Genomic DNA, 71,339 nt, shown 5'->3' on the forward strand with positions numbered 1-71,339 from the left:
TTCGGTAAAAATGAGTTCTCTAACATATGAGGGTTTGAGAATAGTGACATATGCATGTGTAGACGTACTGTGTGTTGGAAAATTGTGGCATAGATAATTAGATTAGAGCCCTTTGGAGTCCCACATTAGACTTTTCTAGTCATCCTTAGGTTATAAGGAATGGTACGTACCAGACACACTGATGCTGAAGCCTTCTGTATTAAAATCTCATACCTATTCTTCACTGGGTAACTAAAATGGGAGGAGAATCGGCATTATTAGACCCGAATGTGGGGACTAATTAGCTGCTTCCGCACGACAGTGTGGAGAGATTACTATTAAGTGATTGTAATCTCCCTTCTTACGACAAGGGGAAAAAAAATCATTCATACGTATATAATATTTATAATACAAGTATATTCATAGAAGTGTAACATACGTAAAGCCCCAAACTTATATTTTGCGGACAGTACGTAAGCATTGAAGTACAATTCATGGGATACTGCAGATAGCAATTATCAAAAATATTACGATCGATCACGAATTCGGGCAAGGAAAAAAAATCACTGTTCACTATAGTAAAACACCATGGTAAGAAACTCCGTAGAACGGGTATATTTTCGGGGACAAAATAGTAAGGTAAAACTAAAAAAAAGAAGGCATATCACAGTACTAGAAAAATACAACAAATCAATGGAAGTTGCAACAAAGTGTAATCGCAATCCGCACAGCAGTAACAAAAGAAATCTGAGGTATGGATAGCAGTAGTAGCACAAAACAAGTGAAAAAACCCTATAAAGTTATATCGTTTATTAGGGCAAATCAAAGGTAGAACCCTAAGAGAATTACCAGGGTGAGGGTCCGGTACAACGCACAAGAATGTTGATTATAGTTTTAAAAGTATAAAATTAGGGTGAGTAACGAAACATGCGAGGGAATATTAATTCTAAGATGTAGAAATGTGGTAAATCGCACCAAACATGCTCTTGATAAATTGCCTTCTTTTCCCCTTTTACTAATAGAATATATATGTTGTATGTACAAACATGATAAAAATCACCGGCATGTGGAACTAGCTTCAGACTCTCAATCTCTCATCAAGAGTCTCACTACAAGTGCGCCCCCTGCAGATTGGCCGGCTGCTAACATTATAACTCAAGTCAGGTATTTTGCTCAAACCCGGCAAGTCAGCTGGCTTTGGACCAGCAGATCAGCAAATTGTGCAGCAGATCACCTTGCTGCTCTTGCTTGCAGAGGGAAGTGCCCTGTGAACTGGCTTTCACACCCGCCTTCTTCTCTTTCTGAAATCTTGTTGTATGATGGGTGCCCTGGCCCTCTCTTTTAATGAAAGTTTTCATTCCCAAAAAAAAAACATGATAAAAATCACCTGATTTGTAGAATCTTATCCAGATGCTTATTTGTACTACTAAGACGTAAACAGAAAGAGTGATATGTAAATATGTAATTGACATAAAAAAAATTATTTATTTTATTTTATTTATTTATTTTTGGATAGAATAAGAAAATCTAGTAATGTTAGACATAATCTAAGTATCATGAAGTGCTATGACACCAATTTGGTGATGTACGTTCAATTAGCCACTGCTTAATTAGATACATTAGTTTTTTGCTTGTGATAATAAAGTGTATAATTAAACTTCTGAGTCTTAAGATTTCATGACAATTAGGCCTCGTTTGGTTTACGGAAAGGAAAGTAATTCATTTGTCTTTTTCATGGGAATGAAAATGAAATTTCTCAACAACTTTCCATTCCGATACTTGGTAACGTAAGGAAAGTTATCAGGAAAGTTGTTAAAAAATTGGTAAATAATGTAATAAAAAAATATGTTGTGAATAATAAATGCAAGGAAAGAAGGGGGGAAAGTGATTCCTTTGGGGTTTAATTTGGAATGAACCACTTTCCCTCTTATTTTCCCTTCCTTCAGGAAATGATTTCCTTTCTTTTTATATCCCAAACACACGAAATAAACAGTTCATTTCCTGATGCTTATGTGCTGTTGACTACATCTTAGGAATTCATAATATATATTCCATATTAATTACCTGGAGGCAAAGTGAAAGAAATGGTGCATATGAAATGATTCTCAACATAAAAAATCCTTAACTAAAGCTGAGAATGAAGTTTGATCGATGGATATGATGGCGACGATATAAAACGAGTTATATCTGAACAAGGGAAAGGCAAAATACCTGGGCATTGATTCAAGTTCCCTTTATATAGCATCTTTACGTCTCAATCGCATGGTTCAAGTTTCTCAAAGTAAATGATTGGAGAATTTGAAAATTCCAAGTGATATGACAAACAATCCAATAACGTTTAGCCTGTAATACGATAAATCTTATATACAAGGTTCATGTCGTTTTAATAATCCTTTAATTTCTTTCTCAGTTAACCATACCTCTACCTAATTTTGAATCTTAATATATATCATGAAAAGTACAGGTTGCGTATAAACCAAGTTGCATGATCTCATATATACTTCCATTAATCTCAGAAGATGACGATACACATTCTTATAGATCATACAGCATCAAAGGTCGAGGATACAGCATCAAAGGTCGAGGTTATTAAAGTTGTTGGATTTTCAATTGCATCATTACTGCTATATATAGATGATTATCAATTTTTCATGTAAATTATGATATCCATATTGGTTTAAAATGGAAACTTGTAAAGCTTGGCAACTCCTGAGAATAATATAGCTAGAGAATCAGTCCCGAAAAAGCTAGCTAGAGATAAGCATCGGCCGAAGGCTGATTAATGGTGCCTGCATGAGTCTGCTTGATTTCTTTATTAAACCCAGAAAGCATGCAGTGGCAGTATTTACAATTCTCCAAAAGTGGGGAAAAGGGCAAGGCATTTTTCTTGGCACCTGGCAACACATGGAAAAAGTTGCCCATCACCTGAATAATTAAGTATTCCTGCCGCCGTCTGTGGCAATCCTCCCGGTTTTCATATTAATGACCAGTATGATTGTATCGAACTTCAAACCAGCGGCGGATCGAGTATGTAAATTTGGGGTGGGTTAGTTTAAATTTTGTTTATAAGAATTTTTTTTTTTTTTCTATCAATATATATATATTTTTTATCAAATAAATAACTCAAATGCTATAACTAGTCTTTAGTGAGTCGAACTCACAACCTCCCACTTACGAAGGGGAAACTATGCCACTAGACCGTTCAGTTTAGGCTCACTTAAACCAATGAACGTACTGAATCTGTCCACCCTGAACCGTACTAGCTTTAAGGCAGTTATTAATGCCTTAACAACCATCAATTTGGCTGAAATTTTGCAGGGATGATCTATACATTAGTACCTAAATACTGAAAGGTCGAGATGTGGATATGAGACCGAAAAGTGACCCTAAACTCCAACCTCACACGTTAATTTCAGAATGAGGCCTCGCTTTGGATAGGATATATATATATATATATATCTATACTATTAGTAAGAGAAGATGCTTTGTTAGCCAAAACTGAAAATTTTGACAAATTTAACCCTAAAAGATTAAAAAACTTTGAGAATAAATTAAATCACAAGGATAAATAGGACAATTATAAAATAGATTTTTATTAAGAAAATTAAAAAAAAAAATGATTCCACAACCCCCACTACCAATAAATCTATTTCTTCTGCAATAACTACTCACTTTTCTACTCAATTGTGCCTCTAGTGTATTCATTTTGGTTTTGGGAGTTTATGCAACTCACTGGAGGCAATAATATGATTATTAGGGGGCAATAATATGATTATTGAAGAGTAATAATATGATTATTGGGGGGCAATAATATGGATATAAATTGATCAATTGTGCCTGTAGTGTATTCATTTTGGTTTTGGAAATTTATGCAATTCACTGGAGGGCAATAATATGAGTATTGGGGGGGGGGGCAATAATATGATTACTGGGGGGCAATAATATGATTACTGGGTATTATTAGGGGGCAATAAATTCAGACGCCGGAATCCGGTCACCAGTCCGGTAGCCGGATCCGGTCATCGGTCGCCGGAGTCCACCACCAGAGTCAAGCAAGATATCCAATGACTTTTTTCTCTAAGTGACAAAAAAGGAGAGGGCAAAATTGTCTCAAAAATAAATAAAAATGAATTAAAAAATACTTAATTGGGTATTAGGGAAATAATCTCTTAGAGTGTTTGGGTAAGTGGGCAATCTCTTAGAGTGTGTTTGGATGAGGGAAAAAATGATGGAATTTAATTGAAAGTGAGGATTTCATAATTCCTAAAAGCCAATTCCCTCGTTTGGCATTATCAGATTGGAAATTTTAAATTTCTCTGTGAAAAAAAACGAAGGAATTCGTTATTTAAATTCCTCACTTCAATTTCCACCAAAATAGGTGTCATTTACGAATTCCTTTGCAGTATTCAATTTTTATTTCCAAAACAAGACTTTTTTCTATTTTATCTTTTTATTTTTTTTAAACTTTCTTAATTTATTACACATTTCAAATCCTAAATAGATGCAACCAAACAATAGAAAATGCAATTAATGGAATTTTAGATTGATGGAATTAAAGATTCCATCATTTATAAATTCCTACGGATTTTATAATTTTCTCATCCAAACGCACCGTTAGAGTGTTTAGGTAAGTGAGCAATTTTTAAGCTAAAATTAGGTAAATGATCATTTACCCTATATTCTATGTTGGCAGCAGCCGTATTTCTGATTTTAACAGGAGATGACAAATTGTTTTTATTAAATTAAAATCAAAATACATTAGCCAACAGGTTCTTAGTCTAGAAAAATAAGTACAAGCAATCCCCTAGGTTTCGAGAGCAGCGGTGGCTTCAACCTTGGGTTGGATCCAGTCGAGTCTAGCGATGCCTATCATCATGTTCTCTTTATTTGAGTCAGTACTACTTGGAAGGAGGTGTTGCCAACTTCAATTTCAGATCGTATAGTGGTGGTGGACTGACATCGTTCTTAATGGATTGACTTCGCTAAGGTTGGCCCAAGTGCGGTGGTGGCTTTATCCTTTGATATTGTGGGAGTTTGCAGGAAGGTTTTTGACCCAATTTTCTTGGAGGTTTGCAGGGAAGGCTTCGACCCTGATCAGTCTCTTTGCTTTAGGGCAGTCTCACCTGAGGTATGTGTTCTTACGATTGTGGTACAATGGGTTCCTGTTTTTGGCTATTCCTACCAGAAGGGTCAGTCACCTGAGGAAGAGGTCGTGGCGGTCACGCTGTTGGCAATACGTAGTGGCAGTGGAGCATTAAATTGGACATTCATTCTTAAGAATGTAGGATTCCAATTTCTATTCACTCTTTACTTGGGATTGTACTGTATGTTCAATCCCATTGGCGTTTGGCATTAAATTGTGTAACTGTCGATCAGATTGAGAAATGATACGGCTATGGAATTCCAGATGTCTATGATGATTAATTCGTGATATTAATCATAGACTATGGAGACTAATATATCAGAATGTAACTTACATAAAGTCCATTATTGACATTAATAAGAATTAATGCTTTAACTAAGTTGGTGTGTGATAGAAGATGATTGACATTCCCTAATGGATGGAATTCAATCTTAGAACACCTATATAAAGCTAGTCCCTGCTCTCAGAAAAAACATAAACAAATCGTTTAATTACCCCATTGTAGACTGCATAAGGAGTTTGTAGAGAGCTGTAAATTTCTGCGTGGACGATTTATTCGGCATGGTAGGCCTCGGAGTTCTTATGCCATCTCATCTATTTGGCCTGGCCTTGAAGAAATTTTGGCCTCAAATTATATCACCTTGGTTCTGGTTCCCAAATTTCTTTTTGGAATGACAATTTTATTGGTGTTCATCTAAAGAATTGTTTTGGAGCTTATGAAGGGCCAGAAGGGGTGGTGGAGCAGATGGATGGATTTGTTAATGATTATATTCATGATGGCCACTGGGATCTCCCTGATCATCTTCTCCAATTGCATTTTCCGGATCTTTGTGATATTATTTCCAGTATTCCAATTGCAATTAATCCACAGGAAGAAGACAAGTTAATTTGGTCAGCCTCTTCTTCTGGTACACTCACGGCAAGAGAGGCTTTTCATTTTGTAAGGCCTTCTCTACCTACGGTGGACTGGGGTAGATTGTTTTGGTGTAAATATGTGGCACCTCGTATGTCAATTTTAGTTTGGAAGGTACTGAGGGGAAGGGTGCTAACTGAAGACTTTTCACAATGACGTGGTGTCTCTTTGTGTTCAGTGTGTCTATTATGTCGACAACAGACGGAGTCCAAAGAGCATGTCTTTCTTCACTGCCCATATGCAAGGTCTATATGGTCTTATATGTTGGACAAATTTGAGTTGGGTTTCATTCCTAATTCATTACATGAGCTATTTCCATTGGGTTTAATGGTTGGTCGCAGCCCCCAATTGAGAGAAATATGGGTTACTTGTTTCTGTGCCTCTCTTTGGTTTATTTGGCAAACAAGGAATAAGCTGAGATATGATGGCATTACTCCAGATGTTTCTATGGCTTGCAGGTTAATTAATGGCCATGTTTATGCTTCTAGTCGCATAGCTACTGGACATATGTTTAACAACATACAGGAGCTTTGTGTCTTGAAGAGGTTTGGTGCTACTTGTAGGCCACGTTGTGCTCCGAAAGTTTACGAGGTGAATTGGCATCCACCCATTATTGGTTGGTTCAAAGTTAACACGGATGGTGCTTGGAAGCGAGGGGAGGATCGTTCAGGTTATGTTGGAGTTTTTCATGATTTCCATGGGGAGGTTGTCGGTGCTTTTTCATCATCCCTTGACATTCCTAGTTCCATTGCTGCGGAGGTTATGGCAGTGATCAAGGCAATCGAGCTTGCATGGGTTCGTGATTGGAAGCATATTTGGCTTGAAGTTGACTCGTCCCTAATTCTGAATTTTCTCTGCTCTCCTCAAATGGTACCTTGGCAATTACAGGTGGCATGGAAAAATTGTGTTCATCGCATTTCAATGATGCAATTTCGTTGTTCACATATTTTTCGTGAAGGAAACCAGGTGGCTGATGCATTGGCCAATTTTGGCCCTTCAGGTACCGGATTTACTTGGTTCGATTCATCTCTAAGCTTCGTTAATCAATTTTGTTTAAGAGATAAGTTGGGTCTCCCTAGTTTTTGTTTTAGATGATTTCTTTTGTTTTGGAAGGCAGGATGTTGTCTGTCATTCCTCATCTGTAGTACTTTACATCTGGGAGGTGTAAGATATGTCCTCTCCTCTTACTTGTATTTCCCTTTATTTTTAATAAATCTTTTCCCTCGCATTTGCGAGGTTTGATTAAAAAAAAAAAAAAAAAGGAGTTTGTAGAGAGCAGATGGCTGAGCTTGTTCATCGTTTCTCAATGTCAACTCCAGGTATATATGTTCACATCTCGATCACATATCCAAGATTGATTATAAAAGCATGTGTTTCAAATGAATGTGTATGTCTAAGTTTTATGTAATATTCTTACATATGTTTCTAATGAGTAGTATTTGTCAAGTTTAAGGTTTGCTTAAGCCACTAGATTTCAGTTTCAAATTTGATGGCGCCGATGATGCTAGGCTTCAGATTTGGTCAATGAAATGGGTGGCACCGATGATGCTTTCACGTTCTTCTTGCTGCTGTTGGGTGGCTAAGTTTGCGGCCTCACCTAATTTGGGCTACTCAGTTCGCTTTCATTTGTTTTTTTAGTTGTGCAATTTTTATTGTTTCCCTTGCTATAAATTTACGCTTTTGCCAAAATAAAAAAAACAGACTTGCGAGACATGTGCATATATTTATCTATCTATTTATACTATAATCACTAAAATATGGATTATCCATAGCCTCCATAAAAAAAGATCATCTAAAATAATTATCATGGTAAAATAAAAAAACCCTAGCCGCATATGCGCGAGCAGTAAGAGAGAGAGAGAGAGAGAGAGAGAGAGAGAGAGAGAGAGAGAGAGAGGGAAAAACCCTAGCTTGGACATGGATGCTGTGGACGAAATGGCGGTACGTCTGGCGGCCTCGTTGGGGTTGGTAGATGGCCGTAAGCCGGTGGATCTCATGCCACCAAAGAGGGAAGGCTTGCGTAGGTCGCAAAACTTTCTGGTTGGAAAATTGTTGACTGCCCAGGCTTTTAATAAGCGATCCTTCATGGGGATGTTCCGGCAAGCATAGAGGCTCAATGGCCGGTATATGGCTCAGGCACACGGAGATCTGATCTGTTCCTATTTATTCTGACGGATCTGTCGGATCATAATCGTATCCTCTGAGGAAGGCCGTGGGGTTTTGATCGTGCACCGGTGGTTTTGGCGCCTTATGATGGTGTTGGGGATCTGATGCATGTACCATTGTCCTCTCTAGCATTTTGGATCAAGGTGAGGGGTCCCCCATTGTCATACCATTATGATCGATGCTTAAGGTGCCTTGGAAGTGCCCTAGGTCGCTTTATACTAGGGCTGGCCTCAGTCAGTTCTGCAGTTTCTAGTACTAAACCCGGAACCGGAACCGACTATTGCTTATCGGTTCGGGTTTGCTGTTTTTGGGATCAAGAATCGAGGTAGAACCGAACCAACCATGCTCGGGTCAGTTCCTAGATTTTTCGGTTCCTCGTTCGGTTCCTCGATTCATAATCTATCTGAAAAACTGGAGTAATTGCTATGAAGAAGGAGGAGGACAGAAGAAGAAGAAGAAGAAGGAGGACAGAAGAAGAAGAATAGTTGTGGCAAAGAAGTGAAGAAGAAGAAGAAGAGAAGAATGGTTGCGGTGAGAAGAGATGGGGGAGAATGATTAAAAAGAAATAAAGGACAGAGAAAGAGAAGAAAAAGGGAGGCCGGCCGACAGAGACAACTCACAAATGGGAGAAAGAGAAAAAGAAAGGGGGTGAGGGCCGACAGAGACAAATGGGAGAAAGAGGAAAAGAAAGAGAGAGACAAAAATGATGAGTTTAATATACAATAATATGGGAGAGATGGGAGAGAGCCCCACTTGCTGACATCAAACAAGGTAAAAATTGATACGCTAAAAGCAAGCGCATAATTTAACCCTGAAAATATCGTGACTAGTATAAGCAAATAGGGATCATTCTATTCCGGGGATTGAGGGTACACCTGTCATTGTCAAACAATTAAACAATTAAAATTAAAACAAAGTATAATATTCACAAAGATATTCACAAGTATAAACATTATTTACGAAAAGGGGGGATTTTTGGTTTTGATTTTCGAAAATAAAACTAAATAAGTAAAACAAATAAAATGCAAAAACATAAAGATAATGATGGAATGAGAGAACAAAGATCAAAACCGAAACCATGATTAAAATCGATTCAAACCCTAATATTGTTCATCTAAGTCATGAGAAAGGAGTTGATCATGTGAAATATTCGAAAGCAAATAATTTCCCATTTTTTTACTTTTCAATGCTAATTAACCTAAGCGAAAGCACCTAGATTAATCCTATCAAACATGTAATCAAACCCTAGAAAGCTAGTCAATCATGACATGTTCAACGCATTAGACATAGAGAAAGTCTATCAACTCAAGTGTACAACTTAGTATGGAAAAGTCCACCTAATTGCAATCCTCGTTAATTAAATTCGATCTTTGTACAAAACCTTTAGTACTTTGATTCAAGTTTACACAAAACGAAAAGTCGATTTCATGTTCTTTAACCTAGCAACATTCATATCAAAACCCTAAGTGTTTCGAACCACATAAGATTAAAATACAAAAGATATCTATAACGCAAATTTAATCAAACAAACTCACATAAGCAACTTTCGAATCACAATATATATAAATCTGAAAATTCTCAATTAATCATAAAAATTCCAGAAATTAATATTTGTTCAAACACATATGTCAACTAGAACAAAACCAACGAAATTCAAAGCAAAGGTTACAAAGTAGAGGTTGAATTACACCGTGGATGGGGGATGAAGATGGATGAATAACGATGGAATCCTTGAATCTCGAAAGCAAGCTTCAAAGGTGGATGGTGGAGGAATAGGTCACGGCTTCTTCTTCTCTTCCTTGGCCTTGCTTGAACTTCGTGGCTTGCTCTAGAGGATGGAGGAACTCACGGCTATGCTAAGAACTTTTCTGAATTTTTCTAAAGTGTAAAACGTAAAGATTGGGACTCTTTGACGTTGAGAAAGGGGGAGTATATATAGGGGACGCCTCCTTGCTCTCCAAGCCGTGTAATCCTCTCAAAGTTCTCACGGCAATTGTGATAACTCCACATGATTTTCCTCCAATGCTTGCTTGCCACATAAGCCCTATGATGTGGTCCAACCAATCACAAAATTCTCTAAAATATCTCCCTTGATTTTCTTGCCGAAATACCATGATAATATTCTGATTTTATCTCTTTAATTTCGGCCAAAATACCTTTAGGGAATTAAGGAATGTATCTAGACTTCTTTTGAGTCGTGTCTTGATGTCCACACTTTGTCTTTCCTTAAAACTCTCCCTTGAATCTCTCTTGGCGTCATCTTCTTAGGGTTTCACGTTGCTTCCTCTTTTCTCTCTTGGAATTTCTCACGGCAAATACAAAAGATAATTCTCCAAGAATATTTCATTCCAAGAAAATCTTCCTAGAAAATCTCCACCGAAATCTTCTTTATATTTTCTGATTTTTCACGCCATTCCTTGTTTCTCTTTTGGAATTTCACGGCAACAACATCTCTAGGGTTTACTCTTGCGTCACAACCCTAGTTCCATGGGCTCTTGTGGGCCTTTGATCCATTTTGCCGAAAATCCAATAAGTCTTGAGAGTTCTTGGGCCTTGTTGCTTCAACTTCAGGCCTTGATACCTTCCAACGCCATAACACTTTATTTTTCCATTTCTTTTTCATGGTAACATTGGAAACTTCATTGGTAAGCTTTCCTCCTTTTCGCAGGGTTTCCTGGTTGAAGCAGGAAAATTTCTTTTCTTCATTTCTGCTCATTTCTGTGGTCCAGTGTTCCTCATTTTTGCTCCCCTTAACGTTCGCAAGCTCCTCTTTCCATTTATGAGTTCATTTCCACTTTTTAGCTCTGAGGTCCTGAAAATAGAAACTAGTAAGAAAAATAGAAACTTTCCTAAAATGAAAAATGGCAACCTTCCTAAACTGAAAATGGAAACTTTCCTAAAATAAAAAATAGAAACTACAAAATAGAAACTTTCTACAAATAGGAACTTTCCCAATCAAAGAATGGAAACTTTCCTAAACAGGGTTTTAATAAGGAAATAACGCAAGAAATGTAAGGAAAAACAAGTAAAACGTTGCATTAAAATGCTCCTATCAACAACTCACAAATGGGAGAAGGAGAAAAAGAAAGGGGGTGAGGGCCGACAGAGACAAATGGGAGAAAGAGGAAAAGAAAGAGAGAGACAAAAATGATGAGTTTAATATACAATAATATGGGAGAGATAGGAGAGAGCCCCACTTGCTGACATCAAACAAGGTAAAAATATACAATAATATAATAAAAGCACCTCGGTTCGGGTAAAGGCAAAAACTGAATATAGGAACTGAAACCGAACCGTTACTATCACACAAGAACCGAACCGAAAAAAAAAGATTAAATTAAGAGAGAAAACCGAACCGAACCGACCCGTTCGGGTCTGTTTGGACCGGTTCCTCGGTTTTTCGGGTCTAAAATCCCAGCCCTACTTTATACAGAAGGATACCACTAAATTTGATGCTAGTGGGACCTGGATTAGGGTTGAGGTTGATTTACTGCAACCGGTGGTGCTTCACCGGAGTTTCATGGTGGATGATGCAGTTGTGGTGGACTTGGATTTTTTTCTTTGAAAACCTATATGGGAGATGCGCAGAGTGCGGTTTGTTGACTCATGCTGGCTTACCTTGTGTTGGACCGCCATTGCCCGCAGCTCTAAACAGTGCAGAGCCGCTGGCAAGGCAGAACTTGGAAAGGGTTCTGGCTCAGTGGAGGCGACACCGACCCTAGGGCAAGATTTGGTGTTTGGAGCACAAGTTCAGGCGGAGCAGTCGGGTTTAGCAAGGTCTACAAACTTACCTGTGTAGAAACCTAAACCCCAACGTGAAATCCTCATTTGTGCTGGGCAGGGAGAGAAGAATGCTGACAAGGCCGGGATCGAATATGTTGAGGCTGAACTAGAAAGTGCGGATCAGCAGGGAGTTGGGCTGTTGAAGGAAGCTGAGGTTTGTTCGGCAGCTATAGTACCAGTGGGGACTTTCCAGCTGAAGATGAATAGACTTAGGCAGCTGCAACAAACAAAGTTGTGGAAACGATTAATAACATGGTTTTGGAGAAGTCTACAACTGTAGGTACAGAGCAAGTAATGAAGCTGGTGATTTATCAGCGCTGAAAAATGGTTGACGACGATGGAGTGTCGCCTAAGAAACCGAGGTTGAGTCTCACTGTGGAAGAACGGACCTGAATGCTATTTCGAAGGGCTTCATTGTGTTGAAAAAGGTGGTGGAGACGCTGAAGAAGAGAGGCAGACCGAGAGGAGCCAAGAATAAAACCAAACAAGAGATCAAGGCGGTGAAGAAGCCTCCCAAGAAGAAGGCAAAGTCTTCAAGGAATGCTAAAAAGCTGGTTAATGGTCTACCCCAGTTACCATACCAATTGAGGGTACTAGCTCCACTCCTGTTAAGGGAGGGGAGCCTTTTGCTATTTAGTTTTGTTGCAATTAGAATAATGTCTATGCTAGTTTAAGTGTCTCTATGAGCCTTTGTAGAAGTACCTAATTCCAACGTACCACAATTGCGTGCTTGGCGTTTGTAGATAGGTAAAACATACTGCCTACTAGACGAGGTGTTTTCGTTAGCATAGACTACTCTGAGCTATCAATGTCTAAACGGAGTAGTCAATTTATTTTGTACTATTTCTAATCTATGAACTAGGGTTATACTATTGGTATGAACTCTTTACTTTCAAAAAAAATTATCATAGTAAAATAAAACAAGAAAAAATACATAAAGATAAAAATATTGAAGCAGTGCGTGACAAGAAAACTTCCATATTTTTCTTCTCCTCACAAATAACAAGTGTTTCGCAAGAGTATAAAGCTAGTAACATATAAAAATGAGTTTATTTTATTACGATGAGGCAAGGTAACGCTTTTACAAAGTGAAGAGCAAATGAAATGAGATATCATAGCAGACGGCCCTGTTCACATGGTCACCTACTGACCAAATATCATTTGGTCAGTCACCGTTCGATTGAGATCAGACGGTTGACAGCTCTCATCTCAGATTTCATCACTTAGCTGTCAACCGTCCGATGTCAATCGAACGGTGACTGACCAAATAATATTTGGTCAGTAGGTGACCAGGTGATCATGACTGTCATAGCAGATATGCTATTCTAGAATTCACTATTGCTGAAGTCACCTAGAAACATCATCTATATCTTTGTGACTTTGTTCAGATTTGTCAGAGCCTCAGAGGAGACCCACCTTTAAATCCGCGTTCAAATGAAGCAGTCCAGTTGGCAACATTATTCATGGATTCTTCTGCAAACTTAGGGTCACCCTTAGAAATTGCGCCTTTGGCTACAGTCCTACACCGATTTCAACCCTTGAAATTTCATGGTAACCGCGACTGAAATCTTCTAAGAGCAAGTTCACTCGTTGGGTCACCAGGTCACCCACTATTTACTACTGTTTAGTGTTAATTTCACCCTCTGGGTCACGAGCACAGTGTATTTCATGCCCTGGGTCACCTTGTACAGTGTTCTGGGTCACCATGGTGACCTGCACAGTGTATTTCGTGACCCAGAGAATGAAAATATACACTAAAAAATAGTGAATAGTAGATGACCTGGTGACCCAACGGGTGAACTTGCTCTAAAGATTTATCTCTTGGGCTCTGTTTAAGCAATGTATCAATTTTTTTTTAAATTATATATAAAAATTGAAATACGTAATTGGCGTTCAATACGTAATTGGCATCTCATGCCATACCGCAAGAAGTCACATCACTGCTAAGTTTATCATTCGTATTTGTGTTTTTTATATCAAATTTTTTTTTTATTAGCTCTATTTCAATCTTGTTTGATTGATTAAACTATACACGAAAATTGTTCTCATTATGTGCGTGTATTTTAGATAAGTGAAAGAGTGGTTCTATACTTCTATCAAATTGTCATCTACCTCCATCGTATACTTTGCTTCAATATTACCCATTTTTGTTTTTCGTTTTGAATCTACATTCGTTTCTTTCCACCTACAGCCCCCAGAATTTGACAACCTCCATTTACCCATCATCAGACTTCCGGCAACATGGCTACATTCGAAAAGCATAATTTGTGAGATCTTCAGCTTGCTAAGTACAGTACCACGTACGTTCCTTATACTTGACCTCTATGCTTTTTATACTTCTTATCAAATTTTCAAGTACTAAATTTACTCACTAAACCTCACTAAAGTTCCTTAAATAACCTCACTCATATAATTTGCAAACAAATTATTATCTTTAAAATAAAAATTTAGTCATTTTAATAGTTTAATTACTCTATAAATCTTAACTACATATACACTTCTCAATCAAACAACATGCATGAATCTCTTTTCCAATAAATCATATGCGTTCAACATATATATCATACAATTTTATGTCACATGATCTTAATCATATTTTTAATTCTTATTAAATATATGTGAATGCTTTAATGAGTATGTAATGAAATTGGAAAATGAAAATAGACAAGGAAAATAATAAAGAATACAATATAATATTATTGAATTGGAAAGTCTATGTAAAATAAATATAATATTTTTTTGGTATAATTATTGTCCTTAATAGTCATTTTATAGTAGGATATAAATGTCATTTAATAATTCATAACAGAGTGATGTCAAGTGAGCAGACTTGGAGGTCTCAATAGAAACTCTCTTTTATATTGGTTTGGTTCGTTATTTTTGGGTTTATTATAAACACTAACCGAAAGTCGTACCGCAATCATTAGTTTGGTTCAGTTTCGATTATTTTTTGTCAGTTCAGTGCGGTTAGTCGGTTTTTAGTTCCAAAAAGTCCACCCTACTGTTGCTTGCTCCTGACAATGGTTTTCATGTGAACATACCTGTTGCCAGAGATAGCTGGGGATATTGGGCTGGTAGTCTGTCCTCTTACGTTTTCTCATTTCTCGGTTTATATATATGGGCTAGATGGTATATGTTTTTTGGGATTAAGCATGAAACCTTCTTTGGCTAACGTGATGCATTTCCAGTCCTAGTTAAGTTGGTGGTCCTCAGGTTCTCTAGGATCCCTCGTAATATTGTCATGCATCTTGTGTGCTATCACCACCGATTGAGTATGTGAAGTTATTTAGATAATTTTTATGTTCAATAAAATAAATTGCTTTCAATACTAAAAAGCCTGCTATACATTGGGCTGTAAGAATGGGCCTGAACTATGACCCAGTACGGTCCTTCTGCATCAAAGTTCACACAGACACAAAGGAGCAGAGACTCAGCGAAACCATTTCTCCGAGAAAGTGTGAGAGATTCCGGTGAAGAACAATGGGGATAGCAGCAGCAATAGGAGTGCTTTCACCTTTCCCATTTTACTATTGGCTATGGACTTCCCCACAAACATGGGTTGCCCTCTGTGGGGACGGGCGTGACCCATGCAAGGTTATGTCCTATGTAGCTCATTTCCTGAAGCTGATTCAGTTCCTCTCTCTCGTTTCAGTCTCAACCATCTCTTGGCCTCCTCCTCTTTATTTCTGGCCCCTCATTGCCTTTGGCCAGTTTCTCAACTTCAGGTCAGCCCCCATTTAATGATTACATTTCCTTACGCAGATATGTTCCATCATTCATGTCTTTAAACGTTTGATTGTTGTGGTGTTGGAAACTAACTTGCTTAGCATTTACTGTTACTTTGACAAGACTTTGGGTCATGGGAAGCTTTTAATTTTATTTAGATTAATGGTCTGGATGCTCTTGAGTGAATCTCCTTGATTGATTACTGATGATGCCCAATTGGCCTTGTTCTTCAAGCTTAATGTGGAAAATATGGTGCATTTCAAACTACATTGAGTGACGTTCGGCTCATGTTTTCGATACTAGAATTGATAAAATGATGAGAGATATCAGTCATCATTTCCATGAACATCTGTTTTGAGATGCTACTTTATCCTCCAGACTCCAGTATAGATAAACAAGCATTTGCTTTTTGTTTGGATCCTTACTGGAACCAACTCTTCCGAGTTAGTTACTGGGAAACGGGGCTCTTCTGTGTAAACTAACCTAGCAGAGGAAAGAAGACAGCATCAATACATGTCAAAGGAATGAAATGATTCTGTAAGGCTAGTGAAATGTCTGAGGGTGTGGTCTTCATGGTGTGCTAAAAATGGGAGGTGTAAAGATTCAGACAAAATTAAAATGCACAAATCCATCAATAGGATTTCCCCTTTACAAGTATCTGTTACAAAGATCAATGTGCTAATCCGGTACTCCATGAATTGTTATAGAAGCTGGCCCAGATGTCTAGTCTGGTTTGATGTCCCTGTGTTTCAATGCAGCAGAATGTGTAGGGATCCTTGTCAGTTAGGCTTGTAGTGTAGTGTAGTGCAATATTGGGAGACAAGGAGAAGAGAGTACTGAGAAGTGTCATGCTAAACTTATTCCAGAGATAAAGATAATACCGGATTACAAGTTTACAACCTTTGCTACCAATTACTGATCTATTTCTTTCTTTAATAAGACACGAATTTTATTATGAAATGAAAAGGGATACATATCTGAATTTGCATCAAGTAATTAACTAGCCTGAGAAAACTTGTCTACCATATCATCTGCAAGTGTAAAGTGGATGAAATGAGAAGTTTGTATGATGGGAGGCATAATGAGAATAGAGTAAGGATATTGTAAGATAGACATATTGAGAATAGAGTAAGGATAAGAAATGATGGACCCCAGTGTTTCAATTGGTTTTTTGAGATGTGCTTTATTTGAAGTTTCTTTATGAAAGTTTGGTTTGTCTTGATCAAAAGAACTAGATTTACCTGAGCCTAAAGATCAACAGAAAGAGAAATTATTGAAGGGTTAGTCTGTGATATACATGTGTTGTTTCCATATGATTAGGCTTTGTTTTGCTCTCTTCAGAGTCTACTCTTTATAGGCTATACTTTATGATGATTGGAATGCAGCTGTGACATATTTTTGTTGTTTGTATGTCTTAGTTGTTTCTTCTTTTGTTAGTTAGTCCAGTGGACTCCTGGTCCTGCATTTATATGCTTCTGTTGTTAACACAAATTTGTTTTTCATATATATGTATTTTCTCCAAGAGTTCTGTGGTTGATGATTTGGGGCTACAAGTCCTTTTTGAGGTTTCAGAAAATTGATCATGTTTCTTATATCTGTATGTGGTTATTCTGAATTTTCAGGGTTTATCAGTTGTTAGGTGAAGCTGGTACTTACTATGGAGTTCGTTTCGGAAAGAACATTCCCTGGGTGACAGAATTTCCATTTGGGTATATAAAAGATCCTCAATATGTTGGAAGCATCTTAAGTCTTTTTGCATGTCTGTCATGGGTACCCTTTCCATACATTTTCTTGTGGACGTTGGGATATGTTTTTATGATACATGTTGAATCCAAGGAAGATCCTGCAACTCGTGCAAAGCCGCTATCATGATTCAGCATATGAATTAGACCAGAGAATCAGTCGTGTTTACAAATACCAACCAGTGTTCAATTGAGATGGCAGTACAATTTTCTTTTCCTTTCTCCAGCCTCATTCATGTTGGATTTGGTTTCTCTTCATCTTCTGCCGTAACATTGTTGTAGTGATATTACTTAATTAGTCCTGCACGGATTCCAATTTTCAAGGTATTTTGTTTCTGATATTTCTCACATCAATTTCAGTGGCATCAAAGTTACAGAAATTATTTGCTATTTCAGATATCTTTTCTGAGTGAAGAAGTTGCTCATACTCCAGCATAAGTTATACAGATTTTGGGTGCCTTCCTAAATTTTTCCTTGGGACTAAAACCCCAAAGGTAGAACACAAAATAAATAAGGAAGTGTTGACTGGCATAAGAAGGTAAAAGCCGAGACTAATTCATGCTGGGAGGTCATGTCAAATTGCTTCCTCCCCTCTGTCTGGCCATCTAGAATAGATTGAGATTTAAAACTCTAATTAGACTTGGCGAGATTCACCCCTGGTGTGGGATTCCCACACTTGGAGGCGCTTACCAACTGGACCACCTATGGTGGTTTTCTTCTTACTAAACTTGAATAAGGTTGAGAGGAATGGAGTGAAGTGATTTCTTATTTTAGGATGTTTACTAACATTTGAACCCAAAGTAGGGAACTAGGGATATGTGTTGCCAATTTACTAACCCCTACATGTGAGTGTTTTTTATTTTTTATTTTTTTGTAATAACTTTTGTTGACACAAGAAAAAAAAAAAAGAAAAAAAAGAGTTACCATCTTTTTACAGTACTAACCCGTTTACACAACAATTCATGTTAACTAGCTAATATTTGTCATGAGTTTAAGTTTTAGTGAATCTTTTGACACAAAATTTGTGGTCTCTATCAAGGGCATAATTAGCTAGTGTCGAGGGGGTCAAATCACCCCTTGACCTTAGCTTTTCTATTATAGATATCTTATATTTTTTGCTTAACATGCTTATAAAGTCTTTGTTGATCCCTCTTAACTCTTTCTATTTCTTTCACTTTTCATGTTTTTTTTTTTTGGACAAAATATTGTTTACTCCCTATACTTATAGGGAGTCGACGTTTTAGTCCCTGACATTTCAATTTCACCTAAAAACTCCCTAAACTCTCTAATTTCACTCAATTGGTCATTACTGTTAATTTTCCGTCAAAAGCTCCGTTATTTTGCTGACGTGGCATTCCGTACACGACCAAAATGTCTATTTTACCCTCACAGACTTTTTTTTTTTCCTCCTTCTCTTTTTACCTCTTCTTTTTCCAGCTTTCTCTCCTCCTCTGTTTTTTTTTTTAATCTTGCAGGGAGCTTTAACTTTTCCCATTCTTCATCATCCAACTTAGAAAAGTACTACTCAACCATATGATCATTGGGTTCCTATCCTTGTCCGACAGTATAGCTCTGCAGCCCTCTCTGAAATCCTTGCTGACTTCTCCTCGCAAAAATGACAAACCATGCGACATCACCACCAGCACAAAATGCTCTTCCTTTCCCCTTGAGAATCACCAACTTGACATTAGCATCCTCTTCAAATGCAAGGAAAAGTTCCAACAGTCGAGAAATCATTTCAAAGTTAAGGGCATTCAGTTGCCGAGGCCTGTTCAATGTCAATCACCATTTCAACAATCTCATCCTTAAACTAACATCTAAAAAGCTAGTGAAAACGGGAAAACACTTAAACAGCCAATTATCCAACTTGTCAACAGCTCAATCATACAATTTGATCAAGGCAGCAACTGAAATTCGTACATTCATTATTCCAACCAACAGTAAGGCAGCAACTTACTTACCAAGTTTGAAGATTTCTTAATCGAACCAAGAGCAAGACCAGTTGACCATGAGCTCAAGACTTCAATTGAAAACCCAGCAATTCATGACAGAGTGAGAGACATATCGATTTTGGCGTCAGCTGAAAACCCAGATCACAAGCTCGCCGCGCCACCGCATGGCATCATACCACAGGTCGGGTTACTGGCCAAAACCAAACCAAACACCTTCTTCACCAAACCCCAAATTCTCCATAGCCTGTCCCTGTCCGAAATTTAAACCCTACAAGGAGGAAAGGAGCCGAGGGAAAGGCCCGGCCGGCGGCGAAGGAGGAAGCTGCCACCAAACCTAAAGCCGCCACCACACACGCCAATGCGTCAAGGCCTCGCAGCCGCAGCCGAAACCGAAATACGTAGAAGAGCAGCGCAACCTTCAAAATCTATGGAGGCGACGTTTCCGGTAGGCACCGAGTGAGATCGGCTGGAGTCAATTTACCAATATGAGTAGGATTTCTCGAATCTCAATAAGGAATTTGAAGAAGAAGGAGGGAGGTTTCATGGAATCGGGAACAACAAAGTCTACCTCTTGGGCCAGACCGAGACGTCTTCGCCGTCGCAGCCTGTGCTGATCCCGACATTCGTGGCAGTTGTGGCGCCGCGTCCGCCGTCGATGGAGATAGGGATTCGGTCCGTGCAGAGAGAGGATAAGAAGATCATGCAATTAGGGCTGTCAATTCCGACACGACTCGAAACCCGCACGAAATAAAGCAGGTTGAACCAGCACAATTAAAAAGCGGGTCTGCCGTGGGTCAACCCGCCATGACCCATTTAATAAATGGGTTAGCCACGGGTCAATCCGCCAACACGAAGTGAACCCATATAACCCAATTATGCTGTACTTCTTCTTGAAATTTTGGACGTTGGGAGTATTTGATCATAGGATTAAACAATTTGAAATATTTTGCTTTATAATTATTGAATTTAATTATTTATGAATTATATATAATTATTTATATTCTTCGTCTTGTGGAGTTTTTAGCGAATTTAATCAATTTATGCTTTTTTTTAGTTAAATGAGTAGTATTGTTAACCTTTAAATGGGTAATTTTGTCTAACACTACACGACCTATTTATTAAATGGGTTAAGCAGGTTGGAAACGGGTAACCTATTTAATAAATAGGTTGGGTTTGGGTTTAAATTTTTGACACGATTATTAAATGGGTTGGGTTTGGGTTTGTCTCTTGCGACACGACAAATATCTTGACCCGACACCACCCATTGACAGCCCTAAGTGCAGGTCTAGAGAGAGAGAGAGAGAGAGAGAGAGAGAGAGAGCACGAAGACATAAAAAGAAAAAGAGAAAAAGAGAAGGAAAAAAAAAGTCAATGAGAGTAAAATAGACATTTTGGTCATGTACGGAATGCCACGTGAGCAAGATAACGGAGCTCTTGACGGAAAATTAACGGCAATGACCAATTGGGTGAAATTGAAGAGTTTAGGGAGTTTTTAGGTGAAATTAAAATGTTAGGGACTGAAACGTCGACTCCCTAGTCCCTATAAGTACAGGGAGTAAACAGTATTTTGTCTTTTTTTTTTTTTTTTTTATATAGTTTTGAGTAAAACCTTCATATGATATTAAATGTAAAGGTGAGTGACTAAAAAATTCTTGTTAACTTGATTACCGAGTGATCATGACTATTGGTTACCACCTCTTAGACTTTTGCTCAATTTTACATTATTTCTTTAATTAGTTCTTTGTTGTCAAGAGCTGTGCTTCAATCTTCTTGTAATAGAGTATGTTGCTGGTGTGGTACACCTTCAAGCATGTTTCTATTCATACCTCCAAATTTAGTATTTGGACCTCCCGCTTTTTTCACGTAATAATTAATTCTGTCAACACATATAAAATGACTAATAAGGACACATACAAGTAATGTGCAAAAAAATATATATCTTGTTACGTCCCGAACCCAAATTCACCCGTTTACTGGTCATTTGGACGGTAAACGACAACTATTTTCACTTTGACTGTCGTTTCAGCACTTTTAGTGGCCCTAAAAGTTGACTTTTTGTTCGGGTCAGAACTTGAGAAAAGTTTCTTCACGAAAGTTGTAGAGGATATTAAACCGAGCGCGTGCATATGTGGTTCGTAAAAATCGGAGCTCATATGCGAAAGTTATAGGCGAAAAAGGAAAGTTACTGTTCAAGGTAAGTTTCTATATAAAGGGAAAATCACTGTGGTAAGTTTCCAATTTTGGAAACTTACCGGTCTCCCTCTCTCTCCTCTCCCCCGATCTCTCTCCTCCGGTTCGGGGGATTTTTGAATTTCCGGCCTAATTTCCGATTCCGGCCACCTGACGGCGTGCCACTGGTCATTCTGGGACCGCCTCTTCCTTCCCTACACGCTGATACCCTGGGCTTTCGACAATTTGGCCGAAAAACCTCGATTCGAAGCAAATTCTCCTCCGGGTGCAATTTTGGTTTTTCCGGCGATTCCGCCGTTTCCGGCCGTCTCCGACCACCAAACTTGGATTGAAGGAGCGCCTTGAGCCGGCGAACGTTTCCCCTAAGGCCTCTTGCTCCGATTTGCATCGTGGAGGCCGAATCGACGAAGAACATCCTTGGGTCCGAAGCAATTTTCTGGGCAAACTTCATCAGCTTAATCCGAGCTCTTAAAGGTAAAATTGTGAGATGTTGTAGTTGAATGAATGGTTGGGTTTGTTGAGTAGAAGCTACTATCAAAATTTGGTGGCCATCAGAGGTGGTGGCCGCCGGCGCGTGGGCCCCACTCGCCGCCACTGTGGGTGGCGCGTGGTGGCGCGTAGGACCGACATTTAATTCCAATTTTTAGCCCATTAAATCCTATAATTTGAGTAGAGCTTGTTTATGAAGTTTGGTAATTTTTGGAGGAGTTTGGAATTGTTTGTGAATTTTGAAAGTGTGGAGTTTCGGTTGTTGATTTGTGGGAATCCGGCCTTCGGATTTCCCTTATTCCGTCATGGAATACCTTAATCGACGAGTTGATATAAATGGTGAAGTTTGGCTTGAAGTTGAAAGGAGTTGGAGTTGCTAGTTTACGTGGGGTTTTCGGGATTCAATATAGAATCGTATTGTTTTATCGAATTGTTGTTTACGGAATACAATTGTGTACAGGACGAGATAATGACTCATCGCTCGACGAGGATCCTTACGCTTGGATACCACGCTAGCCGTATACTGTGAGTGGACGTTTGTTTTTGAATATTGATGCATGCATTTAATTTTTCGAATTAATGTTTTATTAATTATCATATTATTTTAGTTTCGGATATGATTTTGGTTTTGGAATATTGCTTGGATTTTCCATCATGATTTTTGGAACGTGAGTTTTATTCGCTCGGATTTCAACTTGTGATTTAAGTGATTTTCGACGAATTATTTTTCCGAGGTGATTTCCGGAATTTATTAATATATTTTATTCGTCGATATTGAGGTTTCTGGAATATTTTTCGAAATGGGATTTCGATGGAATTATATTTCTTGTTATTTATTGACTTTCGATTTTAGCCTTGGGAATGCCTTATTGTTAATGTACTTATTCTTTTAGCGTGTGGGACACGCTGCTGCTTTATACGACTTTTACGAGAATTTCCGGGTACGGTTGGGAATCGTACCCGTGTTTTATTTATTCGTAGGACATGGGGAAGCCTTATAGATTTACTGGATTTTAATGGTTTTTACCCGCCATACCTGGGTCGTCATATTTATTGCTAGCTAGCCTATTAGTACTCCTCCCTGCTTACTATGTGTTTGTGGGTGAGTAAGAGCAGAGCATGGGATGCTCCAGAGTGTGGGACACTCCGACCCGAGCCTGGGAGGCTCCCTTCTCGTATGGTGATAACTTCTTCCCCATACTTTTTCGTGACTTGACTACCGGGCTAGTCCGTTATTTTCGTAACCAGCGGGGCTGGTGTGTTTTCACGAGAATTTTGGATTTCGATGTTATCGTAACCAGCGGGGCTGGTGTGTTTTTACGAGAATCTTGGTTTTGTTGATAAATGTGTTTTTCTTATATGTTGCATGCATCAGGTTTTTAAAAGGAATAAATGTGGAAAAGCACAAAACCCACTTTTCTTTACAATTATTTATTTATTTATTTTGTCCACTCACGCTAACGTTTTATGTGCTTTTCCCCTGGGCCCTTCGGTTTCAAATGCCCAGTCTGCAGAGTAGCTGGTTCGGCTTAGTAGGATTCGGGGCATAGTATCTGCTGCTGTTGTTTTCATTGTAGGTTAACTGTTGAACCTACCTGTATTGTTATTTTCTTCTTCCTCTTTTAGATTGCTCTGATAACCTGTGGGGGATAAATAATGTAAAGGTTGGAAGTTACTTTGGTGTAATTAAGAATATGTTATTTTCGGATTTCAGTTACTTATTGTGAAGTTGTTGGGTTTTGGGGAGCAGGGTGGCTCCAGGAGATTATGGATGATTTGTTAGAAGTGTGATTGTAATTCTACAGGTTTTGGGTAGTCCATTTTAGGGGTGACTCTGCCAAATTTTTGGTAGAGTTATTCCTAAGGTGGGCCCCACAGGGCCACCTCGGATTTCAGGGTGAAATTCGGGGCAGGTCCTGTCATATCTTCTTTGTCAAAACCCCAGCTTTTATTCCTTAAAAATTGTTCTAAATAGATAATATCTTATTTTCCTGATTGTTAACGTTAACCACTGTTGAAGAATGTTAAAGAAGCCCTACCAACATAACTACTATTTTTTCATAGCATTCAGTTTTCATGTTAAATCCCAATCTCTACGACAAAGTTTGCTTGCATTGTAGTGTTCACTCTAAACCTCATACTTCCCATACATGATCTTTTCCTTTGGATCATCACTCAATATGCAATTAAACACATATTCCACTACTTTATGATCTTCCCACAATACTTTATTGTATTCATTCTGGGTATAAATTGATGGTATTCATGCTTTTGATTAATTGAGAGAGAGAGAGAGAGAGATCAATTCCAGCAACAACGATTGCGACTTTGATCCTCCTTCTTGGCTCCAATAAGACCAATACCAATTTATCTAGTTCCTCTCGACCATATTCAATTTTACAAAATCTACTGAATTATTAGACCAATGATATTGTTGGCTTCAATGAATTTCAAATTTGCTATTAGTTTGGTTTGTTTGTTCGATGAAGATCGACAATGGACCTGAGGTCCTTGAGTTCATGGATCAGTAGGTGACTTTGATTCATGGCCATGGAAATTTTTTTTTGATACGCATGGCCATGGAAATTAAAATGGTAAATCTTCTATTGATTTTATGGGATGATGGCCATTATGGGAAAATTAGGGAGGTATAAATATCATATTAGTTATTTGTAAAAGTATGTTGAGATAAAAGTATGGGCCCCATTTTTTTTAAAAACGAGACTCATACTTTTATCTCATATTTAGACCAATTTTGGTTGATATATGCTCCCAAATCTATAACAGATTCCAATCTAAATGATTGTAGGCGTTCATCAGTTCGATGATTATCATTTATTGTTAAAAAAAAAACAACAGCTATCTCATTTTCTTTGATCACAAAATAACAGCTATCTCATTGAAAAAGGAATTATCGGACGAATAAAATATCAAGCTGACCACCACTCTTAAAGTTGAGGCCTTTTTAAAGCAGGCTTTATCCTAGTTTGATTAAGTCTAGCATATGTAATCCGATAAAGTCCTGATGCAGGTTTCCTAGTTTGATTAATTAGGTCTAGGACTCTAGGACATATCTATAAATGTGTATCAGAAATTTTATTCTCTTATTCCCTACCTCGAGTTCTACTTCTCCTCTGTTATTTGCCTCAGTGTGGCCGTGACCTCAGTATGTCCATTAGAAGGGTTTGGGTTAATATGAAGACAAGGGTTTCCATTCTACTTAGAAAGGTTTCTATAGAGACAAGGATGAAATGGACTTTAGTAGCTTTCCGAATTTTATTAAGAATGTTCTTATTACTTACCCTAGATTTTATTGTCCGCAAGTGCAGCATGATCTTTACTTACCCTAGATTTTATTGGCCGCAAGTGCAGCATGATCTCCATTAGAAGATGGACTGGAAAGTACAAACAAAAGCAAATCCCAGAAGATATTCTGCAATTGATTCTACAACGTCTGTTGATACAGGATTTTCTACGGTGTGGTGGAGTTTGTCTTTCGTGGCGAGCCTCAGTTGATATGGCAATTGCCAGCAAGTGCTGCCCTCCTGCTCCTCAGCTTCCATGGCTTATGCTTCATTCGCATCCCTACTCACTTAAGGACAATTGTTTTCTAAGTCTGAGTGATGAAAAGATTTACAAATCATCAAACCCCACCAATTCCATATGTACTGCACGCTATTGTGTTGGGTCAGTTGAAGGGTGGTTGATAATGGTAGAAAGCGACCTTTGGCGTCCCAAGTGTGTTATTATTGATGATGATCCGAGCAGCAATTTTTATACGACTGTCAACTTCTTTTTGAATCCAATATCAGGTGCCCAAGTGATGCTCCCATCTCAGTCTACCATTCCATGCCCTTACAGCTGTTTTATTTTCTTCTTGGCAAAAGTAGTAGCCTCTTCACCACCAACGAGCTCCCTTCACTCATGTCTTGTGGCTTGCATTTGTTCAGGACATTACAATTTGGCTTTTTGTAGGCCAACTCAAAAATCATGGACCCTCATTCATCTGGGGAATGAGAATACCGATCTCTTTTTTCGGGATATAGAAATAATTGATCAGAAAATATATGCTGCAACTTGGAAGGCAGGGCAGTTGGCTTTAATTGTGTTTGACATCGATCTAGATGCTTCTAGCTATAGGGCTGAAAGGTTTGTCATTCTTCATCCTAGGCCTTGCATGTTTCGAAATATTAGAAGAACAGACGGAGTCGAGAATTATACTAAAAATGACGTCATTTATCTAGCAAAAGATTCTGCATCGAGGGAGTTATATATGATTTTTCGTACTACCAGTCATGCTTATGATTATGATCCAATAATTCCTTGGGACATATTAGGTGGTAATTACGTTATTCCGCCTCAAACTGAAGGATTCCAAGTGTTCAAGCTTGATCATGGTAATAGTGGCCACTCGTGGAAAGAAGTATTCGACTTTGGCGATCAGATATTGTTTGTATGCAACGCCAGCAACAAATTTATCTCTGCAACTGACCTTGGTGCCCATAATCATAAGATAGTAGAAGGAAACTGCATTTACTTTGCTTTTGATTATCCTTATTTTGGATCAGCTGGGTTTACAAAGCGCGACTTTGGGATGTTTTCCATGACAAACAAGACCATCAAACCTTTAGCTCTTCCTAATGACTATTTTCTTACCAGATTAGTTGCTCAATCTGTATGGTTTACCCCACATCCTTGGTAGCGAATTTACCAATTATCCCGAACTTTTTAGTCTATCTCTTAATGTAATGCAACCTTTCGATCATCAGGGCTTGCCCTTAAAATTTATTGTCCCATAATTTATTTGCCATCCATTCGATTTTATAATTAATAAAAATTATTCATCTTCTAGAGTGATTAGTTTAAAAAGATCATTTCTAAAATAATCAACTGAATCTAAATTTTTGTTTTTTCTTTTTTAAATAAAGGAATGATTCTTTTAGAAATGATCTTTTTAGAATTATTGTTGCCCGGGCCCTCTTTCCAAACTCCCTCTTTCTAAATTTTTGTTTTTTCTTTTTTAGAATCAACTGAATCTAAACCTTGTTACTTCTCTCCCAAATTCATTGTTTCGATCTACGATTGTTGTACCATGAGGGAGTTTGGAAAGAGGGCCCGGGCAACAATAGAGTCGGGAAAAAAAATTATCTCTCTAGTCTCTCACGCTTCCCTTACTACAACCGACTTACTCTTAACTTTGTAAGGTTAATTTGAGTTGTTTTCTTCCGTAAGAAAGGTTAATGATTCAAGGGAAGTAGCCCACCCTTAGAAAAAACTCTAAGATCGCCGTTGACAAATGACAAGGTGCATGCTTGCGAACTCGAACCCTAACACAGGGAGTGATATGCTACTTTAACAATTCAAAAAAATAAAAACAATCCTTTAAAAAAAAAAATTTTACAAACAATATTTAAGATAAATTTTATATATGTTTATTGAAAAACATGAGTCATACGTATGAGCTTGAATATTGCATTCAAATCTAATGAGAACTTCATAAGAACTTTCTAATTAACGGTTGTAAGATCCACCATTCGATTACATTTCAGCAAATCAATCGTTAGATGTTTAGATATTCATGAGTGGATCACTTATGTAAATCCTCAACCAAATTGAAATTGTGAACGTACCAAACTAGATCAAATCAATAGACGAACCAAGTCTGTCAAACATGAACATTTCATGTTCATAAATGATAAATCACGATTATAAATGTTATAATGATTTTCAATTTGGTTGAAAATTTGCAAAAATGAGAGTTAGAGTTTGAAATGAGAAAATTAGGAACACTCGATTAGTTTATGGCTAATTTGTGGTCACTACACCAATTTCGGAATCAGACAACACATATCAGACGACAGCAAACATTTTAACTGTCGTCTGAATTAATCAGACGACAGCAAGAAATATTCTGTCGTCTAAGTTTTGGACTCCAACAACAGTTTTTTCTTAGCTCTTGTGCAATAGCATTTCAGACAATGGTTGATTTTTTTGATGTTGTCTGAATGAATTAATTCAGACAACAGTTATTATATGATGTTGTCCAAGGTTAATTAACACAATGGTGGATAAAAGATGTTGTCTGATTGTTTTTAATCACACAACAGTTATTACTTCTCTGTTGTGCAATTACTATTAATACAATGGTTGAAAAATATGTCGTCTGATTGTTTTGATTCACACAACAGTTTTTTAGTTGTCTATTGTGTCACTCTCTTTCAGACAATGTACTTGAATTGATGTTGTCTGAGTTTTAGGGTTCAATAGACCGCCCTAGTTAATTGACTTTAACATTTGGCCAAAATTTTCAATTTTCACTTCCCTCCCTCAACCAAATTTTATATTTCACATCGAGTAGTATATAAAGGAAAGAACCCTAGCCTTTCCTTTTTTTCTCCTTCTTCCTCTGTCGGGTCACACGGGGCGCTCTCTCTCTCTCTCTCTCTCTCCTTCTCTCTTTCACTCTGGAAAGCTCGACTTCCAGCCATCGACTTTTGGCACCACCACTAAAAGATAGCCTAGTTCTAGTTTTGATTTGGCTATCAGATAATCTTTCTCTCTCTTCTTTATCAGATTTCAAAACCAAAACGAAGAAGGAGCCCTCATCAAAATGACAAAACCTAAACTAAAGTCGCCATCTCTCTCTCGGGCACGGGCCCTCTCCCTCTCAGCTTCTCTCCTCGACGGTTCGATTTCTTTTACAACAAAAAGAATGACTAGAGCTTTTGGGAACCCATTAATCCGACACAAGTTAATTGAGGCTATCCAGTTCAAAAGATAAACAAGCTCAAGCGCTCTGGTTTTGTTAACTGGTACTTCTCTTACCTCGAAATTTCGTGTTTTTGAAATCGATTTGTTTTGGGTTTGATTGATTTTCTGGTTAAAATGGATTTGGGGATACGAAGATTTGGAGCGTTTTCTGGGTACCCAAAACCCAGAACTGAGTTGGGTCTGTGTGTGAAAAGGGGTTGAAGACGATGAAGAACGAAGAACAAGCTCGGTTTCTGTTTGGGATTTCGCTCTCTGATAGACCCAAATGGCAGCAATTCCTGCTTTGCTCTTCTGGGTTCTTCTTTGGTTATCTGGTTAATGGTGTCTGTGAGGTAAATTCACTCTCTTTGGTTTCAAGTTTTTTTTTCGTTTTGGTTTTGTGATTTTTTTTTGTTTTGGGATGAATTTTCTTTTGTGTTTAGTTTCTTTTGAATCAAGCTAAGGGTTATGCTTTAGCTTATGAGGAAGAAATCTTTTTGTTCCAAGAGATTTATGGATTTTGTTTATTAGTTTTTTTTTTACTGTTTTGATTAAAGTTCTCAGATAATTTTAAAATGAGGTTTTGATCCTCTGTTTTGGCTTATGGGACCAATGGGTTTGATTATTTTATGAGTTTGCTTTTGGAGGAATCAAAGTAATAATTTTGAAGAATGAATGCAGCTCGTTGCACGTTCAGAGATGACTTGATTTTTCGTACACTCTGTATTTTTTTTTAATTGCTGATTGAATCTTAACTTTTTGCTCCATTTTCAGGAATATGTGTTTAACAGGCTACAATTCAGGTAATGGTTAACATCTGGGTATTTGGTTTTGGATTTGTGGAGTGTTTGGTTTTCGAATTCAATTAGGACCCTGCTTGTTTCGGATTCTGTTTCTGATATGTTCCTTGCTGCAGTTATGGGTGGTACTTCACATGTGTACAAGGATTTGGTGTATCTATTTCTGATTTATCTTCAAGGCTTTACCACCAAGAAAATGGTGAACCCATGGAAGACTTATGTGAAGCTATCTGCTGTGCTTATAGGCTCTCATGGACTCACCAAAGGCTCCTTGGCTTTTCTCAACTACCCTGCACAGCTAATGTTCAAATCAGCAAAGGTAAGCAAATGCGATGTTAAAAAACATTGTTTGGTTCTCTGAGGCAGCCAATTTTGACTTGATAATCATATCAAGTGGAAACAATTTCAGTGTAAAACAAAGAGGATTTGGAATTTGACTGCCTCTTAAGACACGTTTCTTTTTCCCCTTTCATATTTTTATTTTGTTTAGTATGGCCAGTTTGAGATATTTGTTCTTAATTTAGGGGAAAGAGTTTAAGTTGGTCTCTAGCTAAGTTTTTAGTGTCATTTGGATTCTGTTGGAATTTTTGATCTTTGGTATAGGACAAGAATAGTTTATAAATATCTATTTGGCTGTATATGTCAAACTACAGTTACTCTGCAGCCTCTCATGTTAACTTCATGATTTTGGTCCTTTTGGGGTTTCAGGTTTTGCCTGTGATGATAATGGGAGCCTTCATACCAGGTTTGAGGCGGAAGTATCCACCTCATGAGTACGTTTCTGCAATCCTTCTGGTGGTGGGTCTGATCCTATTCACCTTAGCGGATGCACAAACGTCTCCCAACTTCAGCGTGATTGGTGTGGTGATGGTATCGGGTGCTCTAGTCATGGATTCGTTTTTGGGTAATTTGCAAGAAGCAATATTTACCATGAATCCTGAAACCACACAGGTGATTCACATTCTCCTTGGGTGCTTAAAAGTGAATTAGATGCATGTTCATGGAAAAGCTGTGACTTCGGTTATAATGTTGTTCTCTATCTTATCTTATCCACAGATGGAGATGCTGTTTTGCTCTACAGTAGTTAGTCTACCTTTCTTGGTGCCACCAATGATTTTGACAGGAGAATTATTCAAAGCGTGGAGTTCATGTTCTCAGGTAACTTGCCAGTTACAAAATCTTTTGATTCCAGACTTGTTACATTCCTCGCAAGCCTCTCAGTTACACCTAACCTTTTGGTATTATGCAGCATCCATACGTATATGGTGTGTTAGTCTTGGAAGCCATGGCCACGTTTATTGGCCAAGTTTCTGTCCTTTCCTTCATTTATCTTTCTTGAATTTCTAATAGACTGTGATTGTTAGTATTCTTTATTTCTGTGGCAGAATGATGTCTAAGTAGTCAGATTTCAATTTTGGGGTCCAACCAATTTTGTGGTCAAAGTCTTTCAGTTATATCTCTTCTCAATATGTTCCAGCAATATATGAGCTATGAAGCAAGTTCTATTTGCACAAAGGAAGAGATTTCTTATTTGTAACAGAACTGTGATCAAACTCTTTGTCTCTTGGATCTTCTTTAAACAGCAGCCTACAGTTTACTAATTTCCAGTTTCCAGGTCATCAATTGCATATATTTACTTCTACTTATGGATGTAGGTTATGGAGAGCACCTGTGGATTCCACTTACTCCTAGAATGGTAGACATGCTCAGTGAATAAGCTAAAGTAAACAAAGCAGGCCCTGAGCCTTTGTTCTCTGTTAATTATATGCAGCATCTCAGCAAGAAAAATTTCTGTTCTAGGACACTTTAGGATGCCGGAAAGGGATCACTATCACATTTGCTTTAGTTATAGGCATGGTTAATGTGCAATGGACACGTTTTATGGACAAGTTTATATTTTTTGGGTTTATGTATTTATAGGCCCTAAGTAGTGTTAATTCCTTGTAAATGTTGGGATGAATATTGCTTATGGAATGAAATGGTTTTTGGAATCAAGGATGTGTTCAATTGTACAGAATGTATGTCTTCTCTTCTATCTCAGACAATTCAACACCAACAATAAACCATTGTCTAACAAATGAACATGAAGAAAAAAGAAAGAAAAAACTGTTGTCTGGATCATCTATCTACAATGGTTATTAAACATATTTTGTTTTAGGATGCAATAACACACAATGGCTTTAACAACTTTTCTGTTGTCTGGTTCAAAGTTAGTCAATAGTATTCAATTACTTTGCTGATCTCCAAGCGTCCTTCAGACAACAGTTTTTTACAAAAAAATGTTCTCCAATTGTTCTTTACACGTCCCATCCTTCCAGGATCTGCCAACTGAAATTGCTTTGCACAAGAGTGAAGGTACCAACCCTGTTGTTCTTTGTGGTATTCAGACAACAGACTAGGTAGTAACTGCTGTTGTACTAAATTTTATCAGACGACAGTTTTCTGGTATTGTCTGATTCATGTATCAGACGGCATTGAGATAGACAACAGCAAACCTTATACTCAGACGACAGTGAAAAACTGTCGTCTGATTGAAAAATTGGTGTAGTGGGTATTCAGTGCGGTCGAGTCTATATAAAAGTATAACTCGAGAAAACAACAAATCTCTCATCAATATGTTATAAGTTGAATGAAAATAAACATATTCATATATTTCGGTACAGGTTGGGTCCAATCGCTTGTTTGAAACCCAAAAGTGTGGGACCCGTTTGTTATGTTTCATTTAGGGTCGGGCCTAAACAGAAAATTTTGAAATTTTTATACCGGCCTATCACGACTATTTTTAATATGGTTTTTTTTTTGTCAATATTTTTAATAGGGTGCTTCTATTCATACCTCCAAATATGGCATTTGGACCTTCCCACTTAATAGACCTCCAACTTACTTTTACAAATAACCATTTTGCTATCTACACCTCTCTAATCTTCCTATAATGCCCATCATCCAATAAAATCAATAAAAACCCTTCTTTTTTTTTTTTTTTTATAGATTTTATTCATACTTTCAAAAATCATTAGTTTGACCTCCTTCAGTTTTTGAAGATTTGGAATTGCAGCAATTTTTTTTTTTTGGAAGTTCATCCTCAATATATGAGTTACAGAGGTGCTAGCACTTTTTCAATGAATTGTCGACTCTTGTTTAGCGTATGCAACAATACCATGTTTGCTCATCATCTCGTACAAATATGTTTTCCAAGTATTATTTTCATTGCATTTAGGTGTCATTGTCCCTAAACTGATTGAATAGCAACTTGAAATGAACATGGTTCTTTTGTTTTAGATATGTATGGGATAGTGGAGGAAATTACAATAATCAACCATGAGTCTAGTGCTTCTCTATAGATTTATATCATAGGGTTGAATTTTTCATCATATCTATAGAATAGTTCCACATAAAATTGCTCTGACTAATGATGTGCGGGAAGATCTTGTGGACAACTACCCATTGATGCGTTTACCATATAAACGCGCGTGCTGGAGTACTGCTTTTTGTCGCCGCTCGTTCACATGTTTGTTTGCATTCAGAATGAGTAAGGCTTCATCAACTGAGGTGTCTTTGTATTTCCCATTTTCTCTCCTTTTATTTTTTATTTTTTTATAGCGCAGTGATAGATATTGTAAATTGTCAGCTGTGTGAGCAAGGAAATCTATCACTTTACGAGGACAAAGTCAAATTCTAAAATTTTTGACTACAACGTTAAATAATGTTTCACGATATATATTTTAGCGTTTACATTGGAGGAAAAAGTTTTCCCCAATTGAAGAGTATTACTGTTTGTAGAGATAAGAAGAGATTTTTTTTTCCTTATTTATATCTTTATTGGTAACTTGACATGAGTTGACAAAGTCAACTATTATTTGGAAAAATAGAGAGGTCCAACTACTAATATTGGAGGTATGAATAGAAACTCCCTTTTTAATATGGTCGAATTCAGTTTTTTCATGGAAAAGACAAAAGGACTTGAGAAAAGCAAATTTGGACTTGACTTGACATGTTGGTCCATAGATCATAAAACAATCCAAACAGGAACCCCAGCACAACATAAACAAGATTAAAGGACCCATTTTGAAAGCGGCCCATTTGTATTGGAATGGCCCTAAGAACATATGTGGGGGGTTATATAAGTACAATAAACAACAACAGTAAAGGAAAGCTTTCATTTTTACGAAACCCAGTAAACACCAATTCTCTCTTTCGCCCAAAATTGTTCTCTGTTCAAGTCTCTCATCACCAAGAAGATTCTGACTCCTCAGTCCTCACTTCAATGGCGACGCATCTTCCACTTCTCATTCTCACTCTTCTAGTGGCGTCGGTCCCGTCTGTGATTTCCACAATTTCACCGAACCGCTCATCATCCTTGATCAAAGCGCCAAGAATCACGGGCGATCTTTCTTCCCCACCGTCTTCAATTCAAGAAAGCAACCAGTCCACTGCCGCCTCTGGTGGTAGGGCGACAAATGCTGGCCCATCATCCTTGAGCAATGCGCCAAGAAGCAAGCAAGAACTTTCTTCCCCACCGTTATCAGTTAACGTTCAAGAAAGCTACCACTCCACCGCCACCTCTGGTGGCAGGGCAGCAAATGCTGGTTCTTCTCCGCCTGCGTCCAATGACAACAATGCGAGCCTTACTGTCCCAAAAAATAAGTCCTCTATCCTTGATTTCTTGTGGCCATCAAAGGGTGGCAGCTCCTAGGCCAATGAGCCCCTGCTTCTAAGTACCCTTCCCCAATACTATCTTGATAACTCTGGTGATGTTCATGCTTATAACCCGGATGAAATTGAGCAAATTTTTGGGCCACTCGATCTTGGTGGTTGTTCTTTAACACTGGCACTTCTGGGTTTGCTTGTTCTTTGTGGGCTCAATGTTTCTACTGTGTTCGTTCATCTCTACGTTCTACTGATTTCGTTGTACATTGTATTGTTGTGGTAAACTGGGGTTTAGCTTACCATTTAGGCATGTACTTACCATTTTACCAACAAGTAAAGTGTAACTGTGAATTGATCAATTGAAAGATTTCATTTACAGCTTTGTGTTTTCTTTGATCTCATTTCAATTAAGGTAAAAAATAAAAAAACAAACCAAGCAATCTGCCAGTCTAGCTCAGTTGGTAGAGCGCAAGGCTCTTAACCTTGTGATCGTGGGTTTGCCCATGGTGTGTTACAAATAATAAATAAAGTGACCAAAGTATAGTGAAAGGAAAATGCCAAGGATGTCAATTAACTCGGCCTAGCAAACGGCTGGGTTTTAACGGGTTGCAAATGTTAATAGGTTGAACAAACGGCTGGGTTTTAACGGGTTGCAAATGTTACTGGGTTGAACAACATCAAGATAATGGGTTGGGGGTACCTGTTGGAACCCATTAAGACCCGCTAATGAAATATTTATTTATGTTTAAGGAAAACTGAATTGAGAGAGAATTGAATCGTACTTTCATTAATAATAAGGGCCTTTTTATATATAGGATTACAAAACATAGAATCAGAGTTGTACAAGGAAAGATAATCGTACAATTAATCGGATATCTATGAATATCTCTAAGAATATCTCTGATTTAAAACCCTATTACAACTAGGTCAAGTAACCTAGAGTTTGGGTCATACACATATTCTGGATTACTTGAACACTCCCCCTTGTGTCGCCCAAATGTGGTGCTCCTCTCGTTGCCTCATTAAAAACCTCGCCGAGTAACAAAAACCCTGTGGGACAAAAATAACCTCGGTCGAAGGGAGAAAAGAGCACAACACACCCTTCACGTTTCGAGACCATACGTGTAGACATTTCCCCCTAATGTCTGCATCTCCCCCTGATGACTACTGTCATGGGAGTTCGGATAACTTCCGCAAACGATACTACCAACACATTTTTCAAAAGTGGAATTTAGGCAATGACTTAGAGAGCAAGTCTGCCACATTGTCCTCAGATCGAACCTAGTTCACTTTGATCTTGAGGAGAGCAAGTTGCTGATTATGCTTGGTGTTGTCGCTTTTGATGTAGCCTTGCTTCATTTATTCAAAACAAGCAGCATTATCCTAAATGCTCGTAGGCTCATTTGTGGTAGACTTCAAACCACAATTGTTCGAACATGCGTAATTATGGATACAATCCATATACATTCATGAACCACATCGTGAGGAGCAATAATCTTTGCATTGTTCGAAGATATAGCGACTAGGGTCTATTCTGTAGACCTTCAAGATATCACGGTCTTTACCCATGGTGAACACTTAACCAGTTTGGGAATGACCTTTGTGTGGGTCAGAGAGATACCCAACATCAGCAAAACCTTCCAAAACATTAATGTTGTTTTGGGATGGGGATAGAGGACGCATGCCAGTGTTGGCGGCGTTCTTGATGTGTGATGGGTCCGAATCCATTGTCTTTCTGTAGGGATAGAACAAGCCCATATCAATCGTACATCTCAAGTATCGAAAGATATCTTTTACACAAATCCAATGGCATCGCGTTGGTGCAGAGCTATACCTTAGCTAACAAGTTCACTGCAAATGAGATGTCCGGTCTTGTGCATTGAGCTAAGTACAATAATGCACCTATTATACTTAAGTAAGACACTCCTGCCTCTAGCACATCTTCGTCATCATCCTTTGGACGAAAAGGGTCCTTTTCAGGATCAAGACTACGGACGATCATGGGGGTGCTTGAAGGCTTGACCTTGTCAAAATGCCTAAGCATCTATCAACACGATGCTCAAGTTCCAAACCAAAACATAATCGTATTCTCCCAAAATCGTTCATCTCAAACTTGGATTTCAAGTGTTTAGCGGTTTCCCTTAACTCTTTAAGGGCTTCCAATGAAGATCATGTCTAACATGAACCGCGATAGAATCCGAAACTTGTTATGGAAACGTGGAGGCATATCCCTTCCCAATCAAGTATTCACTTTAGTGAGTGTTTCAACCTTATTGTGAACGCGCTTCGTGGTCTAGAGCCACTTGACTTGGGTAAATGAAGTTCACCATGAAACTTCATGTATATTCCGTATCTAGATCCCCATAGAGATACGTAGTGACCACATTCGTAAGCTGCATGATCAGTTATTCGGAAACTACTAAATTGACAGAGTAGTGGAGTGCAGTGAAATCCATTACGAGAGAATATGTCTCATCGTAGTCGATTCCAGGGCGTTTTGTGAGAAGCCTTGCGCCATAAGGCGAGATTACTATCTCTTTTTCTCATCACGCTTTCTAATGAAGACCCATTCGGAGGTGTTGGCATCACTGGCTCGAAAACCTTCCTCTTCGTTAGAGAATCCAACTTAACCTGGATCGCATCTTTCCATTTAGGCCAAATTTCTCTACGTTGGCGTTCATTCATCAACGGAGTATGGTTCGATATCATCGGGCTCAACAAACTCATGCGCAACTACATCATCAATAATGATGGAGTTTCTATCCCACGTCTCATGTACACTAGTGTAATTTTCAAAGAGCTCTATATTCTCAGGAATAGGTTCTGAGGTTAAGGCGTCCCCCAACGATAACCATAATTTGGAAGATTCTCATGAGACAGATTTTCAGTGTCGATGATCCAAGGATTGAGTTGTGCCAAAGTATCCTTCGAACCCACGGGCCTCTCACGCATCCTAGCTGGGCCTCTCACGCATCCTAGCTGGGGTCATGGCCTGTAACGCCAGAGTGCCACTCTCTTTAGCGTTGGCACTATGCCTACTACCATGTAGGGTGGTGTTACGTCCTCACTTAGGGACGTCCATCCTTGCAGGCATATTCGCAGCAGATATTTGTGATCTCGTCACTTTAGCAGGGATCGAGATAAGACATAGTAGAGACAGACCACGACAATTCATGTCGTTCCTGCTGAACATTCGTGTTCTTATCTCCCCCTAACGATAGGAAGACTGTATCATCAAAGTGACAATTCGCAAGACATGCGGTAAAGAGATCGCATAGCAAGGGCATTAAGTGGCGGACGATTGTTGGAGTCTTAAATCCAACGTAGTTGCCCATTTGTCTGTAAGGACCCATCATAGTGCGCTGTGGCGGCCCAATTGGCACATAAATGGCACACTCAAATATGCGTAAGTATGATACTTGTACCCAGTCACTAGCTGTAACGCAGAGGTAGATTGAGTGGCAGTGGGTCGTAAACGAATTAGCATAGCTGCATGCAATATTGCATCACCCCAAGCGGATATAAAAAGATTGGTGCGCATTACCAATGTTCGGACTACCATCGTAGTCGTTTTCGCGAGACCATTTGGGTGTGTACATGGGAATATGATGTCCAACATCAGTCTCATTGCAATAACCATCGAAAGTCTTCGATGTAAACTCTCTAGCATTGTCAAGTCCAATTGACAGAATAGGATGATCCGGGGAGTGAGCCCGTTGTCATATGATATGTGCTAAGAGTGTAGTATACGCAACATTTACAGGTGGACAATGGCACAACACGTAACCAGCGAGTTTGCGTGTCAACCAACATCATGAGATATTTTAAACATCCGCAAGTTGGTTGAATTAGTCCACAGAATCCCCATGGATTCTATGTAAGAACAGAATGAGTATTTTCATTTCCTATGGATAGGACGGTCTCAGTCCTAAGGGCAACTCCAACCATTGGCACTATTTGGGGGTGTTATTCTCATTTTAGCACCCCCTTGTTGCACTATTTATATAGGACTCAATTCTCATCTCCAACAATAAGGTGCTATATGGGGGTGCTATTTTCACTATTCTTGACTAAAATATAATATGAGTATAATTTTGATGAATATTATATTAAAAATATGTTAATTTAATTAAATAAGGTAAAAAAAAATAATTTAACATTTTATCATAATATTTAAAAATTATTCTTCTTATTTAATGAATTTAAAAAAAAAAGGTTTAATTTTTTTTATTTGTGTCGGCATATACGACAAAGAATCAAACTATTTAGAAGATATTTTGATGTTTTGTGTCGGCATATATGCCAAACAGCCGAATTTGGATGTGATTTCAACGCCACGTGTCAATCTCTAATTGGCTGTCCAAATTACGGTCGAGTCTTTGTCCGCCACGTGTCATATCTTATCTAATGATATCAACTCAAACCGTCCATAAATATGGGGTCATTGTCATCCTCATCTCTCACAAATTCACAAACACTTCTCATATCCAAATCACACAAATCTTTCTTTCTTTTCCGTTTTGATTTTGTCAAACCATTTCTGCAATGAATTGTTTGACGAAATGGTTGCAGAAAGATCAAGAAGAGGCCGTCACGAGAAGCCGTCGAAGAGCCTTGATGATGTCTACCGCTGCCGTGCAAATCCAAACTCTGGAAGATGAGGATTCACAATGGGGTGGTTCTTCAGAAGGTCATAACTATAAGGCCAGGGATCGAGAGCTGATAGATCTTCGTCTCAAAGCTCAATACTTCATGGATCCGTGCAAGTATGAACCAAACATATTTCGTAGGCGATATAGAACGCAACCTTGGGTCTTTGACAGGATGATGCGCGACGTGGCCAACTACGACCCATATTTTGTTCAGACAAAAGATGCTTGTGGGAGAGTCAGCTTATCCACTGAACAAATGCTGACATGCGCCATGAGAATGCTCGCGTATGGCATCACAGCTGATTTCTGCGATGATTACCTAGATATTGCGAAGACCACTGCCATTGAGGTTTTGGAGCACTTCACAAAAGCAATCTGGAATGTGTACCTTGAGACTTACCTCCGCCGACCAACACCGGCAGATTTGTGACGGCTGCTTGACAAAGCTCCAGAACAGGGATTCCTGGGGATGGTCGGTAGCCTTGATTGTATGCACTGGCAATGGAAAAATTGTCCCACCGGATGGGCAGGGTAGTATACTGGCCACAAGGAGAAACCAACAATCATCTTAGAGGTGGTGGCCTCCTATGATACTTGGATTTGGCATGCCTTCTTCGGACTTCCAGGTTTCCTGAATGATATTAACGTCCTTGGATGTTCACCTTTGTTCAATGACGTATGCCTTGGTGAAACCCCTGAAGTGAGCTACCAGGTACGTAATAGGCATTATGGTCAATGGTATATACCCTAAGTGGGGGTCATTTGTACAAGCAATCCGAAACCCGAGGACGCCGCAGACACAACATTTCACAAGGATGCAGGAAGCATACAGAAAAGACGTAGAGAGAGCATTTGGTATTCTCCAAGCTCGTTGGGCAATCATAAGAGGACCAGCTCGTGGGTGAAGTAAGGAGAATCTTCAATACATCATGATGACGTGCATTATCTTGCACAATATGATTGTTGAAGATGAGCATGATGAAGATGCAGCAGAGCCATTCGATCCGAATGATATCCTAACCAGACCAAGGAAAGCAGAGATATATGTCAGACCAGTAATTGACACTGATGTTCATCGCAATCCGCAACAACTAAAGATCAATTCTTGCGTCGTTATAGGGAGGTTAGATGTCCAGTGATGAATAAAAACCTCCAAGACGATCTAGTCGATCACCTATGGACCATGAAGTTACAAGCTGATCAGAACCACCAGTGATGAGTTATTTTTTTTTTTTGCTTTCAATAAGCGGCCATGTTGTCATGATAAGTGGTCATGGCCTACTTTGGTTGTATTGTTGTGTAGTATGCTTTTACTTTGTATTGTGTGCTTTTAATTTGTGTCGTGTGCTTTATTATGAAAATAAAAGTTCAATGCTTTATTACGAAGAAGATCTACTCAACAAAATAATTTTTATTATCATAAATTAAAACACAAACAATTCAAAGCAACTAACAATATTAATTACATCCAAGATGTCTCGTGAAGTGGATCATAAATGGTCAAGCCTGTGCTGTCTCCTTCAGGGGGTGTAGGATCTTGAGATTGTTCCGGGATGATTGAAGTTTATGCCTCCTTATCAATTATTTGTTGTTGCTTCCTCTCCCAATAACTCCTCTTTCTTGGCGTGAAAATTGATGGATCCACCATCATCGTGTGAGCATCCTCAGCGCGTTGCTCAATTAGTTGACCTTCTTCAAACTGTTGTTGCCTTTGTTGATACTCGCGCTCTGTTTGTTCATAACATTTCTGCATTTGAACTCGTAGGTCATCCGCATCCTGCTTATTACCTTTTTCTTAGCTAGCTTCTGAGCTTTTTGTCCTTTAGGACGTTCCTTCCTTGATGAAGTCAGCTCATCCTCATTTTTGGGTGTTTCATCATCATCCAAGTCGACATGATTAGGAACACTAAAGTGGGTGTTTTCCATTGTTGGCGTTTTCTCAAACTTTTCCGTATTTTTCAAGTATTGCCAACAATGCTCAAACACAAAATCTTGACCATTTGAGTCGTAGTACGTTGATTTAACATTCATGAGCTACATATAATATTTAAAAAAATTAGCTTAGTATAAATCAATCAATAAAATATATAAGAACATTTTACTTTTAACAACCACATGAGAAATAAAAAAATAATCATTATTGAACATATTTCAATATAATTACCTCGTCCTCCATATTTTCGCCGCTTCTTCATTGAAAGTGTTCAACCTTGTTAAGAGCTTGGCGCCACTTCATACATGCCGGACTTATTTTCTTCCAACGAGCCTGGCAACTAGAATTTGTTCTCTCCATGCAACCGGCCGGTTTTTGAGCATTGTACTCCTCCGCCACACGATTCGACAATAACTCCGACGTTTCATCTTTTCCGACGGAACCATCACCCCCAACGGTGATCCAAGCTTGGCAAAGAATAACTTCTTCATTGTGCCTCCAAGAATCCCCTCTTGGAGCCATTTTTTCCAAGACCAAAAAAAAAAAAGGAAGATATATTTAAGAACAAGAAGATGGGTTAATGAATGAAAAATTGTGAAGGAGATGGAGGATATTTGGTGTGAGAAAATAGAAAAGAATGGGTTGGTATTTATAGAATTTCCTACAATTTACTATTCCAACGGGTATATTTTTTCCCCTCAATTTTCTGGTAATTTTTTGGAACAAAAAGGAAATAATAACCCTTCATTTAATAAGAGCCGTTGATAAGTTTTTTTTCTCTCAAATCTGAGCCATCAGATTGAAAATAGATCCGTTTTGAGTAAAAAAAAAAAAAAAGCACATCGGACCGTCCATATTCAAAATGGAGTGATCTCAGCCGTCAATTATATGACCATTGCGTGTCCCAACGGTCGGCAGGAGACAAACCCAGCCTTGCGGGGCCCACTGGAGCAGACCAATGCAGCTGCTTTTTCTCTCTCCAGCACAATTGGGCGCGTCTTCCTCCTCCCCCGTTCTCCCTTCTGCGCGTGCTGTCCACCAAACTCCTCCAGCGCGTCCCTCTCGATATTGGGCTGGGTAAGCAGAAATTGTGGTCCCAGGCCACTGTGCTGAGTCTTGGTCTTGGAATTGTCTCAAATATGAGACTACAAATGAGCCCAAGTCTCATATTTATAGGACCAGATCCACCAAAAACCTATGGTTGGAGAAGCAAAGTCTTATAATTGGCCTAATTTTTGTTTGGCACCCAATGGTTGAAGTTGCCCTAACTTCCCTAAGGAACAAGCTTTGTAAAATGAGTAAGACGCTTTAGAAGCAACCAATGAGGATTTTGGTTGGGCCTGAACGTCTGAAACGCTATTTGAAGCAAAGTTGGTGATTGCAACATCACCTAGGGTGGCATCACCATGATGGACGTCATCCATGGCATCATGAATAGGGACTGTGCCAGCCCTAGGTAAGTGGTGGACGGCGGCGGCGCCCTAGGTAGCAGCGGCAGTCATACTTAGTCCAGGAATCAACCTTTGATTCGTGCTTCATTTCGCTCAAAAAATGGATGTCCGTTTGAAGTCTTTAGTAGACGGATCATCATATCATTACTAGGATGACCTATCCTGTCATGACAAAGCCAATATGTGTCTAAATCCAAGAGATCTTCTCTCATTACTTTATTGGATTTAATAGCTCGAATAGTGACATATAGTCCACTAGAGAGACACATAAACTTCTCTAAGATGCGCCTTTGTTCGCAATCGTTAGAGGTATTGCAAAGGAACTCATTTCCGTTCTCTACATGCGTTTTCGTATGGAATCCGTTGGTTATTCATAGGTGCGATTGGCCTTAGGAGCGTAGAGAGTTTCTGTGACAGTAATCAAGGTCCCATTTGGCAAGTGGAACTTAGGCTATTCCATGTCCTTGAATTAATACTGATGGCCCAGCCATCATAGTCACACAGTCATATGCTTAGAATTAAAATGGAGTCATGAAAAGAACTCAAAATTTTATTCATAAGCCAACGGAGTACATCATTGTCTCTTAACCATTAGGAGAATCTAATCCAAATGCTAGCTGATGCAAAACAAAGGTAGTCATTTGACTTCTTTCGGTAACTCCAAAATAAATATGACCAGGTGAGTAGAGAGATGTCGGTGGAGCAAAGTTCGCTTAAGTACCACTTATCTCAAAACCTTCCTAGACATCATACTCATTTTGGATGAGCCTATGTGAAGAAAAACTAAACCAATGGCATTTACTACAAAGTATATGGCAATTGCCTATTACATCTCTTGGAAAAATAAAGACTTAAACAGAATTGGTGATCTATTGATTCCAGCCATATTTGTAGTCTTCAACCCTTCACTTTAGATCATCTTCTTGATCTTCTTGTTCCACACAGTGAGCTTCTCTTGCTTCACAATATGCTTTGTAGGCGGTGACAATATTTCCACGAGCTCTACAAATGTGTGTCCAATGACCGGACAATCTACATCGAGAACATACATCTTTGTGCTCAGACTCCATTGATTTAGGCGCTTTGAAAGCGTCATTTGGATGGCTCTTAGTGTTGGTGGCGTCACCAACATGGCCAAAGGCGTTGCCTCCATCTCTCTTTCCACATTGACCTCTTCGATTCCATGTTCGCCTATTTTGGCGGTTACCTTCCTCATTAGAGAGAGAATATGGACCAGAACGTCCATAATTGTCCCTAGACTTAGAGTTTCGCTCTTGGCGCCCTCCTTCAGAAGCACGACTATAATTGGACTCCGGAATATGCTCTGTTCCCATGGGTCTCAAATTGTAGTTCTTCACAAGGATGTTATCATGCTTTTTAGCAACATTCATAGCTCCAATGAGCTCATGTAACCTTGTGATCCTTCCTGCAGTAACATCGATTCGATAGTTCTTAGCAACCATCAATGCAAAGACGGGGAAGGTAGAAAGTGTCTTCTCAATCAACATCGCATCTGTGATCTCTTTACCACAGAATTCCATTAAGGATTTAATGCGAAGTGCTTCCGAGTTGTAGTCAATAACTGACTTGAAATCACATAAGCGAAGGCTATGCCATCTCACTTCTAGGTTAGGAAGCAGGGAGTCACGGATGTTGCCAAATCTTTCTTCGAGTGAGACCCATAGCCTTCTGGGGGTCTTCTTCATTCATACACTCGTACTGGAGTGAATCATTCATATGACGAGTCATTAGGATGATGGCTTTCGCCTTATTTGCCTCTAAGGCTGCTCTATTTGCTTCCAAAGCTTGAGTTTGCTCAACAATTAACACGTCTTGGCTAGGCTCGAGAATCGTATCCAGGATTCCATCGGCCTTGAGATGCTGGCGGACATCACGAACCCATCTGTGATATCCAGAGCCAGTTGTTCTCAATGGAGCAAAGTCCAATTTGTTCAGGTTACTCATCCTGAAAGAGAACAAGAAAAAGGGTTAGTTTCGGAGTGGAAAAAGCTACCACGAAAACATATAAAAATTTTTAGCGTAATCGCTTCTAAGAAATTCAATTCCAAGAGGTATTGGATTAGATCGAAATAATGACGTAAGTGGTCGATCATAAATTCTCTACAAACTCTAAGTTTGGTGATCTCAACAATCTCCAAGGTTAGAGTGAGCACGAACCCCCACAGTTCGGCTTAATTAGGTCTCCCCTATGATAAAAAAAAAGGGGTAGAAGAAGGGAGTTTGCAAGTCCCTGAGAAAAACAAGAGAAATTGAATAAAAACTCAAAAAACGGGAACTTTTAGTAAACAATACCTTGAAATAGGTCGCCGGAAAATTTGGCCGGAAAAGTCACCGGAAAATGGTCGCCGGAGGTGGCCGAAGCTTGGCGGTGGTTGGCCGGAATTACTTGGCGGAGGGTTGCCCTTCCGTTCCCTCTCCTTTTTTTCTTTTTTTTTTTCCTTTTTTTTTTTTCTTCTCTCTGGTTTCAGCCCAGGCCTGCTGAGGAAAGCAGGGCCCTGACTTTTTTTTTTCTTTTCGGGCCTTGACGTCTTCTGGCCCGCGTGGCGTCAGTGGGCCGCACGCCTCTTTTCTTCTCTTTTTTTTTTTCTGATGCGGGCCGCGCCTCCTCCTATGGGCCTGCTGCCTTCTCTTTCCTCCTTTTTTTTTTGTTTGTTTGGCTGGGTCGGGTCTCTATCGTGGGTCACGCACCCACCGTTTTTTTCTTTTCTTCTTCGTGTTATCTTCCTACTGGTTCTCCGGCAGGGCTGCTACCTCGTCGCCGGTCGTGTGCAAGCAGGCTGGCTCGCGGAAGGGACTGGGCAAAAGTGACATAGGCTCTAGGCTGGGCTGGACTGGACTGGAAGCCGTTTTGGACAGTCAACTGGGCATGCCGGTCCAAGACGGTGGTGCAACAAATTTGACTGGCCGGTCTGGTGCGTTTATGGCCAGTTCTTGAGGTTCTGTTCCCGGTTCCCAGAGTCTGGGATCAGGGATGTGATGGTGGCCAACTGTGACGACGAACGGGGGTCTAGAAGACCGCAAACCAGGCAGGGATCTTTTGCTTATTTTGTAGGGCCGGTTCGGTATTTTTTTGGCCAGTTCTGGCGGTGGCACAGCCGGTTCTGGGCTCCTGGGATTGAGGACTTCAATATATGCGGCGGTGGTAGCTAGGGTTTGAAAGCTACGATTTTAGGGTTTCAGGGTTAGGGATTCGTGCTGATAACATGTTTAAGGAAAACTGAATTGGGAGAGAATTGAATCGTACTTTCATTGATAATAGGGGCCTCTTTATATAGAGGATTACAAGACATAGAATCAGAGTTGTACAAGGAAAGATAATCGTACAATTAATCGGATATCTATAAATATCTCCGAGAATAGAGATAAAACCCCATTACAACTAGGTCAAGTAACCTAGAGTTTGGGTCAGACACATATTCTGGATTTACTTGAACAATTTATTTATTTTTTAAATTTTTTTCTAACCCATTATTCATTGGAATCCATTAAGGCCCATTAACAAAATATTAGTTTTTTATATTTTTTCTATGGGAAATGGGTTGTTCGAGAATTATAGCATTATTCATTTGAGAGAGAGAGAGAGAGAGAGAGAGAGATGTTTGAGCTCAAATTAACACTTTCCCTGACAATGGGTGTCTCGAAAGAATCCGGGTTAATTCTTGCGGATTCGTTAAATTAAACTTTGATGCTTCGGTTCTTAATGGAAATGCGGCTGCTGGCTTCATTTTTCGGGACTACTCTGGAATCCCCATCTTGCCGGTTCTAGAAGCTTGGCTCCTGTTTCTGTTCTTGGTTCTGAATGTTTGGCGCTCAAGGATGGCCTGCAAGCGGCCTTATTAAGGGCCAATTTATCTAACATCATAATCAAAGGAGATTATCCAATGTGTGAGGGATTGCTATCAGATTCCTTGGAGGCTTCTTTCTATTATCAGAGATATCAGGAGTTTGCTTTCACGTCTCCATGTCAGCGCTTATGAGTATGTTTTCAGGGAAGCCAATTTTGTTGTTGATGTTTTGGCATCATTGGGTCACAAACTTCCTAATACTACAGCAATTTGGTTTGACCAGGTTCCAATCGAGGCTAGAGCTGCTGTTCAATTTGATTTATTAGGTTTTGATTGCTTGTGCGGCTTTTCCTTGTAATTTTATTTTCTTCTCAAAGAAAAAATCCGGGTCAATTTCTGTGGCTCAAAGCATATATTATCGATAAGTTTGGAATATATTATTTAGAGACTAAATAAAGCCTACATGAAGATCAATCTCTGATGCAAATCTTGATATTTATCAATTTACTATTAATTATTCAAAATTTGATAACTAAAGATGATTTGCTTGCTTAAAAATATGATGCAAGATGGGAAGATATTGACAATTTGACATGCAAGCTGCAACTGTTGGAAATAATTGGTTTGCATTGAAGAAGGAATGATGGACGTGCAAGTTGTTATGTTGGTTAAATAGGTCCACAAATATCACCTTAGATTCACTGTAAAAATGGAATGAGTTCTTTGGTGTCGCTAATATATTTTCCTATGGAATAGACTTTGCAGAACAAGTGATGGGTCTTAGAAGAAATCAATGGCTATTTTGGTTAGGCCAACACATCACAATTGTCGTCAGAAGCATAGGAGGTGCCATGTTTGGCGTCTAAAATAGGTGTGCGCCTGCGCCGGCATTAGACTGGGGTTGGCGGTCTGGGTTCCTTCTTGAATCATCTTTTGATTCTTGCTTCTTGTTGCTCTCGAGAATAGATGTCCGTGTGAAGTATTTAGTATTTAAATCATCATATCATGACCAGGATGACATAATTAATTTGTTTTGCCAAAGTCAATATGCGTCAGAATCCCATAAGTCATCTCTTATGACATTGTAGAGAGAGATTCTTACGTAGGGCAAAAAAACCACATGGCTAGTAGAGCTGCCCAATCAGTGAACATGCAAATGAATCTTTTGGGTATTTCATTGGGCTGGCAAGTGAACACACTTAAAATTTTCTAAGTTTTGATTGGGCTGCCCTACCGCCACTTGGTACGTTTGTCCTATGTAAGAATTTCTCGATTGTAGCAAAAAGTCCAACCAATTATAAAATTTTATTAAATGACGTGGTTGTGCCACATCAGCTGCCATATAAAGTGGGATGCATATAGTACTCCAAAAGGTAGTTCACCTAGCATAAACTTAATAAAAATGTGTTCCTATTTGGGGAGTAAGGTTTAGAATTTCATTCTTGTTTTAGCAGATACAAAGTGAAATGTCGTGTACAACATAAAGAATGAAATATGGTGCTTTGGTTTTCTTTTGGGTACATTGTTTCTTCTTCTAAGTTCAAACTCACAATGATGGTGAACTATGTGATCATTGATAACCTGTGTAGCAACACTATATTTTGTCATATACAAATTAGGGAAAAGAATTTGTACATTAAAACATGAACAAAGAGAATTAAATCGCTAAATGAAATTTCTCAAAAAAAAAAAAAAAAAAAAAATCAAAAATCGCTAAATGAGAGTGAGTTTGAACCCACTTAGACTAAAGCTAGGGACATATTGAATATTGAAATTGCAGTTTTTACAGCTTCAATGTCAATATCCTTTAATCTTCTAGTCTTGGAAGACACAATGACACAGTTTTTCTGTTCTGCATTAGGGATAAAGAGTTTTCCTTTCTCTTCGGAGCCAAATAATGCAATGCTGCAAGACAATGCCAGCATAAACATGAATTTCAATGATGGGAGTTCAATAATAAAAGGAAAGCATATATACACATGTTCAAACAAGCACTCGATCAATTAAATTAGCAAATTAGTAACTTGACATGTAATGTACCAGGGCTTATCGCGAGCATTTGCTAGTTGGATAGCTGCAGTGTTTGTAGTTATAACACCGGCTGAGTCATTGATAAGAGCAGCGAGCTACATCACACAGAAATAGATCAGAGATTGTAAAGGAGTGAAACTATACAAGAACTAATAAAGGAGTGAAACTATACAATAACATAGTTCATCCATTTAATATATTGCAGGCAGATGATTGTTGATCCAAAGTTCTTTTGTGTGTGTTCACTGTGTTGTATGGTTGGAAAGGAGTGAAAGTGTGAAACTATACATACCTGTCCAGGGGTTGTTATGAACACAATGCTGGCATCATCTCCAACTACTTCTTCAACATTTTCCCTTTCTTTCTCATGTGGGATAACAAAAAGTGGCCTGAATTCCCTGTTGGCATAGGAGAATAGGAAAGGCAATTCTACCTCAGCTGCATGTTACAAAACTCCTGGCCAACTTTAAAGCATGCTAATTCAGGTTGATCAACACATATATGATCATACCAAACAGCAGAACAATCTAAGAAGCTGATTTTCTGTTATATATAAGTGGATTCATGTGCTTGATTGAATTATTTTAATTCATCCAAAGAGAGCCTAGGCTTTGTGTTATGCTGAGGACTGGTGTAAGCTCCCAAACCTATAATGAAAGGAAATCCAACGAAATGTCATACCTTAAACCACTGGCTATTGCATCCCACACTTGGATGGATAGCAAGCTATCAGTATCCCCCTTGGACTGCATTGAGGCTTTCGAATCTGATTCTAACCCATGAATCACAATATATTTTCCCTTATTTACTCCTGCATTCTTATATTTTGACTCTACAACCTGCTTTAGCTTCTTTGAGATTGATACTTTAAGTGGGGGCACAGGTTGCTGTGGCACAGTCTTGGATGGCCGGGCCAACCAATCAACCATCTGGTGATACCTGAAAAGGAGAAAGCAAACCTCTGTGAACTTGAAATTTAAAATACAAAGTCTACAGCAAGTATCAAAATCACAGAAGCGTCCATTATTCACAGGAAGTATCTCAAGCATCTGTATTGTATTACAACTCACATGTTATATCCACCTTCGGAGAGATTCGTAGTATTTGGTGTAAATGTTTCAGATAGAAACAATCCGGCTCCTGCAGCATTTACGTTTGGATAAATATAGCTGACTCTGTCTCGGGCTGTTGTCATGAACAAGAAAGTAGCATGGCCAATCCCAGCTAGCTTTGTTGATAAAACCATGTCATAGTACCTACCCTGTAAGAACAAGGCAATGTACATGGTAAAAATTAATTTGAAACCGTAATATTTAACCATCTTATTTTAGGATTCTGAAATCTGTACTAGGCATTTCATCAGTCTAGTACTTTGAGTAACAGATAAATATAGCAACCAACCTTAAGAAGTCCAACCATGTCGGTATAGTCAGCTGGTTCAGGAAAATGTTCGTCAGGGTCATAGACATCAGCCCATCTCACATTTTTATTCAACTCATAAGTTTGCTTCCCTCTAGCAGACGCCACTATATCAACTTGAACACCCGGGTACCGATCCTTAAGAAGTTGAACAACTGGAAAGAACAGCAAATTTTCATATACACCACCAGAAACCACACAACAACACCTCCTAACATCCCCCCTCACTTTCAATGCCAGTGAAGCAACTTCCACACTGTACCCCATTGGGAACTTCAAAAACCCGTATGGGTTTTCGGGGTTTTCGGGCGGTCTATCGTCCTCATCTTGCTTCCCATCGACAAAAAGAGAGCCATATTCCATGTCGGGGTCTGCTCCATCATCAAAGGGATCAAGCCACGGGTTCTTCTTCTTGGCATGTGTAGTGTGAAGGTTTGGTCTTTTGTGGCAATGGGGGTGATCTAACGGGTTCAAGAATGAGAGCTTGGTGAAGCGAGTTGAGGGGAATGATGGTGTGTTTGTGAGAAATGGTGATAGGGATTTGGGAAGCAGAGAAGTTGTAGCCATGAATTATGGCAGCTTAATTCTTTTCTGTAATTTTAGAGTGGTCTTTTTTGTTATTGGGGTTACATCGTTACAGGACGTGTGTATAAACGTAGCCTTTGATTGTGTGGAAGGTACTTGGATAAGTGGGGTCGTATAGTTGGATAACAAGGCTTTGGGCATATTTCACCAAAGGCTGATTTGTTACACAGTTACAAAGCCATCAATCAATTGTGAGGCCATCATCTCCAATGCCATGCCAGGGGCTTGAAATAGCTCAAAAGACATGCTCTGCCGAACCAAGGGAAAAAAATATTGGGGCTTAAAGGGCCAAGGGTCGGGCTATATGTAGCCTTTATAGCAGTTCATTCAAGCTCTTGCCGCAGGGCCCATCTTAGGCCATCTCCAGATGTGAATAATCACCATTCATGTAAATAGTAAGGATATAATCTCTACAATCTCAAATCCTTAGGACTATAAGTTTAAATATCATGTTATTTTATTGTTTTTCATTATGTATTTCAAATGTATAGTATTTTATAACTATGCTACTATTTTTACTCTTATATTAATTTTTTGAATATGATTTTATAGTGTTATGTGTCACTTTTTAAGCAATTATTCATATTATTGATTAGATTTTGTGTTCTCTTATCCCTATGTTATCTTCTCAAAATTTTCAAATAGGATTTTACGTGCCATGTGTCAAGGTATAATTCCTTGTCGAGATTTTTGACTAGATTTTATGTCTATGTGGCATATCTTATCTTCAGCTCTAAAATTGAAAAAATGTATGCTTTGGGTTCTATTCTGCACCATCTCAACTACTTCCTTTTCATTCACTTTCTTCATAGAAATTTTAATCAAATTCTGCAATGAATTCTGATTGGAGTGCCAAGTGGGAGGAGATGACCAACAAAGAAGAGGAGGAGATGCAAGAAAAAAAGAGGAGGAAGAAGAAATTGATGTAAGCCTCAGAATTGCAAATAAAATGATGGTGGATGCAGGAAATTGGTGGGCATATGAGCAACTTCATCAACAACTACAGTGGGGTGGCTCAGTTGCAGGTCGCGCTTACAAAATCGATAACGTGGGCTAGCTAACCAAAAGTTGTTGAATGACTACTTCGTGGATAATCTGGTGTTCAATGAGGTTGAGTTCAAACATCACTACAAAATGAGACGCGAAGTTTTCCTTCATATGCTAGACGAAATTCAGACAGCCAACCCCTACTTTAGGCAGTCATATGATAACGTTGGCCAACCCAACTTCTTGCCCCATCAAAAGATAACATGCGCACTCCGTATGCTTGTCAATGCATGTTCAGTAGATTCCTTGGATGAAACCTTTAGGATGCCTGGTCAACTACGACTGAGAACATGGGAGAATTTTGCCGTACCATTGTCACAATCTAACTGGGACGTTACCTCCGAGCACCAAATTCAGATGATTTGGATAGGCTTGTATAACGAGTTGAGAGACGAAGGTTTTCACGGATGATCGGGTCATTAGACTGCATGCATTAGCGGTGGAAGAATTGTCCCACAGGGTGGCAGGGAAGCTTCAGCAGCAAAGCAAAAAAACCCACCATATTTTGTAGCTTGTTATCTAGTTGTTTTATTGTTGTGTGGCTTGTTTAATTATGATAAATAAAAATTGTTTCAATTATCATCTGTATTTTTTAATGTATGACCCCAGTGTACATTGAATAAATATCATTCTAATTTCTTACCAATTTATTTCATAACTTGAAAATTACAACTTCATAGCCTACAACTGATAGAACCCTCCCCTGATTTCAGGGTGAAATCCGAAGTGGTCCTACGGGGCCCACCTTAGAAGAAATTCTACTAAAAATTTAGCAGAACTTCCCCTAAACATGGACTACCGAAAACCTATAGAATGACAATTACACTTCTAAACAATTCATCTTTATTCTCTTAGAGCCACCCTACTCTCCGATTCACAACAAACTCCACCACAACACAAGTCTCAACTTAAGAACATTTAGCCAATAGGTTATCAGAGCAATCAAATATACAAGGTATGCAAGAAGGAAAAAAATTAGAAGGGTAAAGGGTAGACACAATGCGGAAGCAGTGACAGCTATGCCTCAACTCCATGTACGCCCAACCTCAACTAATCGAGCCTTCAAACTGGACATTTGAAACTGAAGGACCCAGGGGGAAGCATTTAAAACGTTAGAATGCGTGGATGAAAAATAAGTAATTTCAAAATAAATAAATAAAACTTAAAGTTTCCCCAATTCATTCTCTTAAAAACCAAGCATGCAGTAAAGTCTTGAAAATACTCTTAATCCTTCTTTTTGCTGAAATCTCAATCACGTAATGTAAAACATCTCGAAAATCATCTCAAAATCTCTTTAAAATTTCAAATGATAAATACCTCAAAATCATTCAAAAATCTCATAAATCTCGTAGTCTCATAAATCCGTTAAAATACTCATATCTCAAAATCCCTTAAAAATCTCATTTCAAAACTCTTGAAATGTCAATAAATACTCGTATAGGAAAATAGGTGATGATTAGAAGGAACTGCCGACTAATCATCTCATGCCACCTAGAGGGGACTGCCGACCAGATGATGCATTGGAGAGTACTGCCAACTGGAATATTCTAGAGGATACTGCCAACCAGACTATTACCTGGAGGGAACTGCCGACCAGGTAATGCGTGCAAGCAGGGACATATTTACCTCCTCAATTCAATACTCTGAAATCCAACTCATAAATCCCTCATTAATAAATGCTTTCGGAAAAGAAACTCAATTTTAACTCTGTACGCAATTCAATAATAAATTGTTGAAAGCATAATTCGTGAACTCTCAAGAAATCGATCTTGCTCAAATACTTCAATATCATACTCATATTATTTAAATCTCCATTTTCTTCTCAATGACTCGGTACTCAAAATCTCGATAGAAATCAACCAAAACAAATATCGGCAAAACTCTGTAAATCCTTCATAACTCAAAATATACTCATTACCGATAAATTATACATAACTCATCGAAAACATAAATCAAGAAATCTCGATAAATCACATAAATCATAAGATCTCGAATATAATAAACTCATAATATTAATTGAAAAATAATAAAACTACTGCATGCACAATTAATTTAAAAGCAAATGTCCGCTCACAAATTTGCAGCTACTACGCCGTCCAACCATTTCTTCTTGAAACTCGGTCTACACATCGTCCGGACAAAATGATATTATAAATAATTGTTTCTCAATAATCGGAATTAAATTAACGATAACAAAATCGAAACCCTAAAACCAATAATTCATCAGTAGCTCGAAATCATGTCAGAACGGCTCAAACTTCATAGATTATGTTCACTCGGTAATTATAACAACCTATAGAAACACGGGGTCGATCCAACAGTCGGATCTCCTCGAATCAAAATCTGAAAATTCGGAAATTTCGATTGATAACAAAACAACTCCAATTTTCACCAAAATAATATCTACAAGTCCAAAATTTCAAATACAACTCAATCATTCAAAATAGAAAACCGGAACTAACCCTACACACCCCCCACGCGCCTCAAACAGTGTCGGCCAACCTCCATACCGAGTATCAACACTTATGCAAAATGTTCCACTCATCGAGTCCAAAAACTTTCACAACTACAACAAAGTCCAATTTGAAGTCAAAAGACTGAAATTTACCTCGAAAGCAAAAGGGAAAAAATTGAAACCCTAGAATTTCAACGATTCGATTCGTGCTCCACACTTCAAATTGGATCAAGAGGCTTGATGTGTGTTGCAAGAGCTCCAAAACGCACCAGGTATTGTCGTCACAGGTGGCCGAAAACTCTAGTTCCGACAAAAACTCGAGAACGACGGCAATGACACTTTTTCTCTTCCTTGCTGCGTCTTCCACCGTCCAAATCGAGCCACCAAACCGCTCTAGGATTGAAGAGGATGGTAAGAGCTTTCCAAAGGTACCATTAGCTCTCGAATACGTCGCCGGATAGAGAAGAAATCGCCGGCGAAAGTCGATGGGGTCGGGGGGAGAGAGAGAGAGAGAGGAGAGAGAAAATGAACCGGGGGGAGGGGGGTAGGGTTTTTGAAAATGGAAACCTACCACAGTAACTTTCTCTTTATATAGAACGTTACCAAGAACAGTAACTTTTGCTTTTTCATCCATAACTTCTTCATACGAACTTCGATTTACGCGTACCACATGTCCACGGACTTGGTTTAACGTCCTTTACAACTTTCGTGAAAAAATTTCTCAAATGACGAACGATAGAAAAAGTCAACTTTTAGGCTCCCCCCCCCCAAAAAAAAAGATCGAAATGGAGTCAAAAGTAAAAATAAATGTCGTTTACCGTCTAAATGACTAGTAAACTGATAACCTGAGATTCGAGACGTATCAACGACAACTACCCATACTAACCTATAACTATAAAAGTTTATTAGCCCAAACACTTAATCTAAGCACAAATTTAAATTGATTAAATAAACTAAGCTTCACCTTCATCGGATGGCATTTGTGGACAATAGACATTGGATGTCTCGCTGGAATTTGAAAACAACTTACGTCCTTAAAGTTGGTCGAGTACTTCTCTTTTCTTCCCATCAAAATACTCTTTACTCCTTGGAGTAAAATTGATGGTTTGCATCATTAAAATAGCCTCTAACCTAGCAACCTCTATTCGATCCTCCCTTTTCTTCTCTCTTCTCTTCCTTTCTCTTCCACATCTTTCATTTGTGCTGCCATTTCTCGCATTTCGGCAACCATTTCTTCTCCAATGGCTTTGACATCCGCCTCATTGCCCTTTTGCCTCTTTTTTCTTGCGGCATTTCTTCCCATAGGCATAGGAATTGGCGTTTGAGATGAAGTATGAGAATCCTCAATGGGATCTTCATCCTCCTCCAAAAAAATTGAGGTATTTCATTACATCGGTGTTGGATCAAATTGTTCTTAAGGTGGATCTTGAAACATCACCCAATCTTTGCACAAATTATAACAATTATCAAACTTAAATAGTTGTCCTCCAGATTCGTCCCTATAGAAACTCTCGGCTTGCCGTTGCCATCAAATTCAATCAATAACAAAAATTGTCACAAAATTAAATTACACAACAAACACTAAAAAAATAAATAAATAAATATGTTTACAATTTTAATTTGTAATAAATAAAACAATAAATTAATAAAAATAAAAACTCACTATGTCTTGGAGATTTGCTACACTTTGATCCCTCCTTTCGGAATGCTTGAGACATTGGTGTCATTTGTTCATCTTTGGAAATATATATTTTTTCCATCGAGAATTACAACTCTCTTCTGATCTTGCCTTCGAAAGTGTGGTGCCTTCATAATAATCCAAGTATGTTTGTTGGATTCGTGCCCAAAGCCCTTCCTTTGATTGGTTTGTATCCTTCTCCTATCTTCCAAGACTTTGACATAAGCAATAGTAAGAGCCTTATCTTCTTTTGGCATCCAATTTCCTAATTTTTTTGTGGTGGAGGCCATTTTTGAACAAAGAAAATATGAGAGAAATTGCACAATAATGAGAAACAAGTAGCAAATATGGGAGTGAAGAGGTAGAAAAAATATATATATATGAGAGAATGTGAGATATGAAAATGAGGTGATATATGTATTTATAGGAATACATATCTTTTTTTTATTATTTAAAAAAAAAACTCCATTACATGTTTCAAACTAAAAGAAAAAAAAACAAACGGATACTTTTCTAACAGCTATCTGACATCAGCAACTGTTTATGTGCTTTAATCTGAGTCATTGATTTGATTTATTTGGGCCACCAATGTGGTCCCCATGAATAAATAGCCCAAGGGCTATACAAAGAGCTAGTTTTAGTCCACCCCTTGGCCCTATAGCCCCCCAAAACAAATTTTTAGTTCAGCCTAGCCCCCAATTGGAGATGGAAATTGGTATTTTTTGGGTTATATCAACCCCTTAGTCTAGGGTTGGAGATGGTCATAAGTAATATTGAGGGTTAAAATTTAGGCCCTGACTAATTGGAGACAGTTAAATTATAGATATTACTATTTAAAAATTTAGGGGCTAAAATCTAACCTAGGATCAATTTCACCACAAAATGACTTTACAAATCTGAAAGTGATTTTTATTGAAGGGAAGATGCTCTTAATATTAGAAAAAAAAATTGAAAATCTATTTAATTATAAAGGCAATTATGTGAGAGTCCAAGCAAGCAGCTAGTGTGGTAGCATTTGCCGATCTCGACATGGACTTGGGGTAAGGTTTACATGGGCCTGGGTTTTTGCATTAAGCTATTTTACCTTTTATGTATGTTAGTTTTTTCTTTTTAATTAGAGGTGGCTTTATCCCGGCAATAGATCCCTACCGATTTGTGTCAGGGTGATGTTGGTTTTGTCCCGGACTACACACCTTATGTGCCTTTTCTGTCCTAGTGAAGCGGCTAGTTCCTTGCTTCATCAAGTGGCTGCAACCTCCTATTGACATGATGAAACTAAGTGTCACAGTATATGTCGGTGGCAATATGGTGGGAAACTTTATATTATTAGTATTATGGCTTCAAGTAAGCATTTACTTTCCGGTATGTTACCATAATTGTAAAATGAATGGAGTAGCCATAAGTGCACTCTTCACTAGTTGGTGCATGTTATAATACATGTTTTTGGTAGAGACTCTCGGTATTATTTCGAGACATTCTCCTCATACTTGTTGTAATCTAGGGTTTAGGTATCATATCCTTCCCATGTATTTTGAACTTTCTTTAATGGTCAAGGCTTAAGGGCACCCATATTATCTATAATTATTAATGGATTGACACCCACTCAAAAAACTTTACTATAAACCCTTTTATCTCCCACTATTTTCTTCCATGAAGTTTCAACCGAATTGAAAATCACTAAGAGAGATTAATAATCATAATTTATCATAATGAACATAAATGGTTCAGGTTGGAGAGATAATGTTCGTCTATTTATTTGATTATAGTTCAGTACCTAATTTATTACATCCATATAAGCTCCTTAACTGTGATGACCTGGATTTTCGTTAGTTAATTATTGTAATTAATAACGGACTAGTTGTACGAATTTTGGGTATATTGCTTTATTCGAAATGCATAGTTTTGGGGGGTATGAAGTTTGACTTTTTATATGTTGAGTTTTTTCAAAAACCTCCTTCATGAGAGTCGTAGAGCATGTCGTTACGAGTTTGTGAACATGTGGAACGCATAAATCAGAGATTGTATGAGAAAGTTATGGTCAACGGAAGTTTCTTCTATGTTTAGAAATTACTATAAATAGGAATTTCTATTTTGGTATTTCATAATTTGACTTTTTTTGGAAACCTTCTAAATCCGGAAAGTCAGAAACCTCCATTCTCTCTCCTCAAAGTCGACGAACCCAACCCGTACCCGGAAACCCGACCCGACATTTCCGGTGGATTCTAGCATTGTTCAGCGATAGCACTGGCCCAGACACATTCAGAGTTTCTTCGCGTCCTCCCTACGGTGAGCTTACACTGATTCTCATCCACAGTGGTGGATCGAAGCTCCAAAGTTTGGTGACGACGGACCCGACTAGTTCTTCTTGCTCCGGCGACGGCAAGGCTTCAAACAGGTCTTGTTTTTCTCGTAGAAGCCTCCTCTTTCGATCCATGGTGGTGGTTTTGATTAATTCTTTGTCTAGCGCTGCAACTCGAGGTGAACAGTAATTCTTGGCTTGCGGCGATGATTTAAGCCGAGTTGGCTTGAACCCTAGGTATTAAAGTTGCTCCACTTGGTATTCTCTATATTTTGGACGGTTGGTTTTGAGTTTGGCACGGCGGCTCGTGCGGTGCACGTGCAGCCACTTGTGGCAGCACGTGGTGGCGTATGGCCATGTCAAGAGCAGTTCTTGCTTCATTTATCATCTACTCATCGATACGAGCATTTAGATATATGATTTGTAATTTTTGGAGATAGTTTGATCATGTTAGGGTTTTTTACCGATTTCGATTATCTCAGTTTTCTATCTGTGAGGATCCGACCATTCGATCGACATGTAGTTTTGTCATATCGATCGTAGAAATGTTTCCAACTTTGGGTGGTCTCGGATAAGGTTTCACCTCGATTGACATTATTTTTGGGTTTTAGTTCAAATGAGGAATTCGAACTTTAATCGCTTTGTGATTTGTGTACTAAATTGAGACCATACCTTCCTTAGATGCTTGATAGAGTGTGTTCTGTATGCTATCTAGTTGTGTGAAGATGCAGCAAGAATTTCGAGGTGGTAATCTCATAATGTTCATTTACGAACGGAGTTACCTTTATCGTTTTGGGAGTTATTAATTTAACTGCAAACTTTAGTTGGTATTAGTAGTATTCCTGAGCGAATCACTACGTATATATATTTATGTGAAATATATATATATTCTTGTGAGTGTGATGTGTGATGGACCAATATGCATGATTGTGTTCATATTATTGTTTTGAATGTGACTTTTCAGTAAACAATATCGAGAAAAAAAAAAGTTTTTTATTGTTTGAAAAGTGTTGAGATTGATGGAACATTATTAACATTATTAAGTCAAGCATGACTTATTTTAAATGTATTGGTATTTGTACCAAGAGTCATAAATTGTGATCAGGGATAGGAAAATCTTTTATTAGATTTATGTAACATTTTTAGGTTGGGTGTGACTTATTCAAATGTTGGTTCGAAGACCAGATAGGTCTGAAAATCATAAGTCACAGATGGTGACTAAGGCAGGCAATCGGGAACCACGCCTTTGGTCAGGCAAGTGGTTACAATCAGTTAGAGCTCTAGTCTGTCTGCCATTGTAGCTTATGAGGGTAACAGTCGAGGTTGCTTGAGACTCATGAGTATGTAGTTTAAAGGAGAGTCTCGAGAGTTTTCTTTGTTTTTGTTTGGCTCCAATTTTGTTGCAGCTGGTCAACAGTCTCTTTTCTGCGCGGGCGTGCCAGCACCGTTCGGGTGCGGTCATCGGGGGTGTCCCTTGACCTGACTTCTTTCAAGCAATTGTAGACGAGGAGAGCACCAACCTCGTCGTGGGATTCTTTATGCCTCGTGGTGAGGACTTTTGCTAATCTTCTTGAAAATCACAATCGATACTCGATGTTGTAGATCGAGCAGAGCGAGGACCACTGGGAAGTAGAGAGAACTTGCTAAAGCGTGACTTTAGCTTGGATGGTTTGCGAGGGCGTTACCCTTTCTTGGCTAGTTCCATAACCGTTGTGGTCGTGGTACTACAATCGGCTCCCGTGGAGACTAGGACCGAAGTACGTTGACAGAGGGTTTGGTGGCACTGAAAGTCGGCTTCTGAGAAGACTAGGACTAGGAGTATGATCACGGGTAAGAGAAAGAGAAGGAGAGGAGTTGCTCTTAGAGATGTTTGCTCTAGAGAGACTTAGATCATCTTAGAGATGTATTGATGAGTGAATTGTGTTTTTAAGTGTTTCATTGTAACCTTTATTTATAGGCTACCATGCCAAGGTGTTTAGCATTAAACAAATGATAGTGGAGCATTAATTAGAGATAAGAAATGATGAATTTTGGAGATAAGGAAGCATAATTGGAGATAAAGCATGATGAATTTCGGAGATAAGGAGATAAGGAGACATAATTGGAGATAAGGAATTATGAATTTTGGAGATAAGGAAGCACTTTCTGCTCCTTTATTCCTTCAATTTTATCTCCATCAAGCACTCAGATTTTGACCATTACTTCTTCATAATAAATGTTCCATTATGAGTGTAGATCACCCTGGTAAAATTTCAGAGCTTTTGATATAGTGGTTGGGCCGAAAACGCTGCTGGACCTTCAATTTTATCTCCATCAAGCACTCAGATTTTGACCATTACTTCTTCATAATAAATGTTCCATTATGAGTGTAGATCACCCTGGTAAAATTTCAGAGCTTTTGATATAGTGGTTGGGCCGAAAACGCTGCTGGACCTCTTACAGGTCTAGTTTTCCAAGCCTCTCTAGACAAGGAAATTGGACTGATTGTTTGAAGGCCTTCCACTCAAAAATAGCTCTGACACTCTTCATAAGAAATGATCCTTGGGCTTTCTAGATTTAATCTGGAAAGTTTTAGCTCATTTGAATTTCGTTTGGTTAGTCTGCCGCCCCTCCTTCCTTGTTTAGCTCTGTTTCTCCTAGCCGAAGTAGGAAAATGTGCTAAAGTTGACTTTTCATGCTTTCATGATTCCATGCTTCCATAGTAGGCTTTATTTAGCCTCTAAATATATATTTCGAACTTGTCGACAATATATAGCTTGAGCCACTGACATTGGCTCAATTTCTCCAAGACGTGCCTTGTCAGGCCAAAATGCTCATTTTGGGTCCAAACAGTTTTATTGTCCATGTGGGACTTGAATGTTCATATTGATTTGTTGAGTTATCAAATAATATGTTTGTGTCACACGGCGACTTGTGTTGTTCCTTGGACTTGGAGTGTTGGAATGAATCATAGTTGAGTTGTTTCCTTAAATTGATTGGTGGTGTTATTGGGATTGGTGTGAGTTGCGTGATTGATGTATTTGAGTTACTCATACAAGCTTTCATAAGCTTACCGGGTTTGTTTTGTTGCAACCTACTGCACTATTAGATGGTGTAGGAGTTAATCCTGCAGGTCAAGGTAATCGTGGCTGAAGCTAAGATAGTGTGTTCGCAGCTGTACGGGTAGGAGGCAAATTTTGTTGGCTTTGTCATTGTTATGACTTCTGCTTTGTTGTAAGCTCTGAGGAGCATTTACGTTTATTTTATTGTGATAATTTAATTCGTAAACTTGTGTAATAGATGACTCTGCGGAACCAGTATATATTGACATTGTGAGTTCAGGGCATCAGTATGTACTTGGTTTAAAAGAAAAAAAATTTCAAGTATTTTGTATTGATGGCTGAACCATCACGCATGTATAATTATGGGATTATATTGATTTTTAATTATGTTTAAAAATCAAGGAGTGACATTAACGATTTCCATAACCAACCTCTATCAGTACCAGATCCATATCCAACCAAAATGCATGTCCAAACAGACCACCACCACCTTTATCAAGCTACTACATCCCTAAGAACGCATCCCATCAAAACCTATTGAATGCAGAAAAACCTAGTCTCAAAACTAAAAATACCACCAAAAATCGCTGCCACACACACAATAGGTTCTATCTATCATCTCTAGGATCGCATAAATGATTTTCACCTCCCCAAAAGCCTAAAAGATTGATAATCATAACCGAATAACATCCCTACCTATATGACCTTGTATAGGAAAGATTAACTTCGTCTCTTGGGTGATGGGAATAACTCAATAGTAGGACACAAAGAGACTAGAAGTGTTTGACCAAGATGACTAGATAGCCGCTGCAAATAAATAAGAGAAAATATTGTTTAGTCCCTGAAGTATAGCTTCGTCCTTGTTTCAGTCCTTGCCTTTCTAATTTAATCCCAAATGTCCCAGAGCTCAAAATTTTCAATCCAACTGGTCCATTGCCTCCATTTCCTCTGGTTGCTCGATGACGTGTCAGTTATTGGTTTGCCAGCTCAATGCCATGTAAGACACTGATTTTGTAAAGTGACGAGAATACCCCAGTTCTTCCTTCTTTCTCTTTACACCCAAAATCCACCACCACCACTACTACTAAGCTCACCATCCAAAAACATCCTCGGATTTGCCCAAAACCCTAAGGTCTTGTTCGGATATGGTGATTTGGGGTTGAGGATTTGGATTCAAATTAACCAAATTCAAATCAATGTTTGTTACCCAAACCCAAATCCAAATCAATCTGATTCACACCAGTCGATGTTGGGGTGATTGATGGAGTTGAAGATGTGGGTGGGCAAGATGGCTGCGATGTCGTCTTCGAAAGAGCTGCGATTCTCGAAGTGGCCAGAGCCATACTCGAAGCTATTACTCTGGACCTAGCATATCTTGTCGAGATGACCACCAATCTAACCTTGCTATGGATCAGGAATGTCGTACATGCCTCACCTCCACCACTATCGTGCTCAGCGGCCTTCTACGATCTACTGGCAGCCTCTCCGTCGTCGGGAGATGCTTGGAAATAACCCACTTGCCGTCGTGGTGAACACTCAGAAATTTTCTCTAGGCACCCACGAACTCTGCCTCCTTCACCGGCCGTCACTACAAGACCCCATCCTCCCATTGACACGCTAAAAATAGCACGTGTCAATCTCCGGCAACGGCGCCAAAAATTGACACGCTAAAAGCAAGCGCGCAATTTAACCCTGCAAAATGTAGTTGTTAGTATAGAATAAGTAGGGATCGTTCTAGCCGGGGATTGAGGATACACCTGTAATTGCAAAAATAAATAAAGAATTAAAATAACAAAGTATTATTTACAAAAATAATATAAAGAATAGAAATATATACAAGTGAACACAAATAAGGGGTTTTGGGATTATAGAATTGGAATTAAAATTAAATGAAATAAAGATAATGTAAAAACATATTTACAAGGGTGGAACGCAAGGAACAAAGATCAAAACCGCAATTATATGAATGAAATCCAATTACAATTCCTATAGTTGATTATCTACGTCATGAGAAATAAGTTGACCATGTGAAATGTTAGTAAGCAAACGATTTCCCATATTTTACTTTCCTTGAATATTTAATCTAAGTGAAAGCACCTAAATTAAATCTATTGAACATGAAATCATAGTCTAGAAAGCTAGCTAATCAAGAACACATTCAATGCATGAAGAACAAAGAAAGGATGTCAACCAAAGTGCACAACCTAGTTATGAATTCACCTATTTGCAATCCTCCTTAATTGATTTCGACTTTTGTCCAAAGCCTTTACTACTTAAATCTAGCTTCAATTATATGCATATATCCTAAGTTGGCCACCAAAGAACACATACATATAAAAGTTTTCTATAATCCAAAATCAATTAAGCAATCTCACATAAGCAACATAAAAATCAACACAAAGAAATCAGAACTTTTATCCAAACATAAGAATGGGCTTAAACTTTGCCCTTAACATTATTTGTTAACTAAAATTCATAGTTCTACAAATCCAAACAAAGAAAACCAAAAGAAGTTACAAGGAAAAAGATAGAATTACACCGTGAAGGGAGTGGATGATGAAGAGCTTGAAACATTGATCTTGAATCTTGAAAGCAAGACTTCACTATCACGGCACAAGGTGGATGATGACGGCTAGGAGTCTTCATGGCTTCTTCTTCTCTTCTTCTCTTTGCTTGAAAATGTAGAAACTAGAAGGCTAGAGAATGAAAAGAAATGAAACTAAGAACTAGAGAAAAATGGAGAGGAAATGGAGAGACAAAGAAGATGAAATGGATGAAGGAATGTGTTTTTCTTCTTTGTTGTAACCTCTATTTATAGGCTACCAAGCAAAACTATTTGGCTTTAAACAAATGATGATGGGTTAGGTTTGAGCATTTAAACATTAATGAAATTTGTTAGGTTTGAATATTTAAACACTAATGGAATTTGTAAGGTTTGAATATTTAAACACTACTAGAATTTGTTAGGTTTGAGTCACTTTCTACTTATTTTTACTTCAATTAATTCTCCACCAAGACTTCAGATTTTGCCCGTGACTTCTTCGTATGAAATAATCCACCATGAGTGTAGATCATTGTGTCAAATTTTCAGAATTTATTTCCATGCCATTGGGCCAAAATCGCTGCTGGATTCCTTACAGTTCCAGTTTTCCAGTTTTGCTTCTGCATAAAATTGGGCTGACTGTTTGAAGGCCTTCCACTTCTATTCGGCTCTTGCACTCTTCATACGAAATGTTTCTTAGGATGTCTAGAATGGATATGGAAGGTTTCAGCTCATTTGAAGTTCAGTTGGTCAGGTGGTCGCTCCTTCTTCCTTGCTTGGCTTGGTTTCTCCTAGCCGGAGTAGGAAAATGTGTAAAGTTGACATTTTTAGTGCATTTCCATTTTTCTCCATCATTTTATGGACCTAACACTTATTTCATCATCATCTACTCCAATGTACCTAAAAAATAGAAATTGAGTTAAAAAAACGATTCGTTAAGGAATTAACTAAGCAAAATATGAGTAATTAACTATTAAAATACCACATTAAAATGCTCCTGTCACCCATCCTATCTTCTTTGAGTAATCATCATCATCATCATCACACATCTTATCCTTTGGACGCTTTGTGATTCTGGGTTTGGTTATGAGAGGGATGGATGAGAGAGAAACTGAATCTCAGATTCTCTCTCTTTATGGTTTACAAACTTCAACAATTGTCGTGGCTCACCACTGTCACCATCATACTTGTTGGCACACCCATCGACTAGCATCGACACTAGCACTGGTCATCGATCCCACCACCGTACCATCACCCCTGTCCTTGTATCGATGACCTGGATAGAGTGAGAAAGAAGAGAGGAAATTTTGGAAGAAACTGAAGCATGGGCATTCTCATCACTTTACAAAATCAGTGTTTTACATGGCGCTGAGATGGAAAACCAATAACTGACACGTCATCGAGAAACCGGAGGAAATGGAGGGAATGGACCAGTTTGATTGAAAATTTTGAGTTTAGGGACATTTGAGATTGAATTAGAAAGGTAAGGACTGAAACGAGGATGAAGCCATACTTCATGGATGAAACAGTATTTAGCCCAATAAATAAATAAGTGTTTGAAATATTCTAAAGAGAAGAAAAAAAAGAACTCAATGTTTTTAGTTTTTTGTCCAAATATATTAAACAGTCTCATCTCATCTTCTTTTTTTTAACCAAATAATTCATTCATCTCAAGCCAGAATGGCACAGATGAAGGAATTGTGTCCTAAAACAATCATTTTGATGTAATTATTATTGTAATTATTATTAATCAAAAAGGCAAATTTATTGTTCATCGCTTATATTTGATATTTGATTGAACAAAGTCCAAAGAATATGAGTTAAAGAGAAAGTAATCTAAAGAGTTAGATGTGTGAGACATTTACTCTTTTACACTCTTATCCTAAAAGGTTCATAGTCATAGGATTATCATTTGGACATTGATAATCCGGAAAGACTAGCACATACTATGTATGCTCAATATGGAGGATGATATGTCTCTTATCATTTGTGTAGAGACACTAATACAAGCATGCGGGTGCTCTTAACTTAAATAGTACACTGAACGCGATCATTAGAGTTCTTGTATGGAGTCTTACTTACATGTCAAACTTGAACTCTAAATTGCAATAATACAAATTAGTCCTTTGACCTGAGACACCATAGTTGTCTTATGAGTGAATGGATTATCTCTTGATGATGCAATAATATTGTGTCCCTTAATGGATATAATAGATGCATTCATTGGTATAATCAATTCGGTCATGGAGACATGTGAGTGTACAATAAGGAATCTCTATCCTTAAGTAAATAAGGTGTATGTTCAAAGATGTGATTCAATGAGTCTTTCGCCAAAGCAATGAATGAGATTAAAAAAGGAGTTTCTAATCACATTCTAAGAATCACATAAGAAAGAAAATCAGATTAGGGGATTGACATATTAATTCCATACCCCGATGATGTGATTTAGAACATCGTGTTAGAGAATGACCGTATTGTATTGTAATTCCAATTGAATAGGTTCTTTGTCATTCTACATTAACTAGGGTAGTCATGATATGTTGCAAGACGTCACTCATGACTTATGAAGTCCCTGAGGATTAATAAACATTTATAATCCTAATAACAAGGGAGAATCAAAAATGGAGTTTTTGATTCGTAAACAAAATAGAATGGTTTCTATAAACTTCACTACATTGTTAATTAGAACCTAAGAGATCGCACACCATATAAGTGGATCCTTGAGATTGTATATGAAGAAGATTAAACAAGAGTTGGTTATGACCAAATAATTAATTAGATTTATTATTTGGACATAATTAGGATTTTCGGGTAAAAACCGAACCTATTGGGCCTAAACGATTGTCGGGTTTTGGTGTGGACTTGGGCTTTACTAGATGAGATTTAAATGAAAGCCCAAGACACATTTTTAGTGCCCAATAACTTGTACGGACCAGCCAACATATTGGTTTTATTAAAGTCAATATTTTTCTTTTAGTAATTGGAGTTATTTCCTATTATATAAAAGAGAAAGTATGGACATAATAATAAGTGTGTCTCCACACCATTATTTTCAGATTAGAGAGAGAGGGAGAGAGTTCTCTCTTGGTCCATTTGCAGAAATTAAAGGAAAGAAGAACACTTGCATAATTTCTTCTTTTCTTTCATCTTTATTCTTCTCTTGATTCACTTGGTGAAGATCCTTAGAGGCCATATCCTTTTGTGGCTTTACTTGTCACATCAAGGAGGAGATTACAAGCACAAGAAGGAGTTTTTAATTCAAGGTGCTTCAAGGTGGAGGAAACACACACAAGGAGAGGAACTTTGGTGGTTCACTTGGATCGGATTAAAATCACGCTCCAAGGGTGAGTAGAACATAAACTACTTCTTTGTTCTTCCTTACTATGCATGCTATGTTTATACACATATCATAATAAGCCAAGATCATGGATTAAAGGAATGGATTTTTATTTTAGTTAGTAGTTTAATTGTTAAACTAATTCCGCACTAATTAAAAAGTTTTGAAATCCATCTATTCCTACAACAGTTAATCTCTTCCCTTGCCAAACTCAAAGGCAAGTTTAGGACGTGGTATGCTAGCACCACCTATTAGATAATCAGTGCTCACTTATTCAGCGAGCCTAAGAACTATGAAAATAACCACATAGCAATTAGGCAAGTTCAGAAAAACTAAACTAAATTTTCTACTAGAAATAGGAAATTGATAAAAATAGACAAACTATTTTATTAGATCCCAAGACCCAAACTGCCCAGCCTAAGACCCAACAGCATGACGCCCAGCGTCTTCTGATCTCCACAGTCGTCCTACCGCCGTACAACGAAAGCCACCACGAACCGCTGCAGACATCTCTACACCGACGTCCGCCGCCAATCTTCATCCCGTTGCAGGAAAGACCCCATCACGCGCAGCCATCGATAGGCAAAGCAGACATGTAGCAAACACAGGTAGATTCGAAACCAAAGCAAGCCACTGCATCCCAACAGCAACACGATAGCCGCCGCTATCTTGGAACCAAACCCCGTACGCCGCCGTCATTGCCCTACCCCACACAGTGGGCACGAAACCAATCTGCCGCTACATCGACTCGAACAACCTGAAAAACCTCCATTGTCAAAAACCACAAGCCAGGCAACCAAAGATCAATGGGCAATGATCCATCCATTACATGTCCGGCAGCATCACGCCGTCGGTGAGGTGACACCGGATCGCCACCGGACGAGAAGGGTTTTGCTGAAGGTCGGCCGCAGTGCCTCTCTTCTTGCGTTCTCCACAAAAGAGAAATAGGTTGTCTCATCTCATCTCTTAATAATAGAATAGATAAAGATATGATGACAAAATTATTATTTAAATAATGATGTTTTTCGTACTAAATAGATGAAAAAATAACATGTTCTTCAAAGTTCTTGTCACAAATTTTCCTGCTTTGTTGTTAAGAAATCGATGGAGAATAACAAAATGAGATCATAATTACTCAAACCACAAAAGATAATTGCCGGGAGGTTTCAAAAAAAAAAAAAGGTATACGTACAGAAATCCATATCTGCAATTGACACAAATATATTAGTAGAGTCACATCTGATCAGTATTGTTATAAACAAAACATCTACAAGATCTGAAGCATCTGTTTAATGACATAAAATATACTGATATGCATGTATGTAGGAGATTGTTTTAAATGTATTTTAGATGTTATGGAATCCAAGGGGTATATATATCAGCAGCATGTTTGGTGCTTGGGGTTTCCCATCTCTACTTCTATTTTGCAGTTAATTAGTCTCTCCTCTGTTTGGGACTTTAGATGATCGAAATACTCTAACGCCCTCAAACTCAGTAACTTGCTTCTAAAAATTTGTTGAATGTTGGCAGGAGCACATTTAATTGTTAGAAGGGGAGAATCAGACCCAAATGACAGAAACTCAGGGATGGTAGCCAGTAGCTTCTATGCTCATAACCTATGTTCGATCTATAAGTGCTTCTTTTTAATATCATAGGCTATCTACTTATCTTCTTTCCTTCATTTATATTTAATTAAATTCAGTTTACTGTCTTAAACTTTAAGACAAATATTAATTTGGTCCCCGATTTTTTTTTATTTTTAAATCATGATGATTCCCGCATTTTCAGTTTCTATCACTAGCGTTTAAATTTCCAATTTGACTCCAAATATAACGGCACTTACTAAGCTGGAGCTGACGTAGGGCCCCACTTATCAGCTTTTGACCCTCAATTTAGACAAAATGTCCAAGCTGCCCTCCTCTCCTCGTCTCCCAAACTCCCACAAAACCCTCTCTCACCTGATCCTTCCTTCCTCTTCATCTTCTTAAATCCCCAAACCCAAAAATCAGAAATGGATAAACATCATCATCATCTCGTTCTTCTTAAAGTTGCAGACTTTTTTTTTATTCAAATTTGGAGAGTAAGAACATGAAGAATCATCAACTTCTCTACCTTCAGCAAAGCTCAACTTTCTACTTTTCAGTAATTAAATCTCATTATCTAACAAATTGACCGAAACCCTCAACTTCTCGACTGGTTTTTGGTTGAATTTCTGTTCTTGTTGTTGACTAGTATGTGCAGTAGTGGGTGTGCCAAGGTTTCGAGATACCAGACAAATCAATGTCCAATTTGTCGACAACTAGTTGAGAGGCTTTTGGAAATAAAGTTCAACAATGTTCCTGAGGAATGAGAGCTAGGGTTCCATTGGGGTGGTCGGTCTGAATCGGAGAGGTAGCAGAAGAAAGAAAGCGGCCATGGTGGATTAGGTTTGAGTTTGGAGTGGGTTTGGAAGGGTAAGTGTCTATTTTACCCTCTTTGCAGGGTCAAAAGCTGATAAAAGAAACCCTATGTCGGCTCCAACTCAGTGAGCTCATATTTAGAGTTAAATTTAAAATTTAGACATGGGTGATAGAAACTTAAAGTGCATGGTTCATATTAAAAAAAAAATTAAAGACTAAATTGATGGCTATCTTAACTTTAAGAGAATAAACTAAATTTAATCCTCCTATATATTTGTTTCCGGTCAAAAGTTGGCTATCTACTCATCTTCCTTCCTTCATTTTGTATTCTGAGGAACTTTTCGTTACTTGTTTAGTCGTTTAGTGAACTTGCAGTGTGTGTAGCTGTAGTTCTTCCTATCTAGAAGAAAGTGGCATCAATTTCAAACATAAAAAGATATTAAGATAACATGGATCTTGCACATCATCTTCATATTCTTCAAATTAATCTCGGGGCTCAGTAAAGTTCTGTTGCCCACGGAAACACGAATGTCATGTATCATGATCAAATAATTCCACATCTGGAAGCCTGAACTGAACTGGATCCCATGTACGAGAAAGTTTTTCTACCTGTCAAATAGAAAGAAAGTAACAACTAACAAAAGGTTTGGGAAACCTAGTTTGGCTAAACTACCTCATTATTTTCTTTCTTTCTTTTGACTCGAATTACACAGCAGGACAATATCTTTGAAAGCTTCCTATGTCTATCATTGACCAAGATAATCAGCACCGCCCACTTCGTTGATTTCAATTACGAAAAGAATCTCATAGTAGATGCGACTTGGGACTTGGGACTTGAGACCCGGTGTGGTCTTAGTCACACATTATCAACCATCTAAAGTTCAAAACTCAATTTCTATTTTGCAACTGGATCAACAGCCTTCACAAATATCATTGCCAAATTGGGTAGGACATAAAAATTAAGACAAGCAGAACCAAGTGGAGAGTTAGGCTAAAGCAAAGTATGTGGACATCTTAGTCGCGTGAAATTTTTATACTAAATAGGTCACACATCTAAATCACCGAAATTGACTATATAATAAGACAGCTGATGTGTAACATCATTTATATCACACTCGACACTTACTGATAATTGTTTTATTAGGTGCATGTTTAACAAATGTGGTCTTTCTAGCATATTACTTAATTCTTAAGGGAAAAGATTACACGTTTAATGAGTACATACATTTTCATCAATACTTCTCTCACTCTGCTAGATCAACACCTATAGCTCAATTGATAGCCAAGCACTGTTGTATTTAAGCTTCAAATTACAGTTCAAGTTTGGGGAAAAATTTAGCCGCTGCGTAAAGTGAATTCGAAAGTTTGGGTTCCTCTATTTAAATGTTGTATTTACAAATACACCTAATCTTCAAAGTAGTCTAACAAGTGGAAAAAATCAATTTTCTTAATTGACTTTTACACCAGTTCTTCTATCAGTAAGTATCGTGCTGAAGAAATCTTCCTGAAATGGCTGCTGCAAGTGCTTTTGTGAAGTTGGGGTCTTTGGTCAAGGAAGACGCCATCTGTTCCACCAAAAGCTTTCGAACTTCTGGTGTTTCAGTTCTTGGTTTCGGGGTCTTGGTATCAGAAGTATTGGACTTGGATTTTGTCAAGTCAAGAGTGATGGTTGGTCCGGATGTGCCCAGAGAGGTTGAGCAGGGGACTGATCCTAAGGTCATGCAGCGGTTTGAGCCTGGTGATGCTTCAAGTTGAGAAGGATTGGGATGGTTGTGTTCACCTTCATAAGTTGCCACCAGAATTGATTGGTCCTCAACACTTCTCTGAACCTGATAAGAAAATTAAGGGGAAAGAACACCTTTAATAAGACTGACAGATAAATAACATGGTTTCCGCATTACTTATTACTTAAGTTGAGATCTGAAGTTATGAAAAGAGGGATCAGGTTTTGATTTGAAGTAAGCTCACCTTCTTTTTGACAGGGCAGGTTGGAGCAAACGAGCACTTGAAGTAAGCTCTAGGACAAGGATTGTCCCTTGTAACTTTTTGACCATATTTTCTCCATTGATATCCATCCTTGACAACCTACACAAATGCACATAGAATTGCTCAATATACACCTCAACTAAACTGTTAATAAATCTTCAATCTCCACAGTAAGGTAATGTAAATATGTAGTGAGAAAAACATTACAATGACAGATGAACTTACCAAGCTTGTTGTATCGGATGGTTCGGTCCTGACATATGACCTATAAATTTTGGCCTTGATGGTCTCTTCCCTTGGCTTCTTAAATGATTCTCCATCACTGGAGCTGCTCTCAGAGTTTCCATTGTTGATGCCATTAAGGATGTTGTTAGCACTGTTGTTGTTGTTGTTGTTGT

At 38.4% G+C, this 71,339-nt stretch overlaps 7 protein-coding genes across 7 annotated transcripts in view; 4 read left to right on the top strand and 3 right to left on the bottom strand.

Moving 5' to 3' along the window:
• Positions 1 to 15,368: 15,368 nt before the first annotated feature.
• LOC133738055 (phosphatidyl-N-methylethanolamine N-methyltransferase) lies at positions 15,369 to 17,835 on the top strand. The gene is made up of 2 exons (XM_062165497.1): positions 15,369 to 15,709; positions 17,333 to 17,835. The coding sequence occupies exons 1-2, from the start codon at positions 15,465 to 15,467 to the stop codon at positions 17,580 to 17,582; spliced, it is 495 nt and encodes a 164-aa protein (XP_062021481.1). The 5' UTR covers positions 15,369 to 15,464; the 3' UTR covers positions 17,583 to 17,835.
• A 7,765-nt stretch (positions 17,836 to 25,600) lies between these two features.
• Positions 25,601 to 26,785, top strand: LOC133728616 (uncharacterized). Its single transcript, XM_062156043.1, has one exon. It carries the CDS (start codon positions 25,601 to 25,603, stop codon positions 26,783 to 26,785), a length of 1,185 nt encoding a protein of 394 aa, XP_062012027.1.
• A 2,826-nt stretch (positions 26,786 to 29,611) lies between these two features.
• Positions 29,612 to 31,548, top strand: LOC133728625 (UDP-galactose/UDP-glucose transporter 4-like). The gene is made up of 5 exons (XM_062156051.1): positions 29,612 to 29,636; positions 29,750 to 29,952; positions 30,342 to 30,584; positions 30,690 to 30,791; positions 31,289 to 31,548. The coding sequence occupies exons 1-5, from the start codon at positions 29,612 to 29,614 to the stop codon at positions 31,331 to 31,333; spliced, it is 618 nt and encodes a 205-aa protein (XP_062012035.1). The 3' UTR covers positions 31,334 to 31,548.
• A 7,277-nt stretch (positions 31,549 to 38,825) lies between these two features.
• LOC133728634 (uncharacterized) lies at positions 38,826 to 39,362 on the top strand. Its single transcript, XM_062156060.1, has one exon. It carries the CDS (start codon positions 38,826 to 38,828, stop codon positions 39,360 to 39,362), a length of 537 nt encoding a protein of 178 aa, XP_062012044.1.
• Positions 39,363 to 40,382: 1,020 nt separating this feature from the next.
• On the bottom strand, positions 40,383 to 41,230 carry LOC133716711 (uncharacterized). The gene is made up of 2 exons (XM_062143386.1): positions 41,097 to 41,230; positions 40,383 to 40,966 (listed from the first exon to the last, which is right to left on the bottom strand). The coding sequence occupies exons 1-2, from the start codon at positions 41,106 to 41,108 to the stop codon at positions 40,613 to 40,615; spliced, it is 366 nt and encodes a 121-aa protein (XP_061999370.1). The 5' UTR covers positions 41,109 to 41,230; the 3' UTR covers positions 40,383 to 40,612.
• Positions 41,231 to 47,681: 6,451 nt separating this feature from the next.
• Positions 47,682 to 50,205, bottom strand: LOC133738064 (photosynthetic NDH subunit of subcomplex B 1, chloroplastic). Its single transcript, XM_062165505.1, has 6 exons — positions 49,555 to 50,205; positions 49,224 to 49,414; positions 48,835 to 49,092; positions 48,446 to 48,551; positions 48,163 to 48,248; positions 47,682 to 48,027 (listed from the first exon to the last, which is right to left on the bottom strand). The coding sequence occupies exons 1-6, from the start codon at positions 50,137 to 50,139 to the stop codon at positions 47,862 to 47,864; spliced, it is 1,392 nt and encodes a 463-aa protein (XP_062021489.1). The 5' UTR covers positions 50,140 to 50,205; the 3' UTR covers positions 47,682 to 47,861.
• A 20,102-nt stretch (positions 50,206 to 70,307) lies between these two features.
• The window catches only part of LOC133725006 (probable WRKY transcription factor 40), a 2,217-nt gene continuing 1,185 nt past the window's right edge, over positions 70,308 to 71,339 (bottom strand). The window contains exons 3-5 of the mRNA XM_062152002.1: positions 71,167 to 71,339; positions 70,924 to 71,040; positions 70,308 to 70,784 (exon numbers count right to left, since the gene is read on the bottom strand). The exon at positions 71,167 to 71,339 is cut by the window's right edge and continues 184 nt beyond it. Of these exons, the coding sequence (XP_062007986.1) occupies positions 70,431 to 70,784; positions 70,924 to 71,040; positions 71,167 to 71,339 (644 nt within the window). The 3' untranslated portion in view covers positions 70,308 to 70,430. The remainder of the gene's footprint in view (positions 70,785 to 70,923; positions 71,041 to 71,166) is intronic.

Source organism: Rosa rugosa, chromosome 1, assembly GCF_958449725.1.
Source record: "Rosa rugosa chromosome 1, drRosRugo1.1, whole genome shotgun sequence".
Classification (NCBI taxonomy): Eukaryota; Viridiplantae; Streptophyta; class Magnoliopsida; order Rosales; family Rosaceae; genus Rosa; species Rosa rugosa.

What these genes read in the sequence shown, in the direction of transcription:
- LOC133738055 (XM_062165497.1), top strand. Translation starts at nt 15,465, where the DNA reads ATGGGGATAGCAGCAGCAATAGGAGTGCTTTCACCTTTCCCATTTTAC. An exon ending in GGCCAGTTTCTCAACTTCAG is followed by an intron (nt 15,710 to 17,332) that starts GTCAGCCCCCAT and finishes CTGAATTTTCAG; the next exon opens with GGTTTATCAGTTGTTAGGTG.
- LOC133728616 (XM_062156043.1), top strand. Translation starts at nt 25,601, where the DNA reads ATGGCAATTGCCAGCAAGTGCTGCCCTCCTGCTCCTCAGCTTCCATGG.
- LOC133728625 (XM_062156051.1), top strand. Translation starts at nt 29,612, where the DNA reads ATGTGTTTAACAGGCTACAATTCAG. An exon ending in TTTAACAGGCTACAATTCAG is followed by an intron (nt 29,637 to 29,749) that starts GTAATGGTTAAC and finishes TCCTTGCTGCAG; the next exon opens with TTATGGGTGGTACTTCACAT. An exon ending in TGAATCCTGAAACCACACAG is followed by an intron (nt 30,585 to 30,689) that starts GTGATTCACATT and finishes TCTTATCCACAG; the next exon opens with ATGGAGATGCTGTTTTGCTC.
- LOC133728634 (XM_062156060.1), top strand. Translation starts at nt 38,826, where the DNA reads ATGAATTGTTTGACGAAATGGTTGCAGAAAGATCAAGAAGAGGCCGTC.
- LOC133738064 (XM_062165505.1), bottom strand. Translation starts at nt 50,139, where the DNA reads ATGGCTACAACTTCTCTGCTTCCCAAATCCCTATCACCATTTCTCACA. An exon ending in GCAATAGCCAGTGGTTTAAG is followed by an intron (nt 48,552 to 48,834) that starts GTATGACATTTC and finishes CTATGCCAACAG; the next exon opens with GGAATTCAGGCCACTTTTTG. An exon ending in TCATAACAACCCCTGGACAG is followed by an intron (nt 48,249 to 48,445) that starts GTATGTATAGTT and finishes TGTGTGATGTAG; the next exon opens with CTCGCTGCTCTTATCAATGA.